Source organism: Pinus tabuliformis, chromosome 8 (assembly GCF_031772625.1).
Source record: "Pinus tabuliformis cultivar Carrire ecotype Pingquan chromosome 8, CPIR1, whole genome shotgun sequence".
Classification (NCBI taxonomy): Eukaryota; Viridiplantae; Streptophyta; class Pinopsida; order Pinales; family Pinaceae; genus Pinus; species Pinus tabuliformis.
In genome coordinates, this window is record NC_142294.1 from 653,593,065 (window position 1) to 653,665,153 (window position 72,089).

A 72,089-nucleotide genomic window follows, 5' to 3' on the forward strand; every position below is an offset into this window, starting at 1 on the left:
GTCAGTTTTGACGTAGTCCAACTCTTCACCAAGATCCCCCTAGATGAAGCTATACAAATGGTTAAAGAAGCGGTGGACCCCCAAACTGCAAAATTAGTTGAACTCTGTCTAGGCTCCACCTTCTTCTCCTTCCAAGGTGAAATATTTGAACAAACTTCGGGTGTTGCTATGGGATCACCTCTTTCACCGATTGTAGCTAATCTCTTCATGGAAAAATTTGAAAAGAAGGCTCTTGATTCATACCCATTAAAACCTAAGTTCTGGGTCAGGTTTGTTACACTAAAATTTGTCACCATGACTATTTACAGTCAGTATGGCTCCATCAATAGTCATACTATCCTCCTTGGCAAGTCTTATACCTCTGCTCCTCATGTCAAACTCCAAGAAAGAGAGAAAGTCCTTAAAAGTCAATATAACTCTGGTTACGCAGTTTCTCTTAGCCTTACCTGCGTGTACGCATCACAAGTTCATAAAACCTGCGTACTTGTACGCTTTGTCTGTAAAGGGGTGGGTGCATACTCCTATAAAGGTCAAAAGGCGCAAGTTTCACTTCAAAAAAGTTACTTGTGGTCGATTCTAGAGCATTCTAGAAGATGGTTTGACGTGGATTGAGCACCTCCAGATGGTTCATGCATCCCAATGAAAGAGGAGCTTATCCCATGAAGAGGGGAGCTATCCCATTGAAAGAGGGGCTTATCCCATTCATGGTGGACCTGATTAACTTCCTCCAAAGCACTATAAATACAGGCATTGGGCCAGAGTGAGGGGAGGTTGAAAGCTGAACATTCCTAAGGGTAGATGCTACTGAAATTAGGACTCCCTTATAGAGCTTGAGAGGAGAGATTCCAATCCTTTCCTAGCTTCATTTGGAAGTGGGTGAGCTAATCAAAGTAAAGGAGAACTCTTGCTGGACCCTGGGAGGGACCTGCATAACACCAAGGCACTGGTTGTAATGGTTTCTTTTGTTTCCAATTAATACAATTAAGTTCATTTTTCTCAACAAGTTGTTCTATATAATTTGTTTCATATACTCCTTGGTCTTTATGATGAATATGTTTTATTATATGAGTTATTCAGGTGCTATGTAATCGTTTGCTTGTTAGTGAATGCAGGCTTCAAGGAGAAGGAGCTCATCTGGATCAGAGAGGCTGGACTACAACAAACAAGCGTTGGACTAAAGGTAAGCCTTAAACACCTGGTTGCTTTTATTTTAAATGCATATTTAGGGAAAGATAGTGCTTGATTGTTTTGTTTGTCACTAGACGACCTTTGGTTGCTAGGGAGGTCGGTTTTGTCCGCAAAATTGACTCTTTCCGCATGACAAAATGGCGACTCCACTGGGGAATCCATGGATTTGATTGACTTCTCTTTTGATTGATACTTTGATTTGAGAAACTCTGATTTCTTTCTAGTTTTTGACTGATTGACTGTGAATTTGGGTGGAATAGCTTAGGGTTAAGTTAGTTTTTATTTTTCTTGATTTTGAGAGCAGTACGCACCCTCTGCGTTAAGCACAGTGCGTACCTGTACGCACTTTTGCTGTGTACACAGAGCGTGGCCGCACCTGTGCAAACAGGCTGCCTGCGTACCCCTGTCAAAAGCTTAGAAAATTTCCATTTTTTCCTTTTTATCTTTTAGATTTTGTTTATAGCTTGTTTTTGCTGCCCAGATCCACTGTTCACCTGTCAAAAGTTTTCATCTAAGCTTGTTTCATTAGCGTCAAGGGTTTTAGTGAAGTTCATAGAAATTCTAGCCCTAGGGTTGATTTTTGCATTGGTCTTGTAGTGACTTTGGCTTTAGAAGTTGTAAAAACCTTGGATCTCCCTGGTCTTTTCAGTCTTCTTAGAAGTCGGACCTTTCGTAAAATCCACCTTTGTGAGAAACCTACCTTTGTGTTGTCTCTTTGCGGAATTTCGAGAAGGCTTGTTGGTTGAGCTGTGAATTTCATTCTTAAGAAAAAGAACAAAAACTTTTTATTTTGTTTTTGACTAGTTTATGATTCTGCATGAATTAGTCCTTGGTTGGATTGTAACTGAGTAAAACATCCTGGAATTATATTTTGTAGGCTTTTACCTCATTAGATTTTCTTTTAGGTGAATTTCTCTTAGATTTGCATAGATCTTAAAATTGATTTTCGTTTTCATAAATCTTAGATTGATTTGATTATCATAGATCTTAAGATTGGTTTTTGTTAAGTAGTTTTGAATGTTTTGTTAAATAGGAAAAATACAAAATCTCTTTTGAGGAAAGTTTGTTTTAGTAGCGTTTGAAGTCTTTGAAAAGAGAAAGGAAGTTTTCGTCAATAATTAGTGGTCATGTGTTGTGTGCTTTGGAAAAGATAAAGAGATTGTTTCTTTGATTTTCATTGCCAAGAAAGTTGTCTTTATAAATTTTGCATTCTCCAACTCTCTTAGCTAGGGAATTCATTGAAAAAGGAAAGATTGTTTTGTTTCATCCTAGGTGCATCTTTTTAGTGGATTTGAGTCGAGTCTACACACCATCAGTTTCATCTCCGCTACCTTTTGTCCTAAAGAAAAGCCATAAAAATTAACGCTTAAAGTAAAATCAACTTAGTAACTTTTTATTTACTAGGGCTCTGAAACACCAATATAGATCAGGCTAGTGTCTTGGAGTAGGAGAGTAATTAACTCTCCAAGACAGTAAAACCAAACAAGTAGCTTATCTTGTGGTAGGATAAATCCAACTGTTTCATTTGTACTCTGGGAAAGCTCCTCTTAAAGGAGAAGCACGAGACCGTGTCCGAACCAGTGAGGGAATCAATCCTCCTTCATTGGGAAAGACGCCAGATACGCACGTACTACAAACGGTAAACCTCGGATTAACCATTGTCGAGGAGCCTGGGGTCACTTGTCGGTAAACCTTGGATTATTGTCAAGGAGCCGGCAAGGGGATTGAGCTTGTTACTCTGCCCTTGCGTGCTATCGGGTCGTAGACTGTTCCCCCAGGTATATTTGTTGTTGTTGGTAACCTTAGTGACTATTATCTTTAGGATTCTACCCAAGGTGACGGTGGAGGGAAGATCCCACTGTACCTGGAGCAGACGTCGGCTAGACTCACTTGGATTTTCTGGGGGGTTCACTTCACTCGAGACGGTTAAAGTGGAGGAACTTGGTCCAGTCTATTCATTAAGCAGGTTGCCGGGGTAACTGTTCCACCCGCCACTTCTGTACTGAATTCGGCGATGTTGGATTTCATCACCAACTAGTGTTTTCGGTTCGGAAGGTTACTGTTTGTGTTTGGTTTGACGCCCTAGATTCTTTAGGCGTGTGATTCGAATTTGTTTGGTTCTTTAGAGACTTTAGGCGGTTTGCTTTGAGATTTTACTTTGTTTGCGTGTGCAGTAGTTAAAAGTTTTTAGCTGTGGCTGAATTACCAAGACAGTCCCGTAGACTTCGGGGCCAGTCTCCTGAGGTTGTAACCGTGGCTGATTTGTTGAGGAAGTCCCGTAGACTTCGGGGCCAACCTCCTGAAGACGTCCCGGGCCATTACGAAGGTTTGAAAGTCCTTGTAACTCCTAGTGGCAGTAAAGTAGGGTCACCTGAAGAAGGAGAGTCTTCATTGGTTGTTCATCCTGATTACCAAAGTCTAGAAACAGGTTATAATCCTGAAGCTGTTTCGGTTTCCGAGCTTGCTGGTAGTTTTTCATCTACTAGTGATATAGGCGAAGAACCTGAGATATCTGAACCTGTTACTCCAACATCGGGGTTAGTCTCTCCAACTTCTAGTGCTCCTAATTCACCTAGGGTAGAAAGAGTCATCACCGAAAATCTTCCTTCTGGTTTGATAGCTATTGAAGAGCTTGCTCCGGAAGAAGAAATAGGCGTCCCTATCCCTGAGAATCAACCTACTATTGATCTAAGGGAGCGTGAATCCATTTTTTACAGTCCACCTAGAAGTACTACTTGGTATCTTTCTTTAACTAATTATTTGGACAACTCAGTGTCGAGTTTTTCACCACCTCGTGTTTCTTATCCACCTAGGGGTATTTATACTCCCGTAAATATGTCAGGTCAGTCGTCCATGTTTACTCAATCGCCTGAATCTTTTTTGTACGGCGGTCCTTCTGTTCCTGCTGGGTATCAGTCTTTGTCTGGTACTTTTTCGGGAGCATCTCCTCAACCCATTGAACAAAGGATGTTCACTGGAAGCAATGGTGCAAAGCCGTTGAGTGTAGAAGACATTCTTATGATGTCAGGTTCTATTCCCGCTTCTCAACCTCAAGGTGGCCAGTTACCGCCTGGGGGGCAGCCTCAATTAACGCCTGGGGGGCAACCTCAAGGTACACAATTTGCATCTGGGGGGCAACCTCAAGGACAGTACGTGCCTATGGTACAATACATTCCTCAAGGTCAACCCCAGACTCAATATGTACCCCAAGGTCAACCCCAGTATCAATTTACACTTCAAGGTCAACCCCAGTATCAGTACATGCCTCAAGGGTATCTACCCCAAGGTCAGTACTCGAGTCAAGGTTTCCAACCACCCCAAGGTCAATCTTATGTTCAAGGTACGGGAAATGTGCCTTTCAATTATCAATCCTACCCTCAACCCGGTTATGGATCTCAATATCCTCAACCTGTTATGGGTCAATACCCCGGAATAAACATAGTGTGGGATCCATCACAAGTTCAACAGGTGTTGCAGCCAAGTGTACAGTTGTCATCTCAAACTGGACAACCCTTAGTTTCTGGTCCACCCCAGCAACCAGTCCAGTCTAATATTCAAACTTCTGTACCTTCGGTAGTTTCTCAGTCTGGGCCTATTTCGCCTCGTACTCCATCTCAAACGACTGCTGCAACTACCGCAACATCTGTTCCATCTACCACACTTACTTCTGGAGTATCGACAGCTCCGGTTTCTACTGTCCCTGTAACTACTCCTCAGACATCTTTACCATCGTCTGGATCCACGATTCAAACTACGGTTCAGATGCCTGTAGGACAACCTGGTTTAAGTACGGTTGTCACAAGTCAACCACAATTCACTTATCAACCGTACCAGGGACAGTACCAATTCGGTCCTGCTGTCCAGCAGCCAGTTTACCAGTATCAACCGTATCCTGGGTACACTTATCAACAACCACAACAACCCCAGTACGGTCCGGTTAATCCTGGTTTTCCAGGAGGATACAATATCCCGAATGCGATTCCTATTCCTAGTTATCCTGGATATCCTCCTCCTGGGGCTGGTATAATGACCCAGAGTTTTAGGGATCCTAATCGGCAGTTACCGTTTATCGCAACTTTGGATTTACCAGACTTGTCGCGCCTAACGAACGATCCAATTAATTATCTTCCGTTTTGGCCGCCAATGCCGAATAAGTTGCCCAGTGACATTCCCAAGTTCGAGGGTAAGTCTGGAGAGGACCCGTCGAATCATGTGATGACTTACCACCTCTGGTGTGCCTCTAATTCCATCTCGGATGATTCGATCCGCTTACGTCTTTTCCAGCGCACTCTCATTGGTCTCGCGGCCAAGTGGTACATTGAGTTACCACGGGCCTCTTTTTATAATTTTAGCCAGTTAGCTACCTCGTTCCTAACTCATTTTCAGTTGCCGGTCAGATATGATAATGGCACGGAGTTACTAACTTCATTAAAACAATCGACGTCCACTTATATTTCCGATCATATTCATGAATGGAGACGTCGAAGGCGGTTAGTGAAAGTTTTTATCCCGGACCAAATCTTAGCTGAATGGTTTGTTAAATCATTGTTACCGAAGATTACTGAAGACGTAGCTAAGGCCGGAGTAGTTACTGAGGAGCAAGTGATTGCTCAAGCGCAGTACCTTGACTTAGTTTACACTCAGTCAGGTACGTTACACGAAAAGATCCCAGATCTTCCAAAGTCAAATCAAATCGCTGCTGCTCCTTCGGGATCTCATGCTGCTGATGGCATGATTGGTACGGTGAACACTAAAAGCAAGAAGAAATCCTCAAAGAATTCTTCTCCTATTATAACCTTACCAGACTCCCCGACAGGAGATTCTTCTGCTGAACTTTCCGCCGATATTCACGCTGTAGAGTCATCTACGGCTAAATCAAAATCCGGTGGGAAGAAGAAAGGCAAGAAGAAGAATAAAGCAGACAAAACTCCAAAGGAGAAAACTGAAAAGGCGGAATCCAATGATGAAAAGCGCAAGCCTCGTTATCCATGTCTTATTTGTGAAGAAGAACACTTTACAAGAGACTGCCCTCATCGAGCAGAGGTTGCGAAAATCGTCAAGGGTTCCCAAATTCCTGCTGTCTTGAAGGACCCATTTCCGAAAGATAGCAAAATGATAGGTTCTTCCTCGAGTGCCACTGAAGAACCCATATTGATGATGTCTCATGTAAGGATTGCGACTCGATCGCAAGATTATGGTAGTAAAAGTCCTGTTGATGGATCGAAAGAAGCAGAATCTTCTCATTCTAATCCATCAACCTCAGCTCCCGGTTCCGATCCACTACAGATCGAGAAACCTAACCCAGACTTAGTAATCAAACCGCCCGCCAAGGGTGTACTTCGAAGGTCTGCTTTCAATCCACATGCGAGAGCGGCCCAGAATTACAACATTGTTGAGGACTTAGCTGTTTCACCCTCAGCAATGTCGGCTTTGGAAGTGCTGCAATCATGCCCAGCACAACGCAAATTACTTTTGTCGGCTATAGGAGCTGTTGATGTTCAGGACCCGAACCTAATAATCTTTGATCTAGAAAATAGTACACCGCGTTTGCCTCATCAAATGGCTTTCCAGATCCCAGTGATAGTCAAAAACAGGCCTATTCATCGGACTGTAATTGATGAGGGAGCTTCCACGTGTATTATGTCGATGCAGTGTTGGAGATCGCTTGGTTCTCCTTCACTAAATCAATCCCCGACAATTCTTAAGGCCTTTGATGGCCGTGGGTTCCGTCCTTTTGGCATTCTACAGGATTTGCCTATAGGGGTTGAAGGAAAAACCGTTAGTCTAGATGTGGAGGTGGTTGATGCCCCTCTAGACTACAACCTTCTCTTGGGTCGAAGTTGGACTTACGCTATGACAGCGGTCGTTTCATCGGTCTTCCGAGTAATAAAGTTTCCACATAATGGAAAGATCGTAACAATAGACCAGCTGACTTACTTTTCATCCGACCCAACCTCTTCAGAGAGTATCCAGCATGTCGGTAAAACGACTATCCCATATAAGGATGTTGGTGTAGGATTAGTTAAAGATGCCGGTTTACTGGGAACTTTTCCTTTTCCTCCACTCAACGCATCATCTTCATTTGCAACCATTCATATGATTACATCAGACACTATTTATTACGACGATCCTTGGATCGTTCCTTCTGAATCTGAAATAGACTCATTTGGTAATTCTATGCCGTTGAGTCCATATGAAATTGCCTATGAAGCCGTGCAGTCTTTTACCGACCCGTGTTCAACCAAAGTCGACCAAATGAATGTGGTCCGTGAGGAATCACTTTTCACATCAACCTCGGAGTTAATAGCGTTTCCCGAAGTTGTGTCATCTGACGAACAACTTCGTGAAGTCCTGTGTATAGATGATTTACCATGGGAGGATCTCCATCATAGATCTTCGTTTTTACCTGAGGATGATCGTTTTGAAAATGATTTCTCATCAATTTTTACAGCTGAATATGTCAAGGAAGCTCAGAATCCCATGAAACATCCTGATTCAGAGTTGAATTTGGGAAATATCTCTCGAACTATTCCCATTGACATTTCAGTAAAGCCCGGAATTGTTGAAAACATTCATATAGGTGCCTCGTGTACAGATGACGAAATTCAGACATACAAGGCCCTATTTCAAGAATTCCGCGACGTGTTTGCCTGGTCCTATGAGGAAATGCCAGGAATTGATCCCGCAATTGTTGTTCATGAGATCAAGACTTACCCGGATGCTAAACCCGTCCGGCAACGTTTGCGTCAGATTCACCCACGAAAAGCTGCTGCAATTAAAGCAGAAGTTGAAAAGCTGTTGAAAGCAGGTTTCATTTATCCGATCCCGTTAACGGATTGGGTATCGAATATTGTTCCGGTTAACAAAAAACAGGGAACAATAAGAATATGCATCGACTATAGGGACATTAATCGAGCTTGTCCAAAGGACAACTACCCAACGCCCTATATCGATCAAATCATTGATGATTGTGCCGGCAGTGAAATATTTTCCTTTATGGACGGTTTTTCCGGTTACAATCAAATCAATATTCTACCTGCCGATCAACCAAAAACGGCTTTCATTTGTCCATGGGGGACATTTGCTTACTGCAAATTACCTTTTGGGCTTAAGAACGCCGGAGCAACTTTTCAAAGGGCGATGTCTTATGCGTTTCATGACATCAAACACATTGTGCAACCGTATCTCGATGATTTGCCCGCTCATTCATTACATCGAGCTGATCACCTTGTCCATTTACGAGCAATCTTCATGAGGTGTAGGCATTATCGTATTCGGTTGAACCCACACAAATGTGTCTTCTGTATAGAAGTGGGACGATTGCTAGGATTTGTAGTTTCAAAAGCCGGCATTCGCGTCGATCCCTCGAAGGTAGAAGCTATCATCAAATTGCCTCCTCCTTCGAGTCTTCGCCAACTCCAAAGTTTGCAGGGGAAAGCAAACTTTTTACGACGATTCATTCCTAACTACGCCGAGGTTACAAAAGGTTTTACACGGTTGTTGAAACAGAACGCTCAATTCTCTTGGGATGAGATAGCTCAGAAATCTTTTGATGCACTCAAACACGCGTTGACCCATGCACCGTTGTTGCATCCTCCCAACTACAACCAGGACTACTTTTTGTACCTCGCCGCCTCCCATTCCACCATTGGAATGGTCTTAGTTCAGGAAGATGAATTCGGAACGGAACATGTGATATATTACCTTAGTAGGACGTTAAATCCCACTGAGCTAAAATACTCACATGTGGAGAAATTGGCATTGGCAGCCGTTCAAGCTGTCCAACGTTTTCGTCACTACATTTTACTCCGTAAAACTACAGTCATTTCGGATTGCAACCCTATGATTTACATTTTGACTAAACAATTGCTAGGGGGCAAGTACTCCAAATGGATTGTTATCCTGCAGGAGTTCGACTTGGAGTTTGAGAAATCTAAGTCTAAGAAATCCTTAGTTTTTGCAGAGTTAATGTGTGACTTCCCGCGTGCTGACACGGAAACTGTGGCAGAGGAGCCCATTGCGGACGAATCTCTGTTTCTAATCAGCACTTTAGATCCGTGGTATGGGGATATCATCATCTATCTCCAGACCCAATCCTTTCGGCCCGAAGCTTCAAAGTCGGAACGTCGGAAAATTCGATTCCAGTCCCAACAATACAAAATTATTGGAGATACTCTTTATCGACGTGGGGCAGACTCTATTTTTCGACGTTGCTTAACTCACGAAGAGGCAGAAAGGGTTCTAAATGACTGTCACTCTGGAGCGTGTGGCGGTCATATGTCTGGGTATGCCACAGCCCAAAAGGTGTTGCGCGCTGGCTACTTCTGGCCGTCCTTGTTTAAAGATTGTATTACTGCGGTCCGAAAATGCCACAACTGTCAAGTGTTTGATCGAAAGATGCGCGCTCCACCTGCTCCTCTCCACCCTATAATTGCCGTTGGTCCTTTTGCCAAATGGGGTATCGATTTTATTACATGTAACCCTCACTCGGCCGGGGGGCATGCGTATATCATCCTTGCGGTTGATTATTTTACTAAGTGGGCCGAGGCGATGCCTACATTCGAGGCAGACGGCAAGACAGCTGCAATTTTCGTATTCAATCACATAATTGCTAGGTTTGGTGTCCCACAAGCGATAATCACTGACCATGGGCGCCATTTTCGAAACGTTATGATGACAGAACTTACAGGCCAGCTTGGTTTGCGTCACGATAGTTCAACTCCTTATTATCCACAAGCGAATGGTCTGGTTGAGTCCATCAACAAAGTTTTAGTTATCATGATCCGACGAATCATTGGTATTCATCGGTCGAATTGGCACAACATGTTATTTTCAGCGCTTTGGGCGTACCGAACCTCAGTGAAAACATCAACAGGGTTCACTCCTTTCCAACTAGTTTATGGTTTGGAAGCTGTGCTACCCATTGAATGCGAAATCCCGTCACTGCAAATGGCCATCGAGTTACTTCCAGCTACTTCTGAAGAGGAGAAGCGTTTATTATACTTAGCTCAATTAGATGAGAATCGACGTGATGCCGCATTGGCAATCGAGACTCACGCAAAACGAATGAAAGCTCAGTATGATCGAAATGTGACCCCTCGAAATTTTTCGGAAGGAGACCTAGTGTTATTATATGATCAAGCTAATGATAAATTAGGTGCTGGAAAATTCGTTCCTATGTGGCATGGGCCCTATATTGTCAAGCGAAAGCTAGCCAAAGGGGCCTATGAGCTGGTAGACTTTGACGGGGACTCTTTGGGTAAACCCAGAAATGGACTTTACCTAAAGAGGTATTATGCTTAAAAGATGGGTATGGAGATTTTAGTTAGGTTAGGTTTTTCTTTCTAGCTGGTGTGTTTGTTAGTTTAGACAGTGTGCTTAGCTTAGAAAGTGTGTTTTCGTCGTTATTCTGGCTTATCTTGGTTTTACTCTTGATGATGCAGATGTCGATGCCTCTCCAAACATACATTGGTTTCGCTGATGGTGCTTGTCGTAGTACACGGAATATCTCTTCCGCAGCTTGGGTTATCTATTCGCCCTCTGACGAGTTAGTTTCTATGCATGGGGTGAGCCTCGGTCAAACAACAAACAACATTGCAGAATACAGTGCAGTGATTGAGTTATTGTCTGAATCTATTTCATTTGGGATTCGGAGTTTGATAGTGAGGTTAGATTCTGAACTCGTTGTATTACAGCTTAATAGAGTGTATGCCATTAGAAATCCAGTGTTATTAAGGTTATTTTTGAGAGTGCGTCTCTTGGAACGTGAGTTTGATTACATTGAATATCAACATATTCCAAGGTCTTTAAATACATTAGCAGATGCAATTGCTTCTCGAATGTTAAATAGACATTTGCAATAATCATACATGTAAATTTAAAATCATTCCATAACATGATTTACAAGATAAGCCGGTAATAATGATATATATAGATAGGAGTGTGTCAAAAAATACATCGTCTTCGATCATAGGTTGAAAAACACCTTATGATCGGCAAAAATGATAAGTACAAAAAACCAAAATGTCACATGTGTCTACAAAAACGACCATCCAATCACTGGTGATGATCTCTATATGACACCACTGCACGAGCCACCCTACACAAGAACCTCCTAAAAGGTCCTGGGACCCCGACTACAAAGCGCTGAAGCCTGATAGGAATATCATCTATGGTAGTCTCCGGTATGTCTGCTGTAAGACGCTCTAGGTCATGCTCCAACTCAGCTAAAGTCTCTGTGGCCTCGTCCTGTGGGGCCGGTGCCGCTGCAACTGGTAGTCTCCTCTCGAAAGGCCGGAGATTGGCTGGTCGACGTGGGCCTACATCTGCATTTTGAAAATTGTCACTGTCAGTTTTGAGACGATATAAAAACAAAAAAAATAGATAGTTTAAAAACTTGTAGAAAATGAAGTTACCTGTATCATCCCATTGTTCTCCCGGTGGAAGAATCATGTCCGGATCTCCACGAAAATCAACTCCGGCATAAGGAAAATCCTGTATCGAAAAGACCTGGTCCTCTAACCAGTGAAAGTACTCCGGAGTAAATCGAACAACCTCCGTTCCCTCATCAGGATGACGGGCCATAACCGCAACCCATCGCATCAATTTGGGCTCTCGAGGAAGCCCAACACCAACAGTGAGCTGCTGTGGGATCAGCATCGGAACCCTCTCTAAGCCAAAACTGACAACTAAAGGCCCATAACCAAAAGTCTTTAGCTGCCCATTTTTTACTCTAGTTAGTTGGCCTTTTACATTGGCCAACACAGCATCACACCAGTTAAAAATGGTTCCTCGATAGCAATCAATCGCCATCCGCATCTGGGACCCAGTGGCAATGTGCAAAGCGGCAGCCCCGCAAAGTCTGGTAACTGTAAAGGCAATCACCATAAGTTCAGGTCGGGATATAGTTTTGATCTCTATCCCCTTCTCCTGGTTCTGAGTGTTACACCACTCTAGTCGGAGACTAGCGATGGACTGGCCACCCGGCCTAGTCCCGAACAGAGTCAAGTGTTCGCCTCTCTTGGGAAAACCAGTGAGAAAGTAAATATCTGAGGGCTCTATCTCGAGCTGGTGCCCTCCAATATAAAAGCATTGGTCCTGAACGTTCCACCTTTCTACCAGCCACTCTAGAAATCTCACTTGGGCCCTCATGCCAGGTATGGCCCAGTATTTATAAAGGCCGCATGCCTTCAAAGCATCAATTGACGGTTGATGATTAATGGCGGCCAAATCAACATCTTCGTGCTCTCTCTCGCGCCAATCAAGCATGGTGGGCAATCTACACACCAAAAAACATCTGTTAGATTCAATGAAATCAAAAAAATTGGTCCATTTTGAAGAAATTGGGGTTTGAAAACTCGTTTTGCGGGGTACGCACCCCGCCTTTAGGAACAGAGCGTGGGTACGCAGGTTCCCTTAAGGCAAGGTGCGTACGCCCGACATTTTCCCAACTGAGAAAATGTCGGGGTACGCAGGTCACCAGTGGAGCACCTGCGTACCCCGAAAGGCGGATCTTGAAACCCCAAAGCCTCCAAAAAATGAAACTAGGGCCTAAAAATGAATTCCAAACGGATGAAAATGAAGAGGAGGATGTTGTAGAATACCTGAAAGAGACGGCGTTCGATTTCGACGGTCGGATTCTCCGCAATGTCCACGGGAAGTTTCTTGCCAAAAGCCCTTTTTCTCTCCTCAACAGTAAAATGGTAAAAATGAATTGGTAAAAGCCCTTTTTATAGGTTTTTTGGGTAAATAAATGGTAAATTTGTTTATTTTTCACCATGAAAAGGTATTTTTCAAAGTATTTTTATCTATCATCAACAGGTATGAGTAATGTGTTGGTTTTTGTGCAGGATAAAGGATTTTCAGGGAAAATTGTCATTTTTTACAAACAAAAACATCAGAGTCATCTTTAAGCCCTTTTCTGACTCCTAAAACATGAAAAGATTGCCGAGCGTTTCTTTTACACTCGTTAAAACGGAATTAAAAGACGGTCCTCTTATAGCCCTTTTCTGACCGTAAAAACATGAAAAGATTGCCGGATTTTTGTCGTTTCAAATTCGATATTGGAAATAAAACGACGTGTCCTTGATCGCTTTTTACTTTTCAGGTCAGAGACACTAATCATGAAAGTACTCCTTGGTCGTAAAGATCAAGCGGTTCTCTCAAGTATTATTTTATACTTTTTCGGGCTTGGGAGACACAAACTTACGAAAAAGGTCAACCCTGGAGTCTTCTTAAGTTTTTCAGACTCTCTAAAATTGAAAAACGCCGAGTTTCTCCTATACTGGACTCGTTAAAATTTCACAGTAAAGGACCTGTTCGATTACAAACAGGAACGGACCACTCCTTCTTAGGGTTCGAATCTAAACTAAGTTGGACTCATCCGAAGGATGAGCTTATAATCAAGCAAATGTTATCCTCCTCAAGCTTGTAAAAAATAAAGAGGTACTTGCCAGAAATGGTGGGGGAAAAGAGAGAAAAATGAGCCTATTTGTTATCCTTTGTCTCAGAGAAACCTTATCACCGCTCTTGAACACGACACTTTTCATTCACCTGGGTTGGGAAATCCTTTGCCTCACAGTTGATCAAACCACATTGAAAGTCTTCAGCCGGGTATTAACTTTGGGTCAATTGTCACCAAGCCATCTGTTGTGTCGTTATGTGTTCAAGAGGTCACTGCAAATAAACCATTCATCTGCAAAATACCTGTCATCCATCTTGACCATCCCTGAGTCAGTCCTTACAGCTACATTTCTTCAACTTGATTTATGATTTCGTGTTGTGGGCTTGCCTATGACGGATCGCTTTCTATCGACATCAGCACATTATCTAGAAAGATGATCTAGAAATCGTCAGTACCTTGAAATCTGCATGCATCAATGGCAGGTTTCTCGCCTTCGACGACAGTTTACATCATTGACTTTCGATCGAAGGATTCCGTGACATGTTCGACATCAGCACATTCATTCACATCTCATGGATTGTACTGGGTACTTTGAGAACCATTGACATCACTGGTGGTCTCTCTCACACTTGTTAACAGTTTACATCATTGACTGGTAATCAAGTGGTTTCTACCATGCTCGACATCAACTCATTTATTCGCATGGATAGAATCGTACTATTTCGGGAAGTAGAAATGAAGACCCTGGATCTAGTTTCCGCCATCCAGGCTGCGAGGAGTTTTGTATTCATTATATAGTAGACTAATTATAAACAAATGGCTGCGTCCATACTGTGTCTACATGAGTCTATGATTATGATGTACTGCGAAATCATTCCTGTATCAGAGCAGTAGTTAGTTTGTTAGTTAAAGTTTTTGATCTGAGTATGGGAATGCCTACCTCAGCGATGATATGATCTCATACATGTATTTTGTGTTGAATATTTGCAGGTTCCAACTGGGCTCTCCACAAGATAATCCTTGAAATGATAAAGTACTTCACCCTTCCTAGATGATATGAAACCCTAATCTACTACAGGGTTCGCACTTTAGGGGGCAATCTGTTACACTAAAATTTGTCACCATGACTATTTGCAGTCAGTATGGCTCCATCAATAGTCATACTGTCCTCCTTGGCAAGTCTTATACCTCTGCTCCTCATGTCAAACTCCAAGAAATAGAGAAAGTCCTTAAAAGTCAATATAACTCTGGTTACGCAGTTTCTCTTAGCCTTACCTGCGTGTACGCACCACAAGTTCATAAAACCTGCGTACTTGTACACTCTGTCTGTAAAGGGGTGGGTGTGTACTCCTGTAAAGGTCAAAAGGCGCAAGTTTCACTTCAAAAAAGTTACTTGTGGTCGATTCTAGAGCATTCTAGAAGATGGTTTGACGTGGATTGAGCGCCTCCAGATGGTTCATGCATCCCAATGAAAGAGGATCTTATCCCATGAAGAGGGGAGCTATCCCATTGAAAGAGGGGCTTATCCCATTCATGGTGGACCTGATTAACTTCCTCCAAAGCACTATAAATACAGGCATTGGGCCAGAGGGAGGGGAGGTTGAAAGCTGAACATTCCTAAGGGTAGATGCTGCTGAAATTAGGACTCCCTTATAGAGCTTGAGAGGAGAGATTCCAATCCTTTCCTAGCTTCATTTGGAAGTGGGTGAGCTGATCAAAGTAAAGGAGAACTCTTGCTGGACCCTGGGAGGGACCTGCACAACACCAAGGCACTGGTTGTAATGGTTTCTTTTGTTTCCAATTAATACAATTAAGTTCATTTTTCTCAACAAGTTGTTCTATATAATTTGTTTCATATACTCCTTGGTCTTTATGATGAATATGTTTTATTATATGAGTTATTCAGGTGCTATGTAATCGTTTGCTTGTTAGTGAATGCAGGCTTCAAGGAGAAGGAGCTCATCTGGATCAGAGAGGCTGGACTACAACAAACAAGCGTTGGACTAAAGGTAAGACTTAAACACCTGGTTGCTTTTATTTTAAATGCATATTTAGGGAAAGATAGTGCTTGATTGTTTTGTTTGTCACTAGACGACCTTTGGTTGCTAGGGAGGTCGGTTTTGTCCGCAAAATTGACTCTTTCCGCATGACAAGGTTTGTAGATGACACCAGTGTCAATTGGCCTCATGGTGATTATGAACATAAAAACTTTTTGAACCATCTCAATAGCATATCTAATGACATCAAGTTTACAATGGAGATGGAGGAGAATAATTGGATACTATTCCTGGACATTCTCCTCATAAGAAACAAGGATGGTTCCATAGGTCATAAAGTATTCAGAAAAAAGGCACATACCGATAACTACCTCCATGCTGATTCACATCACCACCCAGCCCAAAAGATGGGAGTACTGCAAACCCTCTTCACTAGAGCCTGTAGAATCTCAGATGAAAACCACACTGATGAAGAGATTACATACTTAAAAAGAACTTTTGCCAACTTAGGATACAATAATAAAAGCATCTTCCAAGCCATTCAAAAGGCCAAGTCTGGAAACAATACAAACAAATCAAAAAAACCCCATGACTTCTAATGCCTACCTCCCATACATTCAAGGGGTCACTGAAAAGCTAGCCAAAATTCTCATAAAGAAAGATGTCAAAACTTCATTCAAACCTTTGTCAACTATCAAACAAAGAATGAAATCGGTAAAAGACAGCCAGGAACATCTACAACAGAAAGGTGTTTATATCATCAACTGCTCTTGTGGAGAACAATATATAGAGGAAACTGGCAAGTCTGTGAGGATTAGGCTCAAAGAGCATAGTGCAGATATCCGTAAAGAAAGAACGCGCTCTTCAGATTTAGTTGAACATGCAAGTAAAACAAACCATCATATATGCCTTGAAGAAACTAAGAACAATGTAAACTTTGAAACGGGAACTATAAACTCAAAACGGGAACTCTGGCCAAAAAACCCCAAAAAAACATCAAAAACAGTGCTAAAAACGAAAAGTGTTGATGCTGGAATAACACCTATTTTTTTCTTGGGTAAATTTTCAACATGTTTTAAAAATGGTGGTGAAAACCAATTTTTTGCACAAAAATTATCCAAAAAACACCCTCAAAACGAATAGTATTGATTCTGGAAGAACACTTTTTTTTTCGAATGTAAAATTTCAACATTTTGAAATAATGGCGTAAAATATTTTTTCATGACCCCGAAAAACATTAAATTTTAAAAAAATAATGAAAACATAAAATAAAATTAAAAATTAAAACAATGAAAAAACACAAAACAAAAAAAAAAGTTTAAAAATATAACAAAACATAAATTAAGATATATAATAAAAACAAAACACAAAATAAAAATATAAAACTTAAAAAAAATCAAATATGAAAAAAAAAAATATCGATCATAAAAATGTAAAAAAAAAAAAAAAAAATAATGGTAAAAATTAAAAAACTAAAAAAATTATAAATTATAAACAATAAAAATAAATTTATATATATATATATATATATATATATATATAAGTAAAAACAGAGAAATTAAAAAAAAGCATTAGCAAAAACTGGGAAAAAAAAGAAAAAGAAATTAAAAATAAACTAGTTTTAACCCCCTTTTTTAAGCCTTATAAATATTATTATATTTACTAATCATACAGTTAACTTTAATAATATTTTGAGTGGAATAAATAAATATGAAATAATATTGATTATTAACAAATATAAATTTGGCCATTAGGCTTATAGAAATATTATGATTTACCCTAAATTATGGTATTTACCTTATAAGTAATAATTGATTTAGTTAACTTTAATTGTTTTATTGGAATAAATAAATATTGAATTAATAATTTGACCATTAGGTTTAAAGGATGAATTATGACTTAAAAATTTGTGTGGAATTATAAATGATTATTAGATTTAGATTATTTAATATACATATATTATTTTTCTTATCATTTTAATTTCGAATGACCATTATACCAATGGACCATTAAATAATTATTTAAAAATTACCTATGGTAACTATATTCTAAGATTAATAAAGAATTATTACCATATTGGAATAATAAATATAGATTATTATTATTAAAATATTAGATATGGGTATAATTTTCGTAAATAATAATATATCTATTTATTTTTAAAATTAACAAATGAATTCCTTTTTTACCTATTTTAGCTATTTCTAAGAATATTAATTAAATTATTTAGTGATTTGACCAAGAGTATTATGTCAAAATTAGCCTTTGGAATCTCTGCACACTCTATTTAATCAAGCTAAGCTGGATTGGTCTTCAACTTGTCCTGACGATGAACCACACTGGTTGGTTTGAAACGCGTCGACACAAGATTGATTATGTGATTTTGCCGAAGATTTTCTAAACAATGCTATGGATCACAGAAGTCTGAATTCCTTAATTAAAAAACTAGTGAAATTAATATTAAAAAAAAAAAAAAATCAAATTATAAAAAAAAAACACCCAAAGAATGCATATTTTTTATTAAAAAAAAAATCTAATTATTTTTATTAAACCTACTATTTTTATTTTAAAAAAGGAAAAAAAAAAAATTAAATTCAAATTTTATTTTAAACAATCTTTTTTTTAAACATTTTTTTATTTATTTTAAAATACAAATAATAAAAAGGATTTTATTTTCTTTCAAAAAAATTTAATTTTTTAATTTCAAATTTAAAAAAAAAAAAAAATTATTACAAAAAAAAATTAAAATTTATTTTTTTTTTTAACGGAATTTTTTTTAAACCTAACCTTTTTATTTAAAAAAAATTAAAATAAAATTATTATTTTTTTAAACAAACTTTTTTTTTTAATTAAAAAAATTATAATTTTTTTTTTAAATTTAAAAATAGAAATAGTTAACAAAAAAATAAAATAAAATAAAATAAATTTAATTTCCATATTTAATTAAAAAAATTATAAATTTTTTTAAACATTATATTTTTTAAATAAACATTATAATTATAATTTTTTAAAAACAAACTTTTTTTTTTTAATTAAAAAATTATAGTTTTTTTTAATTTTCATATATAAAAAAATTATTAAAAAAAAATTAATACGGAATTATTCGTTTTTTATTAAAAAAATATATATATTTTTTTGGGCCACCGCCCCCGGCCGCTCGTGGTGGCGCGGCCGTGGGCGGAGGTGCCTGCCCGACTCTGGTATCACATTGCCCAGGTTTGAATCTTGCCATTTTATTTCTATAATGTAATGAATGCCTAGATCTCATCTCAGTTACCAGTAAAGGAAGGAACCCTTGCCATTGCTACTGTATTCTATAATGTTATGAATACCTATAACTCATCTCGGTTAAAGAAGTGAATATGCTTTGTGGTTGTGCAGGCAATTGGCATTGAAGCGAGAGCGATATACAATGCAGGGCAGGCGTCAGGGCTTACATTCTGGACGCCCAATATCAATATATTCAGAGATCCTCGATGGGGCCGGGGTCAAGAAACTCCGGGAGAAGATCCCCTGCTATCTAGCAGGTACTCTGTTGCCTACGTTAGGGGATTACAGGGCGATCCCCTTTCTTCCTCTTCTAAGACAAATGTCCACTCTTCTACTCATTTGAGAGCTTCTGCTTGCTGCAAGCATTTCACAGCTTACGACATGGATAACTGGGAGGGCCATACTCGCTTCTCTTTCGATGCTATGGTAAAACTCTATTACCAACTCTGCATTTCCATATTTGCTCAGTTTTTTCATTTGAGGTAGTAGCCTTCAGGGCGAGGATAAATATAGTCTCCGATGGCCTCCAAGCTGCAGGGTTTTATGTCGATCAGTACACCTGGTGTGCACCATTACCCACTTAGGCCAGTCGTACTATGATCAGGCATTACAGTCCTCCACACGCAGGCATACATCTCTCTCACTGTGGACTGCACCTCCATTGTTTACACCTCCGCATGTTCAGTGGTATGGAGGACTATATTTATCCTCCTTAACCTTTTACGGACATAATGGTTTATTTGTTATAGTTTTCAAATTAAGTGCATTCACTGGGAAACACCAGCACTGCCCCCTCTAAATTTAGCATATATTAAGGAGCTAACGACCTTGTTTGTTGGCCTTGGACCTACAACAATCAAAACCCTTGACAGTATCTTTACCAGATGCTTTTAAACAGTCCACTGGAATTATTTTTACCACTGTAAAATCCTCCTATTAAGTGACAGTGGGGATAAAAATACAGATTGCAAACTACAATGTTTAGCTTTGCCCAGTGTTGAAAATCTCCCCAGATACTTGCTTCTCTATATGCAACCAGGTTTAATGGCAAAGTTCCACTATGCATATCTGGGTTCACAGAAATTGCTAATGTTAGCAACTGGAAGTTGGATTTGAATGGGTTTGTGCTAATTCAAGAGTGTTTTTTAATTTAATGTTTTTGAGCAGGTGACCAAACAAGACTTGTTGGATACATATCAACCGTTGTTCAAGAGCTGTGTGGAGCAAGGGCGTGCCAGTGGTATCATGTGCTCTTACAACAGTGTTAATGGAGTCCCGACGTGTGGTGATTTCAACCTTCTCACCAGCACTGCGAGACGTGACTGGGGCTTTCAAGGGTAATGTTTCCTCAGATGTGTTAGATGCAGAGTATAATTATTTGGGGTGAATAACTCCTCTTTGATATGAATTTTGTCTTTCAGTTACATCATAGCAGACTGTGACGCTGTTGCCACTATTTACACTTCTCATCGGTATACACCGACTGCAGAAGATGCTGTAGCGGACGTTCTGAAAGCAGGTAACTACCCATATAAACGTTGAAGCATACAAATGCATATAAACTAACAGACTCGTTTTTATTCTGAAAGCAGGCAAATACATACAAGTTAGTTTAATAGACGTCAATCTTATATTCTGAAAGCATCAGGGCAGATATATCTTAACTCAGATTTGATATACATTTTGAGATTCTGAAGTTAGAGGTTGCATATTGTCAATCCCAATAGATGACCACTCTGTTTTAAAGAGCGTTTGTGTAACTCAAGGTATGCACCCTTGAGCTTCACAGCCTCCAGCAATATACATGAAATTACAAAAAACAGGGAAGTGCATATGCATCAGGACGGACCCATTTTAACTCAGGTTTGATATGCACTTCGAGTTTGTGAAGCTAAAACTTGCATATATACAACCCCATGGGCCACACTGATTTAATAACCTTTTTTTGTCAACTCAAGATACGCATCTTTGAGCTTCCAAACCTCATGCTGCATATCGCACTTGGGTTTATGTGGTGGCCATATTTCAATACACCCAATAAACATTTAAAACAATGCACCTTTATAAGCCCAAAAAACAGTGGTAAAGAACCTATCTCTAGTTGCAATCATCCATCAATTTTATTTTAGAAAGCCTTGTCTTCAGTAGATTTGTTTTCTCTATACTAGGAGTACCATGCGGTTATTGATAAGACGACTGCTTCTGCTTCTGATAGTAGTATTACCACATGTTTTTTGTCAGGAATGGATGTCGACTGTGGAAGTTATTTGCGAAAATACACAATGTCAGCAATAGCGAAAGGAAAAGTGAATGAATCAGATATCGACAGAGCCCTTCGCAATTTGTTCTCTGTGCGCATGCGTCTTGGGCTTTTTGATGGTGATCTCAACCATCAACTGGAGGGAAAACTTAAAATGCAGGTTGTGTGCTCTGCTGAACATCAAATATTGGCATTGCAAGCTGCAAGGCAGGGTATTGTGCTTCTCAAGAACAACAGAAAACATCTGCCCTTGTCGAAAACAGGGACCAAGTCATTGGCTGTAAAATTTGATGAGACTATAACCTCCTGCTAAATTGTCTAAATTTCTTGGCAATAAGAGTCGATAAACTTTAAAAACATAGATTTAGGCCCTCATGGGCTTTGTTACAGTAGCCATTATACTATTTTTTCCTATGGTCTTACTGGCCAAGCCTTGTTCTTTTTCTGAAATTTAAACAAAAAGATAACCAAAATGCTAGTGACATTCTGCCATGGTTAACAATTGCAACAAAAAATTCTGATCCAATATCCTACAATTGGCATCAGAGAAGAGTAAAGTAACAAAAAATTCTGACCCAATATCCTACAATTGGTATTTCGATTTGCTTGATCATGGACTGCTTCTTCTTGTGCTTGGTGCTCTTCTTCAATAGGACCAAGGCCTGACCGGATCTTCCAACAAAAAGACTGAGCTATCGGTTCCATTTGCCCTCCACATTGGCGATGGCTGCATTGTTTCTGAAGATGCCATTCGGAGTGATTATGAGCTGTTCCTTAATTTTGGAAAACATCATTCCAGAATCCATCAGATCTTCTGGGAGTTAACCAACAATTCTGTCTTGGCCTTTTGGCCATCCAGAGATTGATGCTAGAATTGGAAGGCTCTCGAAGGCTAGAATTCCATCCCTTCTCTCCTTGTCCTTGACCAGTTTCTGGTACCACCTTTCTCCTTGTGGAGTTGCCCCTTGAATTTCTCTAGTTATAACCCGGCTTGGAATGTCTCTAAGGTAGGTCGTTTCATGTAGGATTTTCATTCTTGACATGTTGTTTTCTGCTATTTAGTAGTGCTTATCCAATCCCGCAGGCACCTCCGCCCACGGTCGCGCCACCGAGGGCGGCGGCCCAAAAAAATAATTTTTTTTTAATAAAAAATGAATAATTCCGTATTAAAATTTTTTTTAAATTTTAAATTTTTTTTTTTAATCAAAAAAACAAATAATTCCGTATTAAAAAAAAATTTAAATTTTAAATTTTTTTTTAATAATTTTTTTATATATGAAAATTAAAAAAAACTATAATTTTTTTAATTAAAAAAAAAATTGTTTAATAAAAATTATAATTATAATGTTTATTTTAAATTTTTTTTAATAATTTTTTTAAATATGAAAATTAAAAAAAATTATAATTTTTTTAATTAAAAAAAATTGTTGAATAAAAATTATAATTATAATGTTTATTTAAAAATTATAATGTTTAAAAAAAATTATAATTTTTTTAATTAAAAAAAAAAAGTTTGTTTAAAAAAAATAATGAATTTTTTAATTAAAAAAAAAGGTTTGTTTAAAAAAAAAATTAAGTTTTATTTTTATTTTTTTTAAATAAAAATGTTAGTTTTAAAAAAAATAATTATTATTAACTTATAAAAAAAATAAAAAATATGCATTTATTTGGGTTTTTTTTTTTTATAATTTGAATTTATTTTTTGTTTTTTATTTTTTTATAATTTGAATTTAAAAAAAAAAATCAAAAATAGGTATTTTTTTAAAATATTAATTTTACTAGTTTTTTCATTTTTTCGTTAATTTTCTATTTTTTTTTAAACTAGTTTGTTTTTAATTTTTTTATTTTTTTCCCTAGTTTTGCTAATGTTTTTTCTTAATTTCTCTATTTTTACTTACTTATATATATATATATATATATATATATATATATATATTTTTTTTTTTTTCCAAATTCTTGTAGGTTTTATGAAATAATTTTTTTTAACATTTTTTATTTTTTATTTTTCTTTTTTTATATATATTTTTTTTATATTTGTTTTTTACAGACAATTATTTCATTTGGATTGAAAATTTAATTAACAATGTATAAATATGTAGAATATCGAAAATGCAAAATATCGACATTCTTCTTTAAATATGCAAAATAATAAAAACCTCACTACAAAAAAAATTAAAAACAAGATAATATGAAGAAGAAGACCACTTCCAAAATTATTAATTTTAAAAAATAATTATTTACATTCCATACAATAAAAAAATTTAAAGTCAAAAAATAGGTCTTTTAAAAAAAGGGTGCGATGCAGAATAACCACTTTTTTAAATCAACATGAAAATCACTACCATTCACTACCATTCTAAAACTTAATGCACATGAAAAAAATTAAAGTTCCAAAAACCATGTTCTAAAAAAAACATGTGTATTCTGCGTCACCACTTTTGAAAATCGGGTCATTTTTTTTCTATCTCTACGAAACGGGTAACAGTATCAGTTCCCGTTTCAAAGTTTACATTGTTTAAGGTCATTGCGAACGAAAAACACCATTTCAAACGGAAAGTTCGTGAGACTATTGAAATCATTAAACACCCTCGTAACCTTAATAAAGATGGAGGCTTGGAAATTAGTAAAAATTGGAACTCTATACTTACCCCCATTGAATAAGTTATCCCTTCCTCCTCATACCCCTTCCTCCCCTCATCTGTCCCTTCCTCCTCATACCCCTTCCTCCCCTCATCTGTCCCTGTCAAGCATTTCCCTTGCTTAACCTAGCATCCTATAGAACTATAAGAAATTTGACCTTTGCGTCTTAATTATCTAAGTGTTTCTTTAATAAATATAAATATAAAACTGCTCATAAAGAAATGGGTTACTAGAAAATTCATGAAATTATGAAAATCAAACCTAATCCTTTAACTTAAGGGTCTTCAAAACTTTGTTTTCTAATAAAAAAAAGAAAAAAAATATAGCTTTTAAATTAATTATATTAATTAAATATAACAATATAAAACTAATCTCACATTTTTAATTTTAATTAATAGTCAAATTTAAAAAAATTAATTAATTAATTAATTAAATAAAAATATATATACATATAAATAAAATAAATAAATAATATTAATACAATAATATTAATACAATTATCAAAATTAAACTTTATTAACATTGCACAATATCAACAAACATTCGCATAAATAAAAAAATTTAAAAAATAAATAAAAAAATCAGTAACAATAATAATTATTTACTAAGTATATAATAAATAAATAAATAAAATAAAATAAAATAACACATAGATAGTAATACATTCTATAAATATAACATGATAATATTATAAGAATTAATTAAAATAGGATAAAAAAGGTCGGCTTATCAACTCAATAGCCCTCCTACACCATATTTATCACGCACTTTTCTCTTCTCTGTATATCAGTCCTGATGATGAGTCTTGGTCTAGCTGGAAACGTCGACAAATAAAAAGATGAACACTGTGGAATATCCGAATTCAGTCTCTCAGAAACCACTCCACAGAAATCTACAAACCAATATACAAGTCCTCTTGTACTTTACCCTACTTGCCTTAAGAGTCACACATGGTTTCATGTGAAACTAACCTATGGATGTAAACAAGCAATCAAAACAACAAAGAAAATAGTAGAAACAAATGTGAAAGAAAATAAAGAAAGAAAGCAAACAAACAAACAAAGAAAACATGCATGAAATCAGACAAATAAAAGCAAACACTACTCCTAATCCTATCCTAACAGTGCATGGGCCTAATCACGTGAAGTGATATTTCCAATGTACCACCGTCGCATTGGATGACCCATGTTGGTGAAGGCATGGTTTGCAAAAAAGATAGTCATGTGAGCCAGCAAACCTGAAAGATATAACAATGAACACACTCTGAGTTTAAATGTGCCCACAGAAAAGAAAAGAATGAAAGTGCAAGACAATCATTCTGTGCAGCTAACATGGTGTTGTGATACACTGCATGCAAATGATAATCATGTACATTCTTTTCACTGTGACAGACGAGAAAACATGAGAAAGAGAGAAAAATTATGCCTTGCAAGTTTGCTCGTTGTGTATGATTCCTTTAATGCATGAGCGAGGGGATCATGTGATTCAGGTGGAGGAAGCGAAATTTGTGTATTGGATTGATCTTTATTGCATACAAACGAGTGATGAGGAGCCTTGGGTGGTTCAAAAATTCCCTGATGGAAGTTAAACTAGCCTCAGGATAATGAGGCTCGTATATAACAATCAACTCAAGCTGAAGTGCCTTGATAGCCTGTGGGGTTTTAACTTCGTCGACAGGTAGATCATAAAAAATGGGTGGCATGGAAATATCAACAACGATTGAATCAACATCATGATTGAATATAGGAGAAAAGAGATCATGATAGCTACAATCAGAAAAATCAATGAGTTCGTCGACTTCCTCATGATCTAATAAATCATACATAGGGGTAGATGAGAAGCAAGAATGATCACCCTCTGCATTTCCAAAAATAGTAGATGAAATATCAAATGGATTCTCAATGAAAGATTTGTCCTCTCCGCTGTTAAATGATGGACTGACATCGGGTGTGTTCTGCGAATGATCAGAAGTAGATTCATCTGAGGATGAATTTTCACAAAGAAAATCAGATATAGCAGCATCACCAAAGATGTCAAGAAAAAGCAAAGGAGGCACAGAAAAAAGGAGGCATCCTTCACTGCAGGTTCATGTTCACATTCCTAGTCATACTCATCGTAAATGATAGTGTAGGTTGGTTGTGCAATATCAAATTCGTCAATAGCTTTATCCTCATTCATAGCAAGTGTGGAATCTGGAATGGAAGAACACAAGACAGTACAATCTAGAGGATCAATAGAATGCGGAGACAGAGGTTGAGGTAAAAAGTGCATGTGACAACACATGGGATTCCTAACCAAATCTATGCAGAAGTTGAAAGTAGGTGGGGTGGGGGGAGGTGACAGTTTAACAAACTTGTGTGCACACTCTCCCACATCACTCTGCGGGGGTGGAGCTATTTGATTAGAGTAAGGCGGACAGTAGCTTGTGACAACAACCTTGTCCGCCTGTGGTTGCGCAACTCCATCACCGAAGTATGCTGAGAGGGGTTTGAACTTTATTTTCTCTCTTGGATTGATCAATATGGTACATACATACTTGAATCTTTCAAAAAGATATTGGAAAGGCATTTTACTATTCAGAGCTTCAAAAGAGAGAAGACGGAAGCGATCCCAAAATTTCATTACAGATTCATGCGGGGCCTTCCATTGTTGTAACATTTTCTTATCAAGTGCTTCACGATCAAAATGGTGAAAACCAAATTCTATTTTTTCACTAAACTATTTGAATGAGTGCACAGAGCCATGAGGCAGTATGATATACCATAGAAATGGGTAGTCGCGAAGTGTGTGCACGAGCAGCGTACAAACCAAAATTTCATCGGGATCCTCCAAGATCTCCATGAGTGCATATAGGGAATCTAAGTGTTCAAGCAACGCTGTTTCACCTTCACCATTATACGTGAGTTGGGAAAATTTATCCCAGGACTCCCTCTCAATTTCAAATATATATCTGTTGGACAAACATTTTGGAGTGTGAAATGTAACAAACTCCATGATAGATATGTGAATATTTAAAACCGATTTTGAGGACTCAACTTGTCATCTAGCCCTCCTTCTAGCGCCATAAATGTTGATGGTGTTGAACCCACCAACATGTCAAGGATCTCCCCTGTAAGAAGTCCCAACTAGACCTCAGACCATTTGTAGTAGGAGTCCTAGTAGTGGGTAGTATAGTATCGCCTTGACTGTGATTTCGCGCAGAAGTAACTAAGATGTCCTTGTTGGAAGCAAGGGTGTGACCTTGTAGAAAGTCAGGGAAGATACATGGAAAGGATTTAACACACGAAAGGGGAGAGGAGGGCACCCCTTAGAAGCCTGTAATAGTAGGCATCTTGAAAGGGAGCACACGAGACGAAAGACATCTCAATATGGAAAGAAAAATAGTTGACAATCCAAAGTGATGAGTTAAACCAAAAACACGCTTCGATAAGATTCATACAAACATATACAGAATATTCCATACATACATGCGTAAGTTACAACTACATACATTGTTAGAGTAACCAGAATAGTCGAACTACAATAACAATACATGCATGAAACATGTTGGCTCTATTATATTAAAAGAGTGAAATATCCAATCATACATACAACCATGACATCCACTAGCCCCAATAGTGGAACATTACAGTCATTGTCGCATGCCCTTCCAAAGAGATGTACTCGCTCTGCACTGTGGAGAATCCAATGCTCGTTACAATACACTCAAATATTTCTCTAAGTTATACCAATCAGAAGCTTGGCTCCCAAAATCTTGTACAATGAGTTATGAGATTCTATATATAGAAAAGGGTGGGGTGACCCTTGAAATTCCCCTTTGTGACTCTTGGACTACCCTCATGACTCTTCAACTTAGACATGACTATTTACATTCTACTATTGACACTTGATCTTTCACTTTACAACATGTTTACAATGCATTCCGCACATGTACCCATGTGAGACAAAAATGGGCTTAAGTAAGCCATACAAGACATCACTGAGTCTCTGACTGTTGTGTGAAGGCTAAATCGTCAACATCCTCTTGGTGATCATTGGTGGAAAACTGATGCCAAGCTTGGTAGTCTGATATGGTGTCTGCGTTCTCCATGGTGACACCCTTCTGAAAGTGAACTCTTGCCTCTGTAGCATCCATGTACACTGATCTGGCAGCTCTGTCCAACTCATCATGTAGCAATCGCATCATAGTCTTGAGTGCAGTCAGACCAACATCATACTTATGCATGGTGTCTGTGCTCATCTACAAATCTGCGGTGGTCGTTGTGCATCAACTGCTTGAAGTACATGTGTAGTTCCAGTCAGACCTTTCTCTTTGTTTTTGCCTCGGTGAGTGTGCTAATGGATGGGATCGTACGCATGCACACAATGACATCCATGCTCCTCAATGCTTGTGTGTGTGAAGCCTGTAAGCTGGTGATGAGCTGTAGGAGTTCCTCATAGTTCTGGATCTGGCTCCGGATGCATGCCTTCAATTCCATTACTCCTGCAACTACTCACCCTGGTTTCTATCTTTTAGCTGTTTTGATTCAATAACATGTATTTGCACAATTTCGTCAATGTGTGCACATTATGCTTCATTTTTTTCATGTTCCTATTGCGCTTCCTTCTCCCTTCTGCGCAGCTCTTGTTCTTCCCTTAGTTGTTGCTCCACCTCCTGCAACTTCTTTTATGCCTCCTCCAGTCTCCACTTCTCCCTTTGTCTTTGCGCAATCCTTTTGGTGCGTTGTTGCTTCTTTGCTTCAATATCCAAAGCTGTTATTTCTACAAGTGGATCTTCCTTGAACTTGCAGCTTTACTCTACCTCTGCAATTTCGGCAATCTTCCTCTTTCCTTTGTCATGCACAAGTCTACTTCTCTCTGCTACTACTGATGTTGCTGCTCTCTGAGATGTTGTTGCCTTGTGCACTGGTAACCACTCTACAGCCACTTTGATTGGTTCATTGAGCCTCAAGGAGTATTAGCAATATCTCCATGGGTCTTCCTCAGGCCAATGACATGCCTCGTGGATCCAAGGATGATGCACTCTCGTACAGTGGTCCTTCACTACAAAGTGCGGGTTGTATGGATTGAAACTTCTTATGCTGAAGGGGAGTCTCTTGAATTCCTCTATCTCAGCCTCAACATGCATGAGACTCTGTATCTAATACAACCTGATCCACAAAGGAAGAGTGGGCCAAGGTGCCTTCTTTTTATTGTGCAGTCTTGCTGACAACCCTATCGAGATGTGATATGCAACCTCTTGCATGACCAACTTGTCCATGGCAAACTTTGGTAACATATGCAGAGCCTTCTCCATGTTGTACATCCGGATGAAATTACCAAGGGGTGATGCATACCAATATGCTATATTAACCAATTCCTCCATCGTTGCTTGTGACATGCAAGGCGGTCAAAGATCATCTTGTACACTAGGGTGATGAAGTGATTTGATAGATTTAGTATAACACCACGGAAACTTCACTTAGAAAACAACTTGCAATAGATGTGCATAGATTTTTTTGAAGGTGTCCATGCCCAACCCAAGCCAAGGAACTGTTGACAGGCACATATTGCATCAAGCAATTAGGAATACATGAAGAGCTTTACTTGCTGGCCCTTGGGTGGATGCCCAACATTTTTTACTTTCCCCTTCAGCTAGAAAGCCAACATGTTGGATCAATTGAAAGGTATTCCTTCGTTCTCCAGTTGATCCAACACAATCACCCAATTCTGTGCGAAGGTCTCTATACTCTCTTGGCCATATAAGCGACATGCAAATATGACCAATAACTGATAAGACTTCTGCAATGTCTTTGTCTTGTATACCTGGTTGGGTGTTGTCCTAAACTTAGACGGGTCTCTCACCCAACTCTTCAATATGTATCTTTAGTTTGTGCTCCTGCTATGATTGGTGAAGAGTGCATCCATTGTGTTCACCAGTTGCGGCAAGTGATATATCTCCTGAAATTTCTCTGCCCTGAAGGTAGTAAGTTTTGTTCCACTGACACTACTTAGCACCATTTTCTCGAGATTAATATGCAAGAGAATCCAGTGGATCATGTCCATGCATGGAAATGAGGGATACTTGCATGCAACCCGGTACAAGCCTGACTTGTGTATGTTGACATAGACTTTGTGGTCCTCCAGAGTCTCCTCTAAGGTGCCTGAAAAGATGTTATTGATGTTCTGCCATGTGATATTGATCTCCTTATCTATGAAAAACTTAGTATCTTCATAGATGGGCAAGCTCATAAACACTTTCTCTACCACATCTCCAATTGTGCTCTCAATGGTGTCCTTTGACCTTGCTCTCTTGGAAGCCATTGTACTTATACTGCTAAGAGACTGATGAACACCTGTGACACTTGGAGACAGGCAAACCCTCATGGCAAGAAAAATTCAGTTGAAAACTAAAAGAAACTCTAGGACTGACATGCAACACACCTAGGTGACTGCTTGGGAAAATTGTGCAGTTTTCTTTGGGATAGGCTAGGAGACTGACTACTATAACTGCACAAAGCATAGCTTAGGATGCCAGTGATATGACTGACTGCTGAAATTGCGTAGAGCAGAGTCCGGCATGGCCTGCTATGGAATGGAACTGCACAATGTGCAGTTTCAGTCAGCATCACTGCTACTCGGGAAATTGCACTACGCAATCCTAGGGGCCAACTAAGGCACTGTCTCTCAAAACTACACAAAGCACAGCCTGGGAGGCCAGTGATACAAGATCTTTTTCTTATAGATGTATTAAATAATTACATGCATAAATTGTAGCTTAAACATAGAAATTTAATGTACACATTAGAGAATATGAGAAACACATAAAAGCATGAAAGAAGATAAGAGACTTGATAACAGAGTTCGTCCAATTTGGACTATGTCTCCGGGCCCTGCTCAATCAATGGGGAGGCCTTCATTCATTAAGTGGCATGAGAAAGAAGAGAACAATCATCATTTACAAAAGGAGTCTTATACCTCCATTCTGGAAAATGGCCGAAAAATGGAGAACTCTGTTGGAGAAACGGACAACACCATTGAGTTCATGGCGTCGAGAAATGCTGAAACCATATAAAATTTGTCGAAATCTGACAAAGTGAAAATCTGGCCCCCTGGAGAAATTGCTCAGATCATGGTTCCACCCCCCTCTCTGCATTGCTCATGGTTCCGCCACCTGCAAAATTGGTCTACCTCGAACTGTGTGCACACTCCTCCTCCATGGTGCACTATGCAAAAAGGTTTAAGTATAAGTTTGATGGGTGGATTAACCAACGAAACAGTTTGGTGCAATGGAAAAGTTGGAAAGTTGTTGAGGAGGGGTCGGGGGATCAAATCCCGCCCCTCCCCATTTAACATATGGTTAATGCCATAATATATTTTTGGGAGGCAGGTCCGCCGGTCCCGGTGGCCCACTCCCCCCCAACTCCGCTGGTGCTATCATATATGGGTGAGGTGGAGGGGCAACGGGGTTGACAACCCATGCCCCCACCATTATTACATGACGGTTATGTGTAGGTTCTGGGGTGGCAGGGTCATGGCCGCCCACCCCACTTAATTTATACGTGGTTCCAGTGGGTACCGAGGGTGGCAGGGTCATGGCTGCCCACCCCACTAATTTTTTAATATTTGTTATGTGGTAGTTCCGGGGGCGGCAGGGTCATGGCCGCTCGACCCTTTTTTTTCATTAATATATTGTAACCATCGCCCCTTTGGGGATTTTCCAGAACCTTAGGCATTAGGAGACAAATTAACAGACCCACAAATTCACCTAGAAAAATGGCTGGATTCCAATGCCAGATTCTTGCCAAATTGTGCCCTCCTTAAGCCTGCCACCTGGGTAAGTCAACCCACAACTTTGACTGCTCCTATCTTCTTCATATGGACTCGGATTGGAGTGTTGTTTGCACTGTTGGAATCAGGACAGCGAGCACTTAGATCTGATGTAAAGTTAATCAACTTTATGCCACTATGAATTTTGAGCCTTTTTCATGCCCTGGTGTCTAGAGATCCACCTGGATCAATCCTCCCCATTGAGGAGCTTTTGGACTGCCAAAAGCTTTATTAGTCAATTGGAAAGTGAGGGAATTTTTCCCTCACTCTTTCTTTTTCCAGCTGTTTTGCCTTGCTAGGGTGCATTCCTTTGAAACCAACTCGAAGGTATTCCACATCCCCCGTTGTGAAGTCCTGGTTCTTCTGTCAAGGATGATATCTTCAGGAAACTCATTGAGATACTCTGGTGCAAAATCATCAACTATAGGAACTGATCCCACCTCTTTGGTTTCCATAATCAATGGTGGCTCATAAAGCTTTAAGTTTTCCACATTCACTATGGAGTACATTTACATATATGTCAAAAAATCGAGACGAAAGGCATTGTTTCCAATCTTCTCCAAGATGGTGAATGGACCATACCAGATTGGTCACAACTTCTTCCCTTCTCCCTTCATCTTGTCCTTGCTGATATGGAACCACACTTTGTCGCCCACTTGAAATTGATGGTCGACTCGGTGTTTGTCATGTCAAGCCTTGTACCGGGCTTGACTTTTCTCCAACTGCTCTTGTACTACTTGGTGAATCAACTGGATCCGCTGAATGAACCGTTGCGCTTTGTCCCTGTCATCATGTCCACTAGAGTCATCTTCCCTTCCAAAGACCATATCAAAAGGATCTTTGGGCAGGTAGCCAAAACATGTCTCAAATGGTGAACGATGCATAGATGAGTGCACTACTCGATTGTAGGAATGTTGCACATATGGAAGATGCTCATCCCACAACTTAGGATGTTTCCCACAATAGCCTCGCAACAAGTGTACCACAGTGCGGTTGACAACCTCTATCTGTCCATCAGTCTATGGATGAAATGTCATGTTTCTTTTCAATTTGGTGTCCATCATCTTCCACAAGTTGGTCCAAAACTCTCTGTGAAAGTGAGAGTCCCGATTTGACACAATCTATGTGGGCAACCCAAAATGGAACCAAACATGCTGAAAGAAAAGATAAGCAGTCTGCTCTATAGTGATCTGCTTTTTACAAGGCATTAAAATACACATCTTACTAAAATGGTCAACGACGACATACAAATAGTCATGATTTTTTCTAAACAAAGGAAAACCTCCTACAAAATCCATCGACACACTTTCCCATGGACGATTCAAAATAGGGAGTGGTGACTAGAGCCCGAGTTTTCTATTAGAGGGCTTTCAAACAGAACACATCACACATCCCTTTACATAACAAGTCACAATGTTCTTCATATGAGGCCAAAAACAAAATCTTTGTACATGACACAAAGTTTTTTCAACATCAAAATGACCAGACACAAGGGAGGTGTGGGCTTCCCGGATTACATGTACCCTTTCCCGCATGGGTATGCACAATTTTCCAAGGTGATACAATAGTTTCTCCTACAAGTGATAGTTGTCCACCTGTGAACCATGGGTTAGTTTTGCATAAATATCCTTAAAGTCATCATCGTTAGCATATTGTTCAGCATAACTTTCAAAAGATAACGAAGCATTATGCAAAATAACAAAAGCAGAAATAGGAGGGCGAGATAGCATATCGGCTACTTTGTTGCTAGTGCCCTTCTTATACTTTATTACCAGATGAAATTGCTGAAGAAAACCCATACACCTGAAATGACGAGATTGCTGCAACTTGGTTTGTGACTGAAGATAATGCAAGGGCTAATGATCCGTATGGATGATGGTCTCCTTGCTGATCAGGTAGTGTTTCCACTTTTTCACACTCTAGACCAATGCATATAACTCCTTGTCATAAGTGGGATAGTTTATCACAGCCTGAGAGAACTTCTCTGAATGGTAGCATATTGACTTCTTTTGCTGCATCGGTACAACTCCCATGGCATATTGTTGGGTCCCTATAATACTAGTGATTACCCCATTACTATTGTAGTTATACCCCTTATTTATATTGTTGTGCCCCTATTACCCCCATATTGTTATTTCTGTGCCCCATAGAATCCCTCTATTGTTATTTTTGTGGCTTTATATTATTATTGTTAGGTCGGCTGGATTATATTGTGACTCCCTAGACTCCTATATATAGAAAGGAGGTTTTGTCATTTGTATCATCCAAGAATTGTTCATTTATGTAATGTAAAGGAGGTTGCCCCCTCGAAGAGGCTGAATTCTAAGGTGTGGATCTCTCTTTTCTATCTTTTTGTGAGCTGGTTTCATAACATTTGGTATCAGAGCTTTGGATTCTAGGGTTTCGCTGCTCCAAACAGGTCATCGTGGAATTTTCGCTATAACTTTTTTTCTGTGACGTTTCAAAAGTCGCAAAAAAAACCCATTTGAGAAAAATTGGCGCTGAATCTTGGGTCCGAATTTCAGAGCTTTTCTCGCGATATTTTCGGAGATATGATCTGAGGAAGTTGGTCTTTTTGCAGACTCCTGAATTACATTCAAAACAGGTGACCTGGGGAAAATCGTCATAACTCTCTCTCTGAGGATCGGATTGAAATTTCGTAAAAAGGTAAAGAAAGAGGACAGACTGTAGTTTCTTTTGTGTGTGTTTCAGATTCAAAGGTTGAAACAGTGACTCGTGGCACGTCGTACAAGTTCGCTCTACTGAACCAGTCTAAAAGCAAGTCACGGTGGGAGATTTCACATAACTCTTCCTGGGAGAATCCAATTTGGCTCAGACTTGTGGCATTGGAAAGAGGACGCAGAAGGATACTACAGGTAGCAATTTCAGAATTGGAGGATTCGAAATTACAGAGATACATCAGATTCAATATCAGGCTTCTATAAAGTGAAAAAAGGTGTGTAGTTTTTTTTTTAATTTTTGTGTAAGCTTGGTTTAACGGAATTCAAAGGGCATAGTAAAACTTTATTATCGGTAACTGATGCCCCGAGGAAAAAAAATGCAAACACCTAGTAAGGAGCCTGAAAGCTCTAGCATGACTCATGAAGAAGAGGAAGAAATGCTACATGATATATCAAAATTACAAGAACAAGTGCAACAAATGTCACGCTCACAAACACACATTGACGGATGGATGGCGAGGTCTGGCTTCGATCCTGGTCCCCTAGGGCCAGGGTCTAGGTAGCATAGGGTTTCTGCAAACTGACAAGCAGGTACAGGTAGACGCGACGCTGGCATCCACAGAGGGAGACGGGTGCAACAGTGGTCAAGCGGTGTGGGGCGCGCGGGTCAAAGGGTTATCCCCTCAGGCGGGCGGGTTATTGCCAAAGGAAGATTGATCGAGCGGTTTATTCCAATAACCCGTGACTTTTACCTCGGAACTGACCCGGTCTAGCATTTTGTATGCGTTTTTTCGGTTGTGCAGGCGGTTTTACTGCTGGCTTTCTCGGGTGTCGGTTGGAAGTTTTTTACCATTTTCCGGATCTCTAGGGTTTTACAATGGTTATTGCTAGTGAGTCGGTGGAACTTGACCCTTCGCCGGAGGATGTGCTTACAGTGTGGGGGAAGGATTTAAGCGAGCAGAACATTAGAGAGCTGGTTGAAAAGCTCGAAGGGAATGGAGCTGGTGCGGTTTTGACGGCTGGTACTAGGGCTGCAGATTTTGCAAAGGGGCTGTTGGAGGAAAGCTGGGATTTATCGAGCATTTTAGGCGTTGATGGCAGGAGAAAGGAGAAGGAGCCCTCACTGCCAGTTTTGAGCTCGTGGAGAGACAAATGTTTCGCTGGGCCGTCTGGTAAGTTATCATCTCCAGCCAAGATCTTTTGTCCTTCCGGAGGATTAGAAGACATAATTAATTCAGTCCAAAACAGAGGGGTGTGGAGATCGGTAGGTGGTTTAAACGTCACAGGGAAGGAGGTCGGGAGTGGAGCTCCTCCATCCGCTGCAAGAAAGGGGCTTTTTCCAGAGAACCCTCCTTTGGGAATCGGTGAGTCGGCAGGATTGCTACCCGGAGAAGGCGGTCAAGCTTCACAAGGAATGGTTCCGACTTCACCGGCAATAGGGTCGGTGCATGGAAAGGTCTTTCCGGAGTTTGAAAGGGTAGGCAGCCCAGTTGAGGGTTTGGTCGATACCCCACCATCAGATGAGGATGTGCAGGTTACCAGGCCGGTTTTCGGGTCTCAAAGGGACGACCTACATGACCCAGAGCCCGGGGACCAGAATGGATTCTCAGAGGTGACAAGGGCTGGGGAGAAAAGAAAGAAAGCAAAGCCCTTAAAGACTAAGATTTTCTCAGAACTTGTTCTTGATATGGATATGCATGTGGATGGCGTCCTTGAGATCGCAGAAGTTACTCTGGTGGGCAGAATCAGGGGGCGGCCCGTCTCCGGCAAAGATCTTAGACAATGGGCATCGAGTCAGTGGGAAAATTCCCCAGCGGCCTCATGCAAGATAAACTCTCTGGTCAAAGGTTGGTTTATGGCCCGTTTCAGCAGTAAAGAGGCCATGGAATGGGTTGAAGGGAAAATTTGGGAATTTGGGAACAGACCGGTTTTCTTTAAGAGATGGACGCCGCTTTTCGATGCAGCAAAAGAGAAGGTTGATGAGTTTCCCGTCTGGGTAAGGGCGCCGAGTCTCCCTCCATATCTCTGGGCGGACTCTGTTTTCAAGTCTATTGGAAACCTATTGGGAACATATCTGGACGCAGATAGATCGTATCTTGAAACTTTTGAAATGGGGGTGGCGAGGATCCTGGTGAGGTTAAACCCCAAGGAGGGACTGGCAAAATCCATCACTCTGAGATATAGGGATTACGTGGTTGAGCAACCGTTGGATTATGAACTTCTCCCGTTTCGTTGTCATCGCTGCCATGAATATGGGCACCTGGCAAGGGATTGCCCGCTGGGTAGGAGGAAGAGGAGGACCTATAGAGATGAAAAGGAATGGGAAAGGAGCAGCAGGCGGGTCGGGAGCGAGCAGGAGAAGGTCATTCCAGATGGAAAGCCTGTGGAGGAGCAATTGCAGCAACCTATGGAAGGGGAGCTCAAGGACGACGGAGATGCGAGGATCTTGACTGAGGATCAACCAACTTTGGACCCCTCTCCTTCGGCTCCGGTCGCGGTCACAGCGGAAGATCATCCGGGTATGCTTTCCCCTCATCATACCTCTGTCTCTTGTTCTGAATCTGTTGAAGGGGGGGTTTCTAAGCTAGAAACTGTTAAGTCTGATATGCAAAATATTGAAAATATCACGTCTGATCTTCCATCCTTAAATCTGAACTGTGAGGACTTCCCCCCTTTGGGTTCCGGTGTTGGAACCTCTTCTGGTGGCTGTCAATATAATCTTAGATCTCATAATAAAAAACCGGGGTGCTCGAAGGAGCTTTTGGATCCCGTTGGGGGTTTGGGCACTGAAATTCCAAAGTCCTGCCCAAAAAAGGGCAGAGGAAGAAAATCCATGTTTTCAAAATCTCAAGCAAAAGCCGTTTGTGATGTAGCAGATGGGAAACAGATGACAATTCCCGGGGCGCTTAGAGCAGCAAAACCCCCAGAGTCTGTTATTAAATGATCTGTCTTTCATGGAACTGCAGGGGGTTAGCTAGTAAACCCAAAAAACTAGCTCTAAAAGACCTTATTGCTCGAAATAATCCGGACATGGTCTTCCTTCAAGAAACTCTGGGAAAAGGTTCGGATGTTGAGTCCTCCTTGGGCTCTCTTTTTCCAGGTTGGGTATTCATAGCTGCCGATGCTAGTGGACACTCAGGAGGACTAGCATTGGGCTTTAAAATGGGAAGACTGAAGGTTTTAAGCTCCTGGGGGTTACCAAATGTGCTGGGGGTGGAGGTGGTATCCCCTGATTTCGATATTCCTCTGCTGTTTGTAAATGTCTACGGTCCTTGTCAGGGTCGGGTCTCTTTCTGGAACAACCTTCTCGAAAAAGACTTGTTAAAAGACAAAAATCTTATCATTGGGGGAGACCTAAATTTCTCGATGGGAATTGCTGAAGCCTGGGGGCCTCTTGCAAGGGAGGATCCTTTGACTGACTTTTTCTCAAATATCCTTCTCACTCATCATCTGATTGATGTAAACATCATTAAAGCAAAGCCTACTTGGAGAAATAGAAGAACGGGGGAGGACAGAATTGCGAAAAGACTTGATCGTTTCCTTATAAATGAAAGATTGGCCTCTGGTATTCCTCTGTTCCGTCAATGGGTGGGTGATGGGGGAAACTCAGACCACTTTCCTATCTTTCTGGAGTTCTCCAAGCCTCCCTCAAAACCTGCGGCGCCTTTCAAATTCAATGCTTCTTGGCTTCAGGAGGAATCTTACATCAAGCTCTTTAATGAGACCTGGAGACATACAAGCCCGGAGCATTCGGTGAATAAAGCTGGCCATTTCTTGGAGAATCTCAAAAGACTAAAAAAAGCAACTATTGAATGGGCAGCAGCGAAGAGGAAAGAACAAGTGGAAGATTTAGTGAGTATTGATGAGGCACTGGGGGCTCTTGAAGATCCTGCAAACGATTCTTATTCATCTCAGGAGTCGAAAGAAAGAATTCTGGCTCTGGAAAAGAGAAGGGCGAAGATCCTTTTGGATAGAGAAGAGGAGTGGAGATTAAAAAGTAGGGCTATTTGGTTAAAAGCAGGGGATGAAAATACTAAATTCTTCCATAACTTTGCAAAAGGGAGGAGGAATGCAAACACTATATGGAAGCTAAGGGATGCTGAAGGCAGGGAGGCTTCATCCTTTGAGGACCTGTCCTCTATGGGGAAATCTCATTTTCAATCTCTTTTCTCGGATCCGGGGGACATCATTTTGCCCGAAATTATTAGAACTGCTCAGGCTTTCCCTCGCTTTGTGGATGAGGAAGAAGCGGATGATCTCTTCAGAGAAGTGACAAAGGAAGAAGTAGAACATGTAATAAAGTCTATGCCTAAAGACAAAAGTCCAGGACCCGATGGATGGACCATAGAACTTTTTGCACATTTCTTTGAATCCATTGGGGCTGAGCTTACTGAAGTAGTTGAAGAATCTAGAGTTAAAGGGGAAATCTATGGTCCTTTCAATGCAACCTTCATTGCACTTATCCCTAAAAAAGAAGACCCTGGCTCTTTTGAAGATTTTAGGCCTATCTCTTTGTGCAATACAATTTACAAGATTATTGCAAAGATCATTGCTGTCCGTTTGAAACCCATCTTATCTGGCTGTATCTCAAAGGAACAATTTGGGTTCTTGGATGGGAGACAAATTCATGAAGCTATAGGGGTAGCTCAAGAAACCATTCACAGCTTAAGGCAAGCAAAAAAGAAGGGGGCAGTGCTTAAAATAGACCTATCAAAAGCATATGACAGGGTTAGTTGGATGTATTTAAAGTTATTGCTGACACATTTAGGGTTCCAGGTGGGCTTCATAAACTAGATTATGGGTTGTGTCACAAATGTAAACTTTGTTGTCCTGATTAATGGAGCTGCCTCACAATTCTTTAGAAGCCAAAGAGGCCTGCGCCAAGGATGCCCTCTTTCTCCTCTACTCTTTCTTCTTGCTGCGGAAGGTTTGAGCAGGCTGATGGCAAAGGCAAAACAATCAGGTTTGATAAAAGGTTTGGAAGTTGTTGTCAACCTGTTTATTACTCACCTGCTCTTTGTTGATGATATTCTTCTCTTTACAAATGGGAACTTAAATGAAATTGTAGAGATTAAGCGCATTCTTGATCTGTTTCTAAAGGCTACAGGCCTCCAAATAAAAGAGAGGAAGTCACAACTAATTGTTGAAGGCTTCAATAGACAAGAGGAGAATATGATAGCAGGCCAGCTGCCTTTTGACATTTGTAATATGGAGTAGCCTTTCAAATATCTGGGGTTTTGGTTAAAACCTTCCTCTTATAGAAAGCAAGACTGGAATTGGCTAATCGCGGAGATTGAACAAAAAATTTCTCATTGGAGCTTTAAGTGGCTTTCAAGGGCGGGAAGGCTGACTCTGGTAAACGCTGTTCTCCAGGCTATTCCGGTATTCTGGGCTGCTTTGACGTGGATTCCAAAAGGAACTCTTCACAAAATCAAGCAGATTTGTAGTAGATTCTTATGGTCAGGATCAAAGGAAGATTCAGTGCTCCCTTGGGTGGCATGGGACAAGATAGCCAGACCAAAGGACTGGGGTGGTTGGGGATTGAAAAGTCCCATAGATTTCAGTCAGGCGTTAGCTGCAAAATCGGGATGGAGGGTTATCACTATGGAAAACCTCTGGACAAAGGTGGTAAGGCGAAAGTACATTGATCCCACTCCAATGGAAGATTGGATTAGAATGCCAAATAAAAAAGGAAGGAACTGCTCTGTTATCTGGAAAGCCACTATGGAGGCTTTCAAGGTTATAGAACAAGGGCTAGCTTGGAGGGTGGGAAATGGAGAAAATGTTAGGATTGGAAGGGATCCTTGGGTTGGGTGTAGTGAACGTTTTGCTCTTTCCCCTGGTATGCTAAATCACCTGGATGATATTGGTATTAGGAACTTAAGGAAGATTGCAAATTTGGAGCAGTATTCCATCTGGGGTCAGATATGGAGGTCTGAGGTCGAGCTTGGAATCGATCCTACTTGGAGTGTGGTATGGCAGGCTTTCATCCAAGAACTTAAAAGATCAAACGTAAGAATCTCGGACAGATCAGATGCTCTGGTTTGGGCTCATGCGGAGACAGGTTCTTATTCGCCGAAGGCAGGCTATAGTTTACTGATGAAGAATAAAGGTTGGAACCCGCCAGTCTGGTGGTCAAAACCTTTATTTAAGCTAAAGTGTCCTAAAAAAGCAAGAATTTTCTTCTGGTGTGCCTTAAAATATAAGATCCCTACATGGGAGGTACTGCAAGCTCGCTACAAACAAGGACCTGGTAGATGCCCTTTGTGCTTCAATGAGTCTGAATCCATCTCGCATCTGTTCATTTTTTTCCCCTTCACAAAACAGGTGTGGGTTGAAGTGGAAAGATTGATAAATGTAAAAATCAGATGGGAAGGCGACTGTCTGACTACAACATGGGAAGACTGGTGGAATCATTTTCAAGAAAGAAATTTAAGGAATTCACCTCCCATCATCTGCTGGGGTATCTGGATAGCTAGGAACAGAAGCATCTTCGGTGAGCAGCGGACTCCGGGGACAGCTATTGCCATACAAAGCAGTGCTATTCTAGAAAGCATTCCTGTGAAGGAGGCTTCTTCAAATGCTCCCCTGCGGAAGGAACCAGACATCAGAAAAGGGATCCCGTGGGCTTTCTTTGACGGGGCTGCTCAAGATGACTACACGGGGGCCGGCTTGTGCATCCACCTTAGTGGTTCACATTCTCTCAAAGCTTCGGTGGGAATTGGAAGGGGGACAAATAATTTTGCTGAACTTACTGCCCTAAAACTACTCCTTTGTTGGCTTGTTCACAAACATATACTCACAGTTCAGATTTTCGGTGATTCGCTGAATGTTATAAATTGGGTATTGGGGAAGCATAGATGTCAGAACTACTTGTTGTTGCCTCTACTTGAAGAGATCCAATCCTTAAAACAGCAGTTTAATGTCTTCTCAATTGCTCACATTTACAGGGAATTCAATGAAGAAGCGGATAGATTTTCTAAAGAAGGCTTGCGGCAGGCTGTGGGCGCTTGGAGGATAACAGAACAGGAACATGATCAGATCCGTGTGTCGGATCAAGCCCCAAATTTATAAATCCTAGGCTCTGGTTTTTACTTTCCTGTTTTAGCGGATAGAACATGATGACTTCGTTCCATACTGTTTATATACTCTTATATGTGGTTTTTGTTTTTATATGCTCTGGTTTAATAGAGCGAACTATATCCTGATCCCCTTTTGATGCTTTGATCCTGGGTTGTTTTCCATATGTATGGAGGCCCAGGAAGCACTGCGGTTTGCTCCCTGAGAGCTCATGCAAAGAAGAAATGGTTGTAAAAGCCGGCTTCAGCAGATGTTTTATTAGAGCCCTGTAGGGGCGCTAATGATCCTACTAGAGGAGTCTCGGCTCCTAAACAAACAGTTTATGCAGAATGTTAACTCAAAAGTATTGTAACTTTTTTATATCTTATAAGAAAGTTCGTTTTTTCCTTGGAAAAAAAAAAATGTCACGCTCACAAAAGCTAACAGAAGCTAAGATAAGTGGCGTGGAATCTAAGGTAAATGGTGTGGAATCTAAGATAAAGGGAATGGAAGCTAAGATGGATGGCATGGAAGCTAAGATTGACGCTAAAATTGATGGCATGGACGCTAAAATTGATGGCATGGATGATAAGATGGATGAATTGAAGAAGTTGCTACAAGAAAGGGTCACTAATGGTGAAAAGGTAGTAAAGGAAACTCATGATGAGAATAAAAGAAATGTTAATCATGATTCCATAGACTCTAATGTTGGATCGAAGACTCACCATGTTCCAAAAATCGATATGAGGAAGTTTGATGGCAAGGATCCCGCCACATGGATATTACAGATGGAGCAATTCTTCGATCTCAATAATGTGCAAAACACACAAAAGGTACGTATGGCAACTTTATATTTGGAACCAAATCAGTTTGTATGGTATCAATGGCTTTGTTCTCGTAAACAATTTATCACTTGGGCAATTTTTACGGAAGAATTGATAGCACATTATGAGGATACAAAAAGCAACACTTTTTTTAGCCAATTGATAAGTCTCAAACAAAAGGGTTCAATAATGGAGCACATTGAGGAGTTCCAAAAATTGAACATAAGGGTAAAAGATATTCCAGAGGAGCATAGGATTGATGTGTTCATAGGGTCTTTAAAGGATAATATCCAACATGATGTGCGCCTTTGGGAACCTGATTCATTAGAGAAGGCATTCAGGTTAGCAAGAAAAATGGAAAGCAAAATTATGGCAACTAGGAAGCATACCACTCACAACTATAAAGACGGAAGTGTTGTTGCCCATAGTCTTCCACAACCTACAAGGTTGACACCACAACAATTGGAAGAAAAAAGAGCAAAAGGGCTTTGTTACAATTGTGATAGCAAATACACAAAAGGTCATAAGTGTGCTGAGAAGAAATTATTCTACATAGATTGTGAAGAGGAAGAAGAAAAGGAGCAAGAAAGGTCAAAAGAAGAGGATATATTCCAGGAACAAAGCCTAGATGAAGAACAAATAAATCCGACCATATCTTGTAATGCATTGGCGGGAATTACCACTCCTCAAACCATCAAGATAGAAGGACAAATCAAGAAGAAAAAGGTAATAGTGTTGATTGATTCAGGAAGCACCCACAATTTTATTCATTGTAGGGTAGCAAAAGAATTGAATTGCTTCCTATATCCAGCACCAGAGTGTCAAGTGATGATTGCAAATGGAGGAACAATAAATTGCTCTGGAAAGTGCCATAATATCAAGCTATCCATGGGAGAATATGTATTGACTAGCCCAATGCTTTCCATTCCAATGGGAGGTGCTGATGTTGTACTAGGAGTCCAATGGCTACAATCCTTGGGTACAATAGCTTTTAATTTTCAAGAACTTTTCATGAAATTTTCTGTGGAAGGAAAGGAAGTTGAATTAAGGGGTATTGCAGGGAAACCAGGAAAGATAATCAGCTCTAATGGCATGACAAAGCTTCTAAAAAAGGAGCAAAGAGGTGTAATTGCACAATTATGTTCGCTAGATGTTTCCACATTGGAATCATCTATTTCTCCAGATCTCCAAAAAGTCCTGGACAATCATTCCAAGGTATTTGAGACTCCCAAAGGTCTCCCACCTATGCGTGATCATGATCATGCTATTCATCTGATTCCAGGAAGTGTTCCTCCAAACATCAGGCCGTACAGATATCCCTATGTCCAAAAAAGTGAAATTGAACGTATGGTTGCAGAAATGCTAGAGGCTGGTATAATTCAACCGAGTCAAAGTTCTTTCTCAGCTCCAGTAGTATTGGTGCACAAGAAGGATGGATCATGGCGCATGTGTCCGGATTATAGGGAGCTCAACAAGCTCACTATTAAAGATAAGTTCCCCATTCCTGTCATTGATGAATTACTGGATGAATTGCATGGATCAATTTACTTCACCAAGTTGGATCTTCGTTCGGGATATCATCAAATCAGAATGAAGATTGAAGACATTCCGAAAACGGCATTTAGAACTCATGAGGGTCATTATGAATTTTTGGTCATGCCTTTTGGCCTTACCAATGCACCTTCAACATTTCAAGGTTTGATGAATTCAATTTTCAAACCATTCCTTAGAAAATTTGTGTTAGTATTTTTTGATGATATACTAATCTACAGCAAGTCTTGGAAGGATCATGTTGAACATGTTGACAGGGTGCTACAACTATTGGAGGAGAAACAATTATATGCAAAAAGATCCAAATGTTTCTTTGGAGTCCAGGAGGTGGAATATTTGGGTCATATTGTATCTCATGAAGGAGTTAAGGTAGACCCTAGCAAAATTAAAGCCATTAAGGAATGGAAAATCCCCACATCCATAAAGCATCTGCGAGGATTTCTTGGGTTGACAGGGTATTATCGCAAGTTTGTTAAGAATTATGGGAGAATAGCAGCACCTCTAACAACATTATTGAAGAAAGATTCATTTTCATGGACTCCGGAAGCAACAAAGGCCTTTGAACATCTTAAAGAGGCAATGTGCCAAGCACCGGTCTTAGCTACACCGGACTTCACAAAAACCTTTATTGTGGAATGTGATGCTTCAGGAAATGGAATTGGTGCTGTTCTAATGCAAGATGAAAGACCCATTGCTTTTGAAAGTCGTCCAATCAAGGGAAAGTTTTTAAGCAAAGCTATTTATGAGAAGGAAATGTTGGCAATACTCCATGCACTTAAGAAATGGCGACCCTACCTAATGGGAAGACACTTCAAGGTAAAAACGGATCATGATAGCCTTAAATACTTTTTAGAACAAAGATTATCCTCTGAAGAGCAACAAAAGTGGGTCACAAAGATGTTGGGTTATGACTTTGAAATCATCTACAAAAAAGGGAAGCAAAATGTGGTGGCAGATGCACTCTCAAGAAAGGATGAGGATGTGGAAGCATTGTTGTGTGCCATTTCTATTATCCAACCAGATTGGATAAACGAAGCAAGGGAGGAATGGAAGAATGACGAAGAAGTGTGGGCACTTATTCGAAAGCTACAACAAGATTCCAGTACTTCTGATACATTTAGCTGGAAAAATGATTCGTTATGGTACAAAGATCGCTTATACCTCTGTAAGAATTCCCAGCTAAAACAAAAGATTCTTATGGAATTGCACACTTCTCCCTTAGGAGGGCACTCAGGATTTTTAAAAACTTACCACAGGGTTAAGAAGGAATTTTTTTGGGATGGCCTTAAATCAGATATTCAAAAGTTTGTGGCGGAATGTTTGGTTTGCCAACAAAATAAAGTTGAAACAATTAAGACACCGGGTCTATTACAACCTTTATCCATTCCAAGCCAACGTTGGGAGGAGGTTTCAATGGATTTTATCACAGGTTTACCCAAGTCTGAGGGAAAGAGTGTCATCATGGTGGTAGTTGACAGACTTACCAAGTATGCACACTTTTGTGCATTATCACATCCATTTAAAGCCAGTACAGTTTCTACTGCATTTATGGAAACAGTTCAAAAGCTACATGGAAACCCAAAGATTATTGTAAGTGACAGAGATCCCATTTTCACTGGAAATTTTTGGACAGAATTATTTTCTTGTCTTGGTACTCAGTTAGCTCATAGCTCATCTTATCATCCTCAATCTGATGGGCAAACTGAGATAGTAAACAAATGTTTGGAAGGATATCTTCGTTGCTTTGTATCTGATAAACAGACACAATGGGTCAAATGGTTGCCTCTGGCTGAATGGTGGTATAACACTTCCTTCCATACAGCAACAAAAATGACCCCATTTATGGCACTTTATGGGTATCAACCACCATCCATCACATCATATTTAAGAGAAAATTCTAAGGTTCAGGCAGTGGAACATCACATCGAACATCAACAACAAGTCCTCCAACTCTTAAAGGATAACCTCGTGTTGGCACAAAATAGAATGAAACAACAGGCAGATCAACATCGCAGTGAAAGAAGTTTTGATGTAGGTGATTGGGTATTCCTACGGCTACAACCATATAAGCAAATGTCCCTAAAGCAAGCTAAGAAGGATAATAAATTATCACCAAAGTATTATGGTCCGTACAAGGTGTTGCAAAAGATTGGTACTATGGCATACAAATTGGAGCTTCCTGCAGCTTCTCGATTGCACCCAGTTTTCCATGTTTCATGTTTAAAGAAGGTTATAGGTGACAAGCTCCCAATTCAAACAATATTGCCAGAACTTGACGAGGAAGGAAAAATTATATTGGAACCGGAAGCAGTCACAGAAACAAGAACTCGACAGCTACGAAATCGATCAATTTCAGAGTATCTTATCAAGTGGAAGAACTTATCCGCTGAAGATTCCACATGGGAGGATGAGAATTTTATGCAGAAGTATCCAGAACTACTCAAGCGTTGAGGACAACACTTTTTTGAAGGAGAGGGGCATGTTGGGTCCCTATAATACTAGTGATTACCCCATTACTATTGTAGTTATACCCCTTATTTATATTGTTGTGCCCCTATTACCCCCATATTGTTATTTCTGTGCCCCATAGAATCCCTCTATTATTATTTTTGTGGCTTTATATTATTATTGTTAGGTCGGCTGGATTATATTGTGACTCCTTAGACTCCTATATATAGAAAGGAGGTTTTGTCATTTGTATCATCCAAGAATTGTTCATTTATGTAATGTAAAGGAGGTTGCCCCCTCGAAGAGGCTGAATTCTAAGGCGTGGATCTCTCTTTTCTATCTTTTTGTGAGCTGGTTTCATAACACATATCCGTTGGCATCTCTCTCGATCTTGAAAAACTACTGCAGATCGGGTAAGGCCAAGACCGGTGCGGTGCTGATCTTTTCTTTCATTGTTTTGAAGGAATTCTATTGCTTTCCTCCCCATTGAAAGACCTAATTTACACTTGTCAATGTGTGTAAAGGTGTTGCAATAATAGATAAATTGCCATAAATCTCCTCCTATACTGTACTGCACCCAAAAAGCTATGAACCTCGGTTACACTAGTAGGATTAGGCCAATTTACAATTGCTTCAACATTAGAAGGATCAATTTTTAACTGACCATGACCAACAATATGACCTAGGTAAACCAAAGAGGTTTTCCCAAACTCACACTTTGACAATTTTACTTAGAGTTTTTTTTTCAATACATCAAGCACTTTCTTCACATGGCATACATGTTCATTCCAACTTTACTAAAGACAAGAATATCATCTAGATATACAAGAACAAATTCATCAATGCAAGGCATAAAGAGATCATTCATTACCCTCATTAAAGTGGCTAGAGCATTGCAAAGTCCGAATGGAATCACCATCCATTCGAACAACCCCTGTTTGATCTTGAAGGCAGTTTTCCACACATCCTGCTCTGCAATTAGGACTTGGTGATAACCACTACAAAAATCCAATTTGGTGAAAAAAATAACATTCTTTAACTAATCTAGTAAATCATCAATGCATGGGACAGGGTAACGATTTTTCACCGTGATTTTTTTTAGTGCTCAGTAATCCACGCACATCCTCCATTTGCCATCATTCTTTGGCACTAAGACAATCAGTGAGCCACACGGAGAAGTGCTCGGTCTGATGACCCCTTGGTTTAATAGTTCCTGCACCTGCTTTTTGATCTCCTCCATCTCAATGGTCGACATCCTGTACATGCCAATATTTGGTAAAGGAGTGTCATGTTGCAAATGGATCTCATGTTGGATTTCCCTCTTCAGAGGTAATCCCCTTGGTTCCTAAAACATCTCATCATAGTTAGAAATTAATTCACATAATTCCTTTTTATGCACATGATCACAACCATGGAAAGCATCGGATAATTCTGCATCTTTCCCCCTTACAACCATAAGCATGCAACCCTTACTGGAATTCACCAACCTCTTCATTTGTCCTGCACTTACAAGGCTGGCATTGATTTTAGTTTGATGAGCCCTTACAATATATTCTACCCCATCTTTTGTGATTTGGTATTTGTTTTCATGACGGAAGAATATTTCCTTTCTATCATATAGATATGGACTCCCCAATACCATGCCACAGGTATCCAATGGTATCACATCAAGTTCTACCTCATCCACTAACTTAGAAGCGATCACAAATTTAACCTTGCACTGCTTAGTTACAGTCAATTTTGCTTTATCATGTATCCATCCAAGTAGGTAAGGTTTTGGATTTGGTTTGGTTTCTAAGCCTAGCTTCTTTACCAAGGACTCTGAAATTAAATTTGCTTGGGATCCGGTATCAAATAAAGTTTCCACTTTTGTATGATTTAGGAAAACTCTATTAAATATCTCAATTCTCTTTCGTTCATTAGGAAGAGACTCATCTATTGAACTAGTGCCTTCATGTGATTCAAAATTAAAATGAGGTGTAAGAGTACCTTTTGTTCATGCTACTGTGATCAATGCTTCATCTCTGGAATCATATCCAAGGTCTTACTGCACAATTTCCACTATCTTATATTTGCTTTTTTCCTCCATACCTCTATGGTCTCTTTTCTGGGTACAATTTCCAACAACGATCATTATCATGACCCTCCTTTTTGCAGTGAGTGCAATAAGGTCTTTCTCCTTCATCTTTCTTGGTTGATGTTGTCCTCTTCTCCTTTACTTTTCCTTTCACTTTGGGTTTGCCATTTGGAGCTTTGAAAGGTGGTTTCTTGAAATGATCATCTCTTTCATTTTTGCCCCTGTTCTCAAGATGAATGGCCTTTACACTGGTCGAGTCAATAGTAGTTGGTTCAAACAATAATAATGGGTGTCTAATGTAACAATGTAATGATCCAATATACTTAGTTAGTACTTCAGGTGAGTCAAGTGCAATGCCCAAATTAAGTGCTTGTTTTCTAAACTCCTCTGTAAATATTTGAACATCTTGACCTCTGCCTTGCCTTAAGTATTGCCAATCCATTAAGGCTTTTTTCTTATAACCTTAGGCGTTAGGAGACAAATCAACGGACCCACAAATTCGCCTGGAAAACTGGCCGGATTTGGGTGTCGAATTCTTTCCAAATTGCACCCTCCTTAAGCCTGCCACATGGGTAAGTCAACCCACAACTTTGACTGCTCCTATCTTCTTCATACAGACTCGGATTGGAGTGTTGTTCACACCGTTGGAATTAGGATGGCAAGCACTTCGATCTCATGCCAAGTTAATTGACTTTCTGCCACTTTAAATTTTGATCCTTTTTCATGTCCCTAGTGTCTAGAGATCCACCTGGATCAGCCAATGTGAGGCAAGCTCTGTGAAACTAACAGGAGAAAGGCAAGGCCTTCCATCCCAAAAATGCGCAGTGCAAGTCGGGCAAGACAAGGTCTGGGCCAAGGCAGCTCAGACCTACTGATGGGTGACTGAAAATTAGTAAGGACTGAAAGCCTATGCAAAGATGGGTGCAGAAATGAGTGAATAAAAATGCATGCAATCAGTAAGTGCAGGATTTTGTAAGATGGGAAAACAATGAAGTGTGTGAAGCGAGTCACCGCAATGACGACTTTTATTGTGTAAACAGTGTCATGCATGCGACAACAAGGAAAGGCAATGCAAAACTTGAAACAATTCTTCTACAAGCTAACATGTATTAAAACAATAGAAAGTGTTCATTGAAACCAAGAAAACAACATTCACACCAACCGAAATGTAAAAAGTGACAGAAAAGTATTAAAAGACATGAAAAGCAGACTTACCCAGAAAAATCTATGATGAGTGTGCTGAAGGTTCCTAGATGCGTTGGGAATTCCATAGCTCCAATATCGAAAGTGAAGAATAAGCTCCAAAGCATCGAATAAATAGTTTTGACAAGATCAAGGCTTATGACACACATGCAACAAATCTAGGAAAAAGTGACACTTGGCAAGAGGTTTCTAAAATGGCCTTTGCATGTAACTCCCAGCTGCCATAAATGGATCCATAAAATTTAGGGATGCTTTTTTCTTTTTTATTTTTAGGGGAAAAGCTGCCCATGCATGCAAGGAAAGACTGCATAGTTCTAGAGGGAACTGGTCAACTTGCTGGCGCATGTAATGGTCAATAGGCCATGGAATGACTTCTGTGTAGTTTCTAGACTGAAGCCATGTCTTCAAGTCAAAACTACGCAAATTCTGAGATCAATCCCGGTGATGGGCTGCTCTGTGCATTTTTCTTGGGGAAGGTAGTCTGCCTTCTCTCCGTAATTTTGGAGAGCAATGCTGGCTGCTAGGATGCATTACACAATTTCGGAGAGCAAGGTTGGTTTCCTTCTAGTGTTGCGTAGTTTTTTAAGTTAGCACAAGAACCGGTTTGAGACCAAGTCATGGGAGGTCATCATGCGAGCAAAAGACAAACAAGTTAGCGAACACAAATTGTTATGCCAAAGAAAGTCAACTGAAGGCATAAGTACGTGGGCAGTGAAAGACATGTTGCTAAGGATGGTTGGTAGGGAGGCTCCAAAATGAAGCTAAGGAAAAATTTTGGAGGATGGTTTTAGCCCCTACAACAGGTCTTGATATGACACCTTTGTGCAGTTTTAGGTTGCAATACAAACTGGGCACCCGGGGACAACACTACACAGTTTTTGGATGCAAGACACTACTATGGGATGGGGTTTTGGGAGGACACCTTTATATAGTTTCTAGATGCAAGGCACACTGGGTAGCTAAGGGAAAATGCTACGTAGTTTCTGGAGACAGTGGAAGGCTAGGGTCTCTATGCATTGCACAGTTCCAACAGGAAAGGGAAAAATCTTGAGGGTTGCAAAAGCGAAGTGTAAAGTTTTAGAAAGCTGGATGAGGCTAGGTTTCTCGGTGTAGGTTTTAACCCCATACAGAAATTACTTGCATATGAATTCTAAAACACAGAAAATAAACAATGCGAGATCATAATGCATAAAACACATATACACAAATATTTTCCCACTGGATCCCAAAAACAGGGACTACCAGCTTGATTTTTCATTATGTTCCTTTCAATGTTATAATACATATTTATACATGCTAGAGCATCCAATACCATGGACCGAAAACCATCGCATCCAATACCATGGACCGAAAACCATCGCGTCCAAAAAACATGTACGAAAATCATGCACAAAACCATAGGTGGGTCCGCCCAACCCCATAAAGTGGGGTTACGGGTGCCCCTCAAACCCCCTGTTAACTATGTGGAAATAATATAACAGAACCAACATTCTCCCACTTGTTGTTTTCTTTCCACAGGGGGCCACAAGAGAGCTTAGTCATTTTTCTAGCCCTGAAACGCCCATTGTCCCTCTACACCAAGAGAACTTCTCAGAGCTCACAGATTTTGTCAATCCATCTGCAGTATTCTTTAAAGTGTCCACCTTTACCAGCAACACCTTTTTGTCTTCTATCATATCCCTCACAAAGTGATACTGAACATCAATGTGCTTTGTCTTTGAATGATATGCAGGGTTCTTTGCCAAGAAAATTGCACTTTGGCTATCATAATCTATCCTTATAGTTTCCTGTACTAACCCCATACTTGAACACAATCTCTACAACCAAACTGCTTCCTTGCTTGAATGAGTGGCTACCATATATTCTGCCTCTGTAGTTGATAGTGCCACTACAGATTGTTTCTTACTCATCCAACTGACTACACCTCCAAACAGGTTAAACACATACCCACTTGTAGATCTTCTCTGATCCAGATCTCCAGCCCAGCATGCGTCAACAATCCAACACTCTATCCAATCCTGGTCTTCCTTGGTAGCACAAGTCATAATCACTAGTGCCACACAAATACCTAAAAACCCGCTTCACTGTTGTCCAATGCTCCTTTCCTAGTTTTGACATAAACCTGCTCAATACTCCCACTGCATGTGCAATCTCTGGTCTAGTACAGACCATTGCATACATCAGGCTATCGACTGCACTTGCATATGGAACACGGGACATGTCCTCTTCCTCTTCTTGTGTCTTGGGACACTGTTCAGCATATAACCTCACACCTACAGGAATAGGAACCTTCACCAGTTTATTATCCTGCATATTAAACCTCTGCAGTATTGTCTCGACATACTTCCTCTGGTTTAACCAGAGCTTCCTCTTTTCCCGATCTCTTTTAATTTCCATGCCCAAAATATAGTTTGCAGCACTAAGATCTTTCATGTTGAATTTGGAGGACAATTGGATCTTCAAATCCTGGATAATTTCTTTGTCATTTACAACCAGCAACTTAGCATCCACATACAAGACTAGATAAATAACATGGTCACCAATTAATTTAAAATACACATAGTGATCTGCTTTGCTTCTGGTGAAGCCAAGTCCCCATATAAATGTATCAAATTTCTGATACCACATCCTTGGTGACTATTTTAACCCATACAGATACTTCTTTAACTTACATACCAGTTCTTTCTTACCCTTCACTGCAAAGCCTTCAGGTTGCTTCATGTAGATTTCCTCTTCTAGATCCCCGTGAAGAAAAGTTGTCTTCACATCCATCTGCTCTACCTCAAAATCAAAAGCAGCAGCAACAGATAAAAGTAATCTAATAGAAGTTACCTTGGCAACAGGTGAAAAAATATCACCAAAATCAATTCCTGGGACCTGGGAATAACCTTTTGCTACCAACCTAGCTTTGTATTTCTCCACTTTTCCTTCTACATTTGTCTTCTTTTTGAACACCCATTTGCTGCCAATGGGTTTCCTTCTAGCCGACAACTCCACCAGATCCCAAGCCTCATTTTTGTGCAAAGATGCCATTTCATCAACCATGGCCTCTTTCCAGAGTTTTCCATCCTCTGAATCTACTGCTTCCTTCATAGTTCTGGGATCATCGTCAGTAATAGATAAAGCAAAATTTGAACAGAAAGCAGATGGACTATACCTTTCAGGCTGCCTTCTTTCTCGAACTAATCTTCTCAAAGCCAGAGTTTGTGGCTCTTCATCTTCTGATTCCTCCTCTACTGTAGAGTCTGATTCTTCCTCCTTTAGCTCAAACTCTATCTTCTCGGGTTCCTTTGGTTGGATTTCATGTTTAATAACATCTTTCACCTCTCTGAACACCACATCTTGGTTGTACACAACCTTACGTGTGATTGGGTTCCAAATCTTATAACCCTTTAAACCATCCTTATACCCAATAAAGATGCACTTTTCAGATTTACTATCCAACTTGGTTCGTTTCTTCTTTAGAACATGTACATATGCATCACATCCAAATACCCTCAGATGTGAAAGAGAGAGCTTCTTACCAGTCCATACCTCTTATGGAGTCTTATCCTCCAACGCTAATGAAGGTGACCTGTTAACCAAGTAACATGCAGTATCCACCGCCTCTACCCAGAATTCTTGTCCTAACCTGGCACCATTGAGCATGCTTCTTGCCCTTTCCATCAATGACTTATTCATTCTTTCTGCAACTCCATTTTACTGAGGTGTATATGGAGTAGTCTTCCGCCATTCTATACCACACTTCTTATAGAATTCTTCAAATTCCTTATTGCAAAACTCTCCACCGTTATCTGTCCTCAACACCTTTATCTTCTTCTCTGTCTGGTTTTCCACTAGAGCCTTAAATTCTTTAAACCTGTCAAAGACTTCAGATTTCTTCTTAAGGAAATATATTCATGTATTCCTTGATAATTCATCTATAAATGATACATAGTACACTAACTTACCCAGTGATGGAACCTTCACAGGTCCAAACACATCACTGTGTACAAGTTCTAATATCTGTTTCGCCCTCTTACTACCAGAGGGGAAACTCACCCGATTCGGCTTCCCACATACACAATTTTCACAGAAATCAAAATCCAGAGAGCTATTACTCATACCTTCTACCATACCTTTACCATGAAGTATCCAAAGGCCCTTTTCTCCAATATGTCCAAGCCTTTGATGCCATAGCATGGGCTTCTCTCCAGACACCACTAGATTTTCTGCTCCACTTTCAGGAACCACAGAACTATTGCACCCATCAACAACCATGCTACCTTGTAGTTTGTACAGAGTTCCAATCCGAACTCCCCGCATCAATACCAGTGCTCCCCGAACCATCTTGTAGGTATCCTTCTCGAACATTGTTTTTACACCTGCATCATCCAACTTACTAACAGAAATCAGATTTCTGGCTAATGCAAGAATATGCAGAACACCCGGAAGTGTTCTAACCCTTCCACCTTTTAGCTTCAACTTTAATTTTCCATGACCAATGATTCTAGCCTTCCTGTCATCCCCCAAGAAGACATCACCACCATCATATTTCTCATACTCACAGAACCACTCTCTATGGGGAGTGAAGTGAAAGGATGCACCTGAGTCAATCAACCATGCCTCATGATCTACATGTGCACTTGAAGAAGCCAAGTACACATCCCCACCTTCATCTGAGGTGGTTTTCGCCTCTGCAGAAGGAGCCTCATCAAATCCCTTTCCTTTGTCAGGAGCTTTAGATTTACAGTCCCTTTTGAAGTGGCCTTCCTTTCTGCATTTCCAGCACACCACCTTTACATGTTTTCCTAGAGATTTAGATCTCCCACTTGATGACTTATTTTTGTTTCTGTTCTGGGACCATCCTCGTATAGACAGGGCATCACCATTTTAGCTCTCCATATTTTTCCGTCTCATCTCCTTCGTCAACAAGGTTGAGACTATTTCATCAAACTGCAAGGCAGTTGCATTGCTACCTATTGCAATAACCAGACTATCCCACAAATCTGGTAGAGAACACAACAAACTGATGCACTTATCTTCATATGAAATTTTAATATCAACATATGCTAATTGACTTACCATAGTATTAAATGTATTCAGATGCTCTGTCACCGAGTCGCCATCTTTCACCTCAGGTTATACAGCTTTTTTCATAGGAACAGTTTATTCACCAGAGACTTAGATTAGTACAAAGTCCCTAACTTGTCCCACAAAGCCTTTGTTATAGCTTCCCCTGATACATTCAGCAATACTGAATCTAAGACACACAATCGTATTGTGCTCTTTGCCTTTCGATACAACTTTTTCCATTCTTCATCGGACACTCCCGTTGGTTTAGTACCCGGATCTACCACAATCCACTGATCTTTATCCACCAACAGATCCTCCATCTTGAGTTTCCACAACTCAAAACTCTGACCATTAAATTTCTTGATCTCTATCTTTCCACTGCTCGCCATCTTCTTTCACCACCAGAATCGATCTCGCAGATCTCCCACTGAACAAGGTCTCCCACAGGCCCGAGCGAAACCCCTCAGCAATAAAGGCGTTCCCTTGAAGCCAAATCTGCTTTGATACCAAATGTAGGTTTTAACCTCGTACAGAAATTACCTGCATATGAATTTTAAAACATAGAAAATAAACAATGCGAGATCATAACACACAAAACACATATACACAGAGATTTTCCCACTGGATCCCAAAAACCGGGACTACCAGCTTGATTTTTCATTATGTTCCTTTCAATGTTATATCTCATATTTATACATGCCAAAGCATCCAATACCATGGACCGAAAACCATTGCGTCCAAAAAACATCTGTGAAAATCATGCACAAAACCATAGGTGGGTCCGCCCAACCTAACATAGGGTCCAAAACCAAAAATTTTCGGGGCGCTATCCCAGACCCCATAAAGTGGGGTTATGTGTGCCCCTCAAACCCCCTTGTTAACTACATGGAAAGATTATAACACAACCCAACAAGTGTGGGATCAGTGAAACTGATGTAAACAGTGATAGAACTTGACTATGATCACACACTTGAACACTTGGTGATACAACATATACCATCCAGAATATATAAAACATACTCTGCTTGATGCAACAACCTTCGTGGTAAGAGTGCGTGAAGTGAGTTTGAAACATGGCTATGTAATGAGAACGATTTGTACACATAAATATTTCCCCTTGAAGCAGGACAAATTTCCCTTTGAATGAAAAATGGTAATCCCGATGCCCAAATATGACACATGCTGCATAAAGATGAGAACTTGAAAAACTCTTAAGATCAGGGAGGGGGCTTGAGATCATCAACTTAACAATAAGTGACCAAGGAATAATCGATCACAAGATCCACGGTAGGCTTCAAAATTTGCATGAGAGCCAAAATTTTAGAGGGTGGTTGTAGCCTCTATGACATTGGTGACACACTGGTAGAACTCCGGCTCTTTGTATGGACCTTGTCTCATGAAAGTGAGTCTAAATCTTCCAGAAGTATTGTTCGATTCTTTGATCATCATGACTTCCTCACTAACTTGAGTGAAATATGTAGTCCCTACCATTCTCTTGATCGGTCAACACACGTACCAAGGAAAGTCAACTAAGTTGTTTCAATTAGGGAGCAGGGGTATATTGGTCCACAAGTAATATAACTATCAGAGTTTTAGTTTCATCTCTGGTGTTGCTCCGTTGCCAACAGGTCTAGATAGTACCTCAATGGAGTCACGCAGGAACACAAGCATCGCTCCACTGCCAACGAGCCTGATCAGTACCCTGGCAGAGTTACTTGCATCACCTCTTCTTGCAGGAAGCCTTTCTCTTCTTTCGCCTTAATTACTTTTTCATTTTTCATTTTTTTTCATTTTCAAAGGACTATGCATAGCCACTTATTCGTATCATGAGGCGGAAGAGGGATCCCAACTTATTGAGAGTAAAAGAGGTTGTCCCTTCAGAGAAGTATGTTATGTATACCTCTGACATAATTTCTAAGGTTTTCTCCCTCACCTTAATCTACTTAACTGAGCTAACAAGGGTTAGCCCCAAAACTAATTATAGTAGGTGATACTAGTTAAAAGTGCAAGTGTTGTGTTTTCACCAAGACTCACTTTGAACATAACGTATTTTCCATCAGGGTATCATCCACTGAAGATAACAAGCTCTTCATAAAGAGAGGACAACAGAGAACCAAATTTTGATAGTTGTAGAAGTCCTCTTATATTTTTCCCAACTTGTCTTAGAGCCAAACATGGTTTCATGTGAAGCTAACCTACGCATAAAAACAAGCAAACAAACAAAGAAGCAATGATAAGAAGAAGTAAGCAAGGAAAAATAATAAAACAAAGTGAGACGTGAAAGTAAAGCAAAACCAACAAGAAAGCAACACAAGACATGAAATAAAATCAAAGCAAACAAGAAAGCAAAGTAAAGAAAGAAAGCAAACAATACTCCTACTTGTACACTAAATAGTGCTTGGGCCTACTCACGTGAAATGATATTTCCAATGAAACCACTGGCACATTGGTTGGCCCATGTTGATGAAGGCATAGTTAACAAGAAAGATAAGTATGTAAACCAGCAAAAAAAAATATAAGACAATGAAGACCAACACACTCCGAGTTTAAATGCATCCACAACCAAAAAAGAGCAAACACGCAAGATAAACATTTTGCAGATGTGCCATGGTGTTGCAACACATTGCGCATAGATGATAAGAATGTATACTCTTTCGACCATGAAAAATGAGAAAACATGAAAAATTAAGATAAATTTCACTTAGCAAGAGTGCTCATTGTGTATGATTCCTCCAATGCATGAGCGATGGGTCATGTGATTCATGTGGAGGATGGGAAATCTGTAAACTAGATTGATATTCAATGAAAATAAGAGAGTGATGAGGAGCCTGGGTTGTTTCAACATACTTCTGATTGGGAGTGGAGCTGACCTCAGGACAATGAGGCCTGACATAACCATCAGCATAGTCTAAAGTGACTCGACAGCTTAAGGGGTTTCCAGTTCATCAGCAGGTAGATCATCCAAGACCAGTGGCTTAGAAATATCAAGAATGAGTGAATCAACATCATGATCTAATGGAGTAAAGAGGTCACGACAACCATGATCATAAAATTCGAGGTGTTCATCGGCATCCTCATGATATGACGAATCATGCAGAGGGGTTGATGTGAAACATGGATGTTCACCCTCTACATTTCTGGAAATGACAAATGAAAGATTGAATGTATTTTCAGAGAAAGATGTGTCCTCTCTACAATGCAATAACAGACTTACATCTGGTGTATCTCGTGAATGATCAAAAGTAGCAACATCTAGCGATGAGTTTTCACAAGGAAAATCAAAAGTGCCAAAATCACAAGAGATGTCAGGATAGAGTTGATGAGGCACGGATGGAAGGAAGTCATTCTTCATCGCAGGTTCTTCTTCAGATTCCCACACAAACTCATCATGAATGACAGCGCAGGTTGGTTGCACAACATCAACTCCATCATCAACTTGATCCTCATGAACACAAGTTGTGGAGTCCAAAATGAGATAACACAACATAGTACAATCCGGAGAATCAATGGAACCAGGAGACGAAGGCTGAGAGAACGAGTTCACGTGCCAGCCATCAAGCTTGCAAGCCAAATATGTGCAGATATTCAGAGCAGATGTGGTAGGAGGATGTGACAGTTCAACAGATGTGCACGCACCTTCTCCCACCTCGCACTACGGAGCTAGAGCTGCTTGATGAGAAGAGGATGGACAGTTACTTGTGACAACAACCTTGTCCATCTTAGATTTGGAATCTCTAACACCGATGTATGTTGGGAGGGGTTCGAATGATTTTAAGATATGCAGATTCTCAGGTATGTGAAGATGATACTGAAATATTTCATCGAGAAATTTCCAATCAATTTCATCTTCAAGGATTTTATATGCAAGACTACAAAAGTGTTTGTGAAATTTCTCAATGGATTCATCAGGTGCTTTCAGTAATTCCATATTTTTTTTATTGAGTGTTTTGCGGTCATAATGATAGAAATCACATGTCAACTCTCGGATAAAATGATCAAAAGAGTGAATAGAGGCATCGGGCAATGTGACACACCACATCAGTGCATTCCCTCAAAGTGCGAATGTGAACAATGAGAAAGCGATGTAAATCCTCATGGATTCCATGCCTTTCACAAAAGTTTGTGAAGGAAACTAGGTGTCTAAGCAAGGCTGCTCCGCCTTCACCATCATATGTGTTATGTGACAAGTCATTCTAGAGATCGTTCGATACTTCAAAATCCTCTCCATAAGAGATACATGCTGGAGGATAAACTGTAGCATAAGTCACAAAATATGTGCAAAGATTCAAAATAGAATTTGAGGCCTTAGCTTGTCATCTGGCCCTCCTTCTAGCACCTAGAATGTTGACGGTGTTGAACCTGCCAACATTCAAGGGAACTCCCTGGTATGAAGTTCCAACTAGACCTCACACGATTTGTTGTAGGAGTCCCATCTGGTATGATGGCCTGCTTGCCATTATCTTAGAGATTTTCCTTAGATCTTGTTGTTCAACACCTTAGAGTGTTATGCTTGTAACTTCAAGAAAGCGAGGTGAGTATTCCTAGTGAGTGCATAATGTAACTTTGTGTTCAGGTTCTCTTACTATAAGGGAGGATAAAACTAAGCCTCTAGATAAGAGGTAGTAGTACCACCTAGGGAGAGACACACGTGAAAACAACAAGGGTCTGTCCAGCATCTAGCAGAGTAGTCCACAATGGATGCGGCAGTTGTTAAAACTAAAGTGTAAGCGAAAACACATACATCATCCAATAGAGTAGTCCACATGGGGGTGATAGTCGTTATAACCAAGGAAAACAAGAATGGTTTGTCTAATGTCTAGCGGAGTAGTCCACACGGATGAGACAACAGTGATAAACAATACAACACATCTTCAACAATGTAAGTACTAAAATAACCAAAGTAGTTCAACTATCTTAGTATAGGTTAAGCAAACATGCATTACAAACATTTAAAGAATAGTCTTACAAATGGATACAAAACATGCGTGAAAACGTGCTAGCCTGAGATAGGCTTTTGAATTAAGCAAAAGTTCCAAGACACATCTGTACACCATACATCACTAGCCCCAGTAGTGGGACATTGGAGCCACTCCTCACTCCTCAAAGAACAGACTATAGAATCTCAAGGCTATGTGGGAGGAGCCAAGGTGAAAAGTCTTTTTCTCATACAATGAGGGGTTATATATAGCCAAGGGTGTTGCTTGACCCATGTGGCTCTTGGAATTCCATCATGACTATTCAACTTCCCATGAATTTTCAACTTCATGTGACTCTTCAACTTCATATGCGCGTCTCTTAGACTTTCACATTACATTATATTTGATTACAACAAGTATGGCCCATAGTAGTGATGTGGCCGAGACAACTCATGACACAACTCGACATGACACTGCTAACATGTACTAGCTAATTGTGGTGTCCATATCCAACTGCTATGTTGTTGAGTGATGGATGTGCTCTCGGTGTGTTGTGTCTTCACCTTCGCATGGAAAAGTGTTGTGGGGTCTTTGATGGTCTTGGTCTTTGCTTGATGGTTCAGAAGCATGTATCCCTTTTTCTTGCTACTCAATGTGCTTGGTACGTTCGTTCTGCTGCAAGAAAGTATTCTAGCATGCTCTCCTTATTCATCCCATTTTTCGTCATGCCATGTTCCATCAATGTACATGTTCTTGCGATTCACTCATGACAAGATGCCATCAAATCCAAAAATATCCTAGTCTAGAATAATGCATTATTTTCAGTTTCAGGTCCAGGTGACTGGGAGGGAGGACAAGACACTAAAACTACATAGAGAATAGCTCAGGCCAGGATGAGAGGCTCCAGAGTACTGGCGAGAAAAAATGCACAGAGGTCACTGGGAGGAAAAATTGTGCAATCGGGGACAACAGTGGCAGTGCAAGGTGGAACCCAGCTGGAAAGAACTGCGCAATTCTTGGGAGGAAGACAAATTAGGGTGTCCAAGGAAACTGTTGGACAGTTCTACACATTTTTCAAGGTGAGGACTGGGCAAGTCACTCATGGTCCAGCTGCGAATTGCACAAATTCTCTGAGGGAGATATAGCTAAGCAGGAAGGGACACTAGCAAGAAATTTTGTGCAAATTTCCAGAGCATGGCATGTCAGGCTACGGGGTATTGTTGGTCATAAATGCACATTTCTAAGAGATAGTGCATGACAGGAAGTTGTTGTGCATTTTCTGGAAATAATGCAGAGTGGGGCAGCAACAGGTGTACCAGCCATATCTACGCAATTTTCAAGGATAGTGTAGAGAAAGCCAACAAGAGGCTTGACTCAGCATGACTGCGCAATTTCTGCAGGTAGTGCATGGAAAGCAGCTGGGTATGTCCGCGCAATTCTGGAGAGGAGCGTAGCCCCAAGTCACAGTGCAGTGCAAATTTCTATTTGACCAGAGGGAGGCTTGATAACTGATGTTGCAGGAAGCACCGAGTGGATTAGGCTTGGAGACAACTTCTACATAATTCTGGGAGACAGTCAACTTGCTCACTTCTAGGATTGCGTAGTGCAACTACCCTGAAGGATAGACTCAAGAAATGTGTAATTATGGGTAGCAGAGTGGGGTCACTGAGAGATGACACTGTGCAGTCGAGGTTCGATTGGAGGGGTTTTTCTAATTGACAGGTTTTCACGAAAAATGGTTGTGTGAGAGCAAGTGAAATAATGTAAATGTGACATTTTGATCAGACACCTAGCATGACTCGACGAAAGGACACCACAAACCAACAAGAAAAACATGTTCTCAGTGAGACTATCTTTAAGGTTGAGGACGGCAAGTGCGACACTTGATGTTGGGTTGTGTAATATTCTTTCCACGTAGTTAATAGGGGATTTGAAAGGAACCTGTAACCCCACTTTATGGGGTATGGGGCAGCACCCTGAAAAATTTTGGTTTTGAACCCTATGTTAGGTTGGGTGGACCCATTTGGTTTTAGACCCTATGTTAGGTTGGACAGACCCACCTATGGTTTTGTGCATGATTTTCGCACATGTTTTCTGGACGCGATGGGTTTCGGTCCATGGTATTGGACACGATGGTTTTTGGTCCATGATATTGGATGCTTCGGCATGTATAAATACGTATTATAACATTGCAAGGAACATAATAATGAAAAATCAAGATGCTAGTCCCGGTTTTGGGATCCAGGGGAAAATCTCTGTGTATATGTGTTTTATGTGTTATGCTCTTGCATTGTTTATTTTCTGTGTTTTAGAATTCATATGCAGGTAATTCCTGTACGGGGTTAAAACCTACATTTGGTATTGGAGCAGATTTAGCTTCAAGGGGACGCCTTTGTTGCTGAAGGGTTTCGCTCGGGCTTGTGGTAGACCGTGTTCAGTGGGAGACCTGCAAGATCAATTCTAGTGGTGAAAGAAGATGGTGAGCAGTGGAAAGATAGAGATCGATAAATTTAATGGTCAGATTTTTTAGTTGTGGAAACTCAATATGGAGGATATGTTGGTGGATAAAGATCAGTGGATTGTGGTAGATCCAGGTACTAAACCAACAAGAGTGTCCGATGAAGAATGGAAGAAGTTGGATCGGAAGGCAAAGAGCACAATACAATTGTGTGTCTCAGATTCAGTATTGCTGAATGTATCAAGGGAAGCTACAACAAAGGCTTTGTGGAACAAGTTAGGGACTTTGTACCAATCTAAGTCTCTGGTGAATAAATTGTTCCTGTGGAAAAAGTTGTATAACCTGAGGATGAAATATGGAGACTTGGTGACAGAGCATTTGAATGCATTTAATACTATGGTAAGTCAGTTAGCATCTGTTGAGATTAAAATTTCAGATGAAGATAAGTGCATCAGTTTGTTGTGTTCTTTACCAGATTCGTGGGATAGTCTGGTTATTGCAATAGGTAGCAATGCAACTGCCTTACAGTTTTATGAAAAAGTCTCAGCCTTACTGACGAAGGAGATGAGACGAAAAAATATGGAGAGATAGAATGGTGATGCCTTGTCTGTACGAGGATGGTCCCAAAAAAAAAAAAGTCATCGAGTGGGAGATCTAAATCTAGACGGAGATCTAAATCTCCAAGAAAACCTGTAAAGGTGGTGTGCTAGAAATGCAAAAAGGAAGGCCACTTTAAAAGGGACTGTAAATCTAAAGCTCCCGACAAAGGAAAGGGATCTGATGAGGCTCCTTCCGCAGAGGCGAAAACCACCTCAGATGAAGGTGGGGATGTGTACTTGGCTTCTTCAAGTACACATGTAGATCATGAGGCATGGTTGATTGACTTAGGTGCATCCTTTCACTTCACTCCCCATAGACAGTGGTTTTGTGAGTATGAGAAATATGATGGTGGTGATGTCTTCTTAGGGGATGACAGGAAGGCTAGAATCATTGGTTGTGGAAAAGTAAAGTTGAAGCTGCAAGGTGGAAGGGTTAGAACACTTTCGGGTGTTTTGCATATTCCTGCGTTAGCCAGAAATCTGATTTTTATTAGTAAGCTGGATGATGTAGGTGTAAAAACAGTGTTCGAGAAGGATACCTGCAAGATGGTTCGGGGAGCATTGGTATTGATTCGGGGAGTTCGGATTGGAACTCTGTACAAGCTGCAAGGTAGCACGGTTGTTGATGGGTGCAACATTTTTATGGTTCCTGAAAGTGGAGCAGAAAATCTGGTGGTCTCTGGAAAGAAGACCATGTTGTGGCATCAAAGGCTTGGACATATTGGAGAAAAGGGACTTCGGATACTTCATGGTAAGGGTATGGTAGAAGGTATGAGTAATATCTCTCTGGATTTTGATTTCTGTGAAAATTGTGTATATGGAAAGTAGAATCGGGTGAGTTTCCCCTCTGGTGGTAAGAGGGTGAAACAGATATTAGAACTTGTGCACAGTGATGTGTTTGGACCTGTGAAGGTTCCATCACTGGGTAAGTTTGTGTACTATGTATCATTTATAGATGACTTCTCAAAAAATACTTGGATATATTTCCTTAATAAGAAATCTGAAGTCTTTGACAGGTTTAAAGAATTTAAGGCTCTGGTGGAAAACCAGACAGAGAAGAAGATAAAGGTGCTGAGGACAGATAACGGTGGAGAGTTTTGCAGTAAGGAATTTGAAGAATTCTGTAAGAAGTGTGGCATAGCACGGTAGAAGACTACTCCATATACACCTCAGCAAAATGGAGTTGCAGAAAGAATGAACAAGACGTTGATGGAAAGGGCAAGAAGCATGCTAAGTGGTGTTGGGTTAGGACAGGAATTTTGGGCAGAGGCAGTGGATACTGCATGTTACTTGGTCAACAAGTCATCTTCATCAACGTTGGAGGATAAGACTCCACAAGAGGTATGGACTGGTAAGAAACCCTCTCTTTCACATCTGAGGGTATTTAGATGTGATGCATATGTACATGTTCCAAAGGAGAAACGAACCAAGTTGGATAGTAAATATGAAAAGTGCATCTTTATTGGGTATAAGGATGGTTTAAAGGGTTATAAACTTTGGAACCCAGTAACAAGGAAGGTTGTGTACAGCTGAGATGTGGTGTTCAGAGAGGTGAAAGATGTTATTAAACATGAAGTCCAACCAAAGGAACTTGAGGAGATAGAGTTTGAGCTAAAGGAGGAAGAATCAGACTCTACAGCGGAGGAGGAATCAGAAGATGAAGAGCCACAAACTCCGGCTGTGAGAAGATCAATTCAAGAAAGAAAGCAGCCTGAAGTATAAGCAGTAAATTCAAAGGATGGAAAACTCTGGAAAGAGGCCATGGTTGATGAAATGGCATCTTTGCACAAAAATGAGGCTTGGGATCTGGTGGAGTTTCCGGCTGGGAGGAAACCCATTGGCAGCAAATGGGTGTTCACAAAGAAGACAAATGCAGAAGGAAAAGTGGAGAAATACAAAGCTCGGTTGGTAGCAAAAGGTTATTCCCAGGTGCCGAGAATTGATTTTGGTGATATTTTTTCTCCTTTTGCCAAGGTAACTTCTATTAGATTACTTTTATTTGTTGCTTCTGCTTTTGATTTTGAGGTAGAACAGATGGATGTGAAGACAACATTTCTTCACGGGGATTTGGAAGAGGAGATCTACATGAAGCAACCTGAAGGTTTTGCGGTGAAGGGTAAGAAAGAACTAGTATGCAAGTTAAAGAAGTCTCTGTATGGGTTAAAACAGTCACCAAGGATGTGGTATCAAAATTTTGATACATTTATACGGGGACTTGGCTTCACCAGAAGCAAAGGAGATCACTGTGTGTATTTTAAATTGATTGGTGACCGTGTTATTTATCTGGTCTTGTATGTGGAGGATATGTTGCTAGTTGGAAATGAAAAAGAAATTATCCAGGATTTGAAGACCCAATTGTCCTCCAAATTCGACATGAAAGATCTTGGTGTTACAAACTATATTTTGGACATGGAAATTAAAAGAGATCGGGCAAAGAGGAAGCTTTGGTTAAACCAGAGGAAGTATGTCGAGACAATACTGCAGAGGTTTAATATGCAGGATAGTAAACCGGTGAAGGTTCATATTCCTGTAGGTGTGAGGTTATCTGTTGAACAGTGTCCCAATACATAAGAAGAGGAAGAGGACATGTCTCGTGTTATATATGCAAGTGCAGTCGGTAGCCTGATGTATGCAATGGTCTGTACTAGACCAGACATTGCACATGCAGTGGGAGTATTGAGCAAGTTTATGTCAAAACCAGGGAAGGAGCATTGGACAACAGTGAAGTGGGTTTTCAGGTATTTGCATGGCACTAGTGACTATTGTTTGTGCTACCAAGGAAGACCAGGATTGGACAAAGTGTTGGATATTCGTGGCTTTGTTGATGCAAACTGGGCTAGAGATCTGGATCAGAGAAGATCTACAAGTGGGTATGTGTTTAACCTATTTGGAGGTGCGGTCAGTTGGATGAGTAAGAAACAATCTATAGTGGCACTATCAACTACAGAGGCAGAATACATGGCAGCAACTCATGCAAGCAAGGAAGCAGTTTGGTTGCAGAGATTGTGTTCAAATATGGGGTTAGTACAGGAAGCTATAAGGATAGACTGTGACAGCCAAAGCGCAATTTTCTTGGCAAAGAACCCTGCATATCATTCAAAGACAAAGCACATTGATGTTCAGTATCACTTTGTGAGGAATGTGATAGAAGACAAAAAGGTGTTGTTGGTAAAGGTGGACACTTTGAAGAATACTGCAGATGCATTGACAAAATTTGTGAGCTCTAAGAAGTTCTCTTGGTGTAGAGAGACAATGGGCATTTCGGGGTTGGGAAAATGACTAAGCTCTCTTGTGGCCCCCTATGGAAAGAAAACAACAAGTGGGAGAATGTTGGGTTGTGTTATATTCTTTCCACATAGTTAATAGGGGGTTTGAAGGGCATCCGTAACCCCACTTTATGGGGTCCGGGGCAGTGCCCTGTAAAATTTTGGTTTTGGACCCTATGTTAGGTTGGGTGGACCCACCTATGGTTTTATGCATGATTTTCGCACATGTTTTTTGGATGCGATGGTTTTCGGTCCATGGTATTGGACGCAATGGTTTTCGGTCCATGGTATTGGACGCGATGGTTTTCGGTCCATGGTATTGGATGCTTCGACATGTATAAATATGTATTATAACATTGAAAGGAACATAATAATGAAAAATCAAGCTGGTAGTCCTGGTTTTGGGATCCAGGGGAAATCTCTACGTATATGTGTTTTATGTGTTATACTCTCGCATTGTTTATTTTATGTGTTTTAGAATTCATATGCAGGTAATTTCTGTACAGGGTTAAAACCTGCACTTGAGATAGACCTTCGAATGGTTGTGAAGACACTTGTGCGACAATGCTTACCACTTTGTGTGTGAGCACGAGCAATGTTCACAGAGCGAAGACAACTCATGCACGCAAAGACTAACCTTCAAAATTTCCTAAACAAGACCGCAAGTATGACAAAGCAATCCATATTCTAAAAGATGATTGTTGGTCCAGCAAGCGACATGAAGCAAGACACATAAAGGACACACATGGAATGTATTTCATGCATGTGATTGAAGACATAATGATATCAGTACTTCAAGCTACACTAAGATATGTATTTCAAAATATGTACTTTACTTACCATACTTACCCTCCATATGGTTATGCAACCGACAAAGTTTTCATGTGATCCAGATCTTTTATCATAACTTGGTTCCTTGGTCTTTATCCTCAACTCCTTGGGAGTCATCTAGCATGTCATATTTCCTTGTGGTCACTGAAAGATACATCTGCGCAATTTTAGTGGGTAGTGACTACTGCCGAGATGATGTCCTGGGGGACAACTCTGTGTAGTTTCTGGATGCAAGGAAAACTAGAAAACTGAGGACAACACTGCACAGTTTTTTAATGCAAGACACTGTTGCGGGATGGGGTCCTGATAGGACACCTATATGCAGTTTCAGGTTGCAAGAGAGACTGGGAAATTGGGGATAGTTTTGGGATGCAGGACACTGCTGCGGGATGGGGTCCTAGGAGGACACGTTTGCGCAGTTTCTAGATGCAAGGTAGACTAGGCAGCTAAGGGACAATACTGCACAATTTTTGGAGATAGTGGGAGGTAGGGGTCTCTACGCATTGTGCAGTTCTAGCAGGCAAGGGAAAAATCTCGAGGGTTGCAGAAGTGAAATGTGCAGTTCTTGAAAGCTGGATGGGGCTAGGTTTCTCGGGAAACTGGCTAAGTGATGGATCAATGAAACTAATATAAAAAATGATAGAACTCGACTATGATCACACACTTGAACACTTAGTGATACAACATAGACTATATAGAAAATATAAAACGTACTCTTCTTGATGCAACAACCTTCATGGTAAGAGTGCGTGAAGAGAGTGTGAAACATGGCTATGTAATGAGAACAATTCGTATGCACAAAGATTTCCCCTTGAAGCAGGACAAACTTCCCTTTGCATGACAAATGGTAATCTTCATGCCCAAAGATGACACATGCTGTATAAATACGAGAACGTGAACAACTCTTAAGATCAAGGAGGGGGCTTGAGATCATCAGCTTACCAATAAGTGACCAATGAAGGATTAATCATAGGATCCACGAGCCAAAATTTTAGAGGGTGGTTGTAGTAGCTACAACATGGCCTAATGTAGTCTTATACTATATTCCCCATTCAATAAAAATAGTTTCGATCCTTTTACGTTGTTCTCTTCTGAAGTATTTATCTTACGCAATGTGTCATATTCCTAACCATTTTTACATTGTGATATATTCCTTTTTTTATCTGTTTAGTTTCATTTCTTAAACAACTTGGATTGCACCAACATTAATTCATCAAGGCTCATGAGAAATCTATAGTTAAGTGTGCTTGGCCTAGAATAATATTGTGATGGGTGACCTGCTTGGAAACTTTTTAGTTCTTATTATCTTGTCACTTACTTTGGTCTCATTCCTCGGACTATCCAGACCAGCATATGGGCTTATGTACTTAGGAATAAATATTTTTAACTCAACTACTGATCCATGTAGTTGTACATAGTGACTCTCCTCCACATGAGTGTTATGAGGTGGATGTGGAGGTGGAGGAGAATCAATGGAAACATGCTCTAGTGGAGAATGGTCTGGCTAATCAATTACCCCCTCAAATGACCTCATAAGCTCATCCATGCAGCTGAGTTGTGTCTACATGTTATCATGAGCTTATTAATATAAATGCAATCTAATACAAACTAGAAATTAATATAAATAATTATCCATAATTTGATAATAAGATCTAAAAATTTCATATATATATATATATAGATATATGTACCTAGTATGTGTCACATGGGTTGTTCACCCTCAAAGTTTCGCGGACGACATCACGATACATACATGCATATGACAAAAGATGGTCAGTGGGTAAACTTGCGAGAAATAAATCATCATATAAAGGAAGTGACGGGTCACGAGGAAATGGTGGCAGTCTCCTAATCTCTCCATGCAATGCAACACGTGCACTGACTAATAATGTCTGCATGCTATCTGCAATGGTATCCCTAGTCTCAGCACTGAGCTGTGATGACTCCTCTAGTTGTGTCAGCAATACCACACTTCGATACGATAGTGGAAAGAATCTTAGAGGTGGTGGTAGATGCCTAGGGTCTCTATGAGCCTCCTTGCTATCATATGTACATACCATGATAGCTCCATAATAATGAGATCTAGTATCAGTGTAATCTGGCCTAATATGTAACATGAAATCTACATATATATGCTTGGCAAAAAAAATGATGACCTGGTCATCGTGGGGGAACTGGCCCCAAGATCCAATGAATCGATCATACACAAAAGGGTTACATCAACATTCTTAAAATATCTCAGTGGAATCTGACCTTTATGTCTAGCAGGGCGATTTCACCATCTCCTAAGTAAGTTGGCCTCTGACCTCATGCCTCCTAATCCTCTATATGGAAAATAGGAGGTAGATATATGGGCCCAACCTCTGATATGTCTCGGTCAACCTATTGATGCTATCCAACATCAATGAAGAACTATGCCTAGTAGATGAACTAGAAGGGATGTTACTCACCTCTTGTGTGATCTATGTATGATAGGACGTAAAATCCTCTAACGTGATATGAGTTGTAGCATTGTCCCATAGAGGGATCGATGCTGCATTGTAATCCTTAGCTTCACCCTGCTAAGGGTCTGCAAATCATAAACATAATTTAACATATATATTTTACAAATTAGAAGCATAATAACATATACATTAAATTGAAACACATAAGTTGAAGAAAACTTAAAAATTAAAGACAATTTCAAGACATAAACACATAAAGTTTAAAGAGGATTTAAAAATGCATGAGGCGTACCTTAAATAGGTCAAAAAGGTCCACTAGAGGTAGAATTATCATCAACAGAGACAAAAACATTGCCTCTGACACTCTGATTAGCGTCATAGGTGGGATATATGAATGGAACACATACTTTGGGTGGGCTACATGATTTATCATGAGCCTAACCATGTATAACATATCCCCTTGCACTTTGAAGGCCTGCAGTTGGGGCATGTATATGGGATGCCTCTACATATTACAGATAAACTAATCCAAGAAAAAAATGTTGGCTATACTATTAAATATAATAAAACTAATTATAAAACTAGAAATTTCCCCTAAAGGTGCAAAGGTACACTGAAGGAATATAAGATTTGGGAAGTTCAAGTGGAGTGTATTCCACTAAACCATTAGAGGTTTCTACATGTGGGAAGTAAATTCATCGAAGGTTTTCGTATTGCATATTATGTCATCAACAAGGATGTTAGAATGCATTTTATGTTAAACCTTTTGGATGAGACATAGGTGCCAATGCACCCTCCACTTCCCAACCCTAATCCTTCAAGGATGTAGTGAAGATTGGGTTATTAACATTTCACTATGATTTGGAATTTTGTGTTAGCACTTTCTCAGTGGTTGAATCAACCAAGACTACTAACTATGAGCTCCTCCTTTGCTCCAAGGGTTTTTTAATTGCAAATTTTAAAACTATGAAGGATCATCCAAAAGTGTTCATTGAGGGACCATAATTTTCGTGCAGAGAAAGCCTCTCCTTTCAACCATGGCTCCTAAAATTTGACCAACCTCCATCACTGTCACAAGAGCTCATGTAAGACTTCCACACCTTCCTCTTCACTTGTGATATTTGATATTTACTTGAAGTTATTGGAAACTCCCTAGGTTACTTTGTTAGAATAGATGAAGATTATATGTCATGAGGTCTTGTCACCTTTGCTCATATTAATTGGGGCCTCAATAATTACTTACCCATAGGGTACTCATAGAATGGGTTGATCTCACTTTTACCCAATTGTTGGATTGTAAAAGCATAAATTTCAACTGCAGATCATTCCAGCAAACCAAATTGTACCTTTAGGAAGTCTAATAAGCTTATTATGACTTTTATCCATCTAATGGTATTAGGAGAAATCCTAGAAGGTGGCAATTAATAAATAAAAAATTATTTGAAACAAACTATAAAGAGGTATATTCTGGTTCCACACCCCTCCCTCATGGTATCTATGGGGAGAAGGATACAACTTAATGTTATTGAATCCCTTTAGGGATTTAGAGGACCTGCATGAATTGGACAATTTATATGAGGAAAGGAAGGCATATTGTATACCTTATGCATACAATTGTGAACCTTTGATTCCTTTTTAGAAAATTAGCTTTTGTAATGACTCTGCCATCCCATGCGAATAAGGTTTGGTAGATTGGCATTCGAAAGGAGATTTCTACGTTTGCGACCAACCATTCGTAGGGTATAAGAAGACCCTTATTGTAATAAAATATCTTCCCTTGCTAACCTACCTTACAAGGAAGATGTATACCCTCTCCTTTCATGGAGTTTTGTGGGGCTCTATTCCTTTATCCTTGGATAAAACCCTAAATTAGATAAAAGGTAGATGATATTATTTTAATATCAAACAAGGTGGAGGGAGACTACTCACTATGGTGTTGAATTTTTATTTAGAATGATATGGAAATACAAGTGATTAGCTTTATTATTTGGCCCCAAAATAAGGGCTCTATGTTAAATGCAAGTAGTGCTTCAATGGGTGACCTAAATGTGGCTTGGTGGTTGGGTAAGACAATAACATAAGATGACTACTAACTTTGGAAGAAAAAAAAAATTATATATGATAAATCACAACACTCAATTACCATGTAATTACTTAATATCACAATGATCTCGATATGCTTGTCTTAGGAGGACATTTGTTCGTGAACCCATCCTGCCCCCCGCCCCTCCCACAAAACTAACATTATCGGAGCAAGTGAAGTTGGTCAATCATATGATGGACAACTATCTCCTACTATTCAGAGAGGACATGGGCTAAAATAATGGTTAGTACCCCCTTGATCTTGGGGCGGTTAGTATCCCTTCCTTCGTTGCAAGAGGGATGCTTTCACCCAATTTTATTATCACAAAGATGGGTGTATTAATAAGTTGTAAGTTGGCATGTGACATAATAATAAATGTTGGTGAGAGAGAGAGATACATCCATAATAGTTTCCTTATAATTTTCTTTTCTAGAAATTTTGCATAAGGTTTCCTTATTGTACTACTTGCGAACATTCACTGCATAAGGGCAGTCAGGCCATCTGTGGTAATTTTTTTTACTTTTATTGCTCCACTTTATACATGTATGGAACTATGAAGTCTGCACTCAATATTGTACCTAAAATTTTTCATTTATTCTATTGTTTACCAAGAGTTGTTGTTTCTTATATAATTGTATTGTCCTGTGATTTTCCCTCAATATGTGGTTCTAAAATGTAATATGGGCATTGAAAATGGTACAAACTTTTTTGCTAAGTTGATTTATTTGTGGTGTGCTTTGAGGTTAGGTTTTTGGAAGTAGATGAAGGTTTTTAAACTGATTGGGTGATTCCAAAATAATAGTGGGTTGGCTCAATCGAAAGGTGGATCTTAGAATCCTACAGTTGGAATCATGGAAAAGGAAGATCCGACAATGAGAACAAAAATTTGATGATCTTCAGATCCTTCACTATTACAGGGAGCATTATGTTCTAGTAGATCCACTCTCAAAGGAAGCTTTACTTGTGGATATTGGCATTTGTACCTGCCCATAATTTTGCAATGGTGTTTTATCGTAAATCTTTTCTT

The 72,089-nt window shown here is 40.0% G+C and overlaps 2 protein-coding genes across 2 annotated transcripts; both read left to right on the forward strand.

The window, feature by feature from the left end:
• The first annotated feature begins 18,764 nt into the window (after positions 1-18,764).
• LOC149237247 (putative beta-D-xylosidase 7) lies at positions 18,765-21,431 on the forward strand. Its single transcript, XM_089369212.1, has 5 exons — positions 18,765-18,804; positions 18,970-19,284; positions 20,026-20,195; positions 20,280-20,377; positions 21,100-21,431. Exons 2-5 carry the CDS (start codon positions 19,240-19,242, stop codon positions 21,429-21,431), a joined length of 645 nt encoding a protein of 214 aa, XP_089225338.1. The 5' UTR covers positions 18,765-18,804; positions 18,970-19,239.
• A 15,847-nt stretch (positions 21,432-37,278) lies between these two features.
• Positions 37,279-41,322, forward strand: LOC149237248 (uncharacterized). Its single transcript, XM_089369213.1, has 2 exons — positions 37,279-38,852; positions 39,510-41,322. Exons 1-2 carry the CDS (start codon positions 37,279-37,281, stop codon positions 41,320-41,322), a joined length of 3,387 nt encoding a protein of 1,128 aa, XP_089225339.1.
• Positions 41,323-72,089: the final 30,767 nt, after the last annotated feature.

What these genes read in the sequence shown, in the direction of transcription:
- LOC149237247 (XM_089369212.1), top strand. Translation starts at nt 19,240, where the DNA reads ATGGATAACTGGGAGGGCCATACTCGCTTCTCTTTCGATGCTATG. An exon ending in CGTGACTGGGGCTTTCAAGG is followed by an intron (nt 20,196 to 20,279) that starts GTAATGTTTCCT and finishes TTTGTCTTTCAG; the next exon opens with TTACATCATAGCAGACTGTG. An exon ending in AGCGGACGTTCTGAAAGCAG is followed by an intron (nt 20,378 to 21,099) that starts GTAACTACCCAT and finishes GTTTTTTGTCAG; the next exon opens with GAATGGATGTCGACTGTGGA.
- LOC149237248 (XM_089369213.1), top strand. Translation starts at nt 37,279, where the DNA reads ATGGTCTTCCTTCAAGAAACTCTGGGAAAAGGTTCGGATGTTGAGTCC. An exon ending in ATCTCAAAGGAACAATTTGG is followed by an intron (nt 38,853 to 39,509) that starts GTTCTTGGATGG and finishes TTCCTCTTATAG; the next exon opens with AAAGCAAGACTGGAATTGGC.